At 47.7% G+C, this 72,089-nt stretch overlaps 1 protein-coding gene across 1 annotated transcript; it reads right to left on the reverse strand.

Annotated features, from left to right (window-relative positions):
- Positions 1 to 6,306: 6,306 nt before the first annotated feature.
- On the reverse strand, positions 6,307 to 48,498 carry RFT1 (RFT1 glycolipid translocator homolog). The gene is made up of 13 exons (XM_075321767.1): positions 48,345 to 48,498; positions 47,807 to 47,892; positions 39,041 to 39,157; positions 38,699 to 38,888; positions 35,820 to 35,921; positions 28,404 to 28,538; positions 27,207 to 27,285; positions 26,905 to 26,955; positions 20,096 to 20,226; positions 19,874 to 20,018; positions 17,860 to 17,965; positions 14,654 to 14,903; positions 6,307 to 9,537 (listed from the first exon to the last, which is right to left on the reverse strand). Exons 1-13 carry the CDS (start codon positions 48,408 to 48,410, stop codon positions 9,373 to 9,375), a joined length of 1,623 nt encoding a protein of 540 aa, XP_075177882.1. The 5' UTR covers positions 48,411 to 48,498; the 3' UTR covers positions 6,307 to 9,372.
- Positions 48,499 to 72,089: the final 23,591 nt, after the last annotated feature.

The raw sequence follows: 72,089 nt of genomic DNA on the forward strand, positions 1-72,089 counted from the left end.
TAAGGCTCTATCACAGGTCCATGCAATTCGGTCTGATATCAGATTGCAATACATGGACTCTCCCGACCCAAGTGTGACAGCTTCATATATTTCTATGCAGCTCTCACGCTCGGGTTGGGAGAACGGCGGCCAGTCTCACATCGGACAGAACTGCAGGGACGTGTGAAACAGCACCAAGACCCAGAACAGTTAAGGGGAATATATATTCTACATGCTCTTCCCTCCTAAAAAAGCTTTCCTTAAAGTGACAGTTACTCTATGAGACTGCAGACTAGTGAATCCTTAGTGTGCAGACTGCACACTGTGAGGAGTCTCCAGTCTTGGGAGCAGGCGGTCATCTGACAACAAGTATGCAATTTGCATTCTTTTGTCCACATTCTGACTACAATTGTATTGCGCGAGGTCGTGCACGTTTAGTTGGCATGTGACCGTGGCCAGTCCAAGCATTGCAATCCCACATTGGACAGAACTGAATGGACGTGTAAAAGAGCGCTAAGGCCCAGAACAGTTGAGGGGAATACATATTCTACATGCTCTTACCTCCCGGAAAAGCTTGCCGTAAAGTGGCTGTTTGGCCTTGGAGTAAAAGTCTGCAGTCATTCTATAAGACTCAAGACTTGTCAATCCTTCCAGTGTGCACACTACACGCTGTGAGGAGTCTCCGGTCCTGGGAAAGGGCGGTCATCTGACAACAAGTATGCAATTTGCATACTTCCAGACACATTGTGACTAGAATTGTATTGAGCGAGGTCATGTACGTGCACATCTAGTTGGCATGTGACCGCAGACAGTCCGAGCATTGCAATCCCACATCTGACATAAGAGATTTAAGACTGATTCACATATCCGTGATGCATGGACTGGCCACGGTCACCTTACGTGGCATAAACAGCCTCAGGCATTTAGGAGGCTGTCGAGTTCAGATAACGAGAACATGATCAGTTTATGCAACGCAGATGCATGAATCATGAATTAAAGGGTTATTCCTATGGAGGAGGAGGCCGGCCGCATGGGTGCTACACTCCTTTGTCAAGGAGACTCTGTGCACGGATGTGACTTCGAGCAGGGTGCAAGACACTTACTTGTTTCTTCAAGCCGGTGTCCATCACCTCGCTGGCAGTCGTTGTTGTAGACAGTAACACACACAAAACTGGAGTTCACCAGAGAATCGTTCACTTTTATTCTTCACACTGTTATGACAGACATGACCTTCTTTTCCTTTCTTTCTCTTAGTGTCGGATAGTGCTCCTTGACCTGTCGCCACTATCTTGGACCTAGTCCTTAACCACTGGTTTTTGTGTCTCCTTTCCCTCTATTCCTCACACTTACGTTGGATGCTGGTGCAGCGCTCCACGGGGCAGGAGGTTAACCTACTCGTCGCCGGGCTGTTTCGGGTAGGGTCAGGAGATGTCACGGGGTGGCTTTGCCCAATTCCATTTCCCTGAGGCGTACAGTCAATGGTGGGGGAAGCGGGGTAATGGGGAGAGTTTGTTGTGATGCCACCTGTGGTACGCGGCCCAGTAGTAGCCGCCGCTGCAGGTTTCCCCTCCGGGGCAGGTGTTAAGGCAGCCAGGATGGTGTCGCTCCCCACAGGCGGAGCAGGCCCCGGATGGATGATGAGGGTTGTAATGGCCATTGGTGCCTAAGCGCTGGGCGGCAGCGCCGGTAAGGATGTGCCAACACAGTCTCTGCGGGTTCAGGGTGTAGTTTTCTCACTACTTCAGCTGCCAGCCCAGTCACACTGGTCAATCCCAGATCCAGTAAGGAGTCACCACAGGTGTGTTGAAAGGAGAAGGAGAGAGTGTGCTATTTCTAGGGTGTCCCCCTCAGCAGTTAGGTAAATCGGCTGAGCTACCTCTCCAAGCCTCGGGGCCCAGTAAAGTCCAAGTTTTCCAGAGAGCTCTTGCCAGAACTATGGTCCCGACTTCAATAACTGTGTGAGTATGTTGCGCCTTCTTTTACCCCAGGTGGAACCCGCCCCCAGGCGGCTGGCTTCAGTGACCGGGGAGTCCCATGACCGTTAGGGCCACCCCCCGCCTACCCTGTGCCAACCCACCCTATGTGAAGGTTCCTAAGCTGTATGTGGTGTGTGAATGTGGAACATTGGTGATTAACCCACTCCTTACCTGAGATAGATACTACACCTTAACTGAGGTGCAGTACCCTGTGGCGACCTGAATCTAAGGGGTACCACACTGAAACCCGGCGGCTCTCTTGCCAGACGACTAATTTTTTTTTTTTAACTTCTTTTTATTAAGTTTCAAAATACAATATATATGTCTGAGATAGCAAAAGTTTAGACAGTAAAATATCAACATAAGCCCAAACAGTCCCCCCCCTTCCCTCTCTGCGTGCGTCCTCTAACTTATATTGACTATTATTATGGAATTGGGTTGTGTCCACTTATAATTTCTAATAAGTACCACGATGTGTGTTCAAACTGGGATCTAAGCCTGGATCTTATGGCTTGAAACATGTCTGGTGTGCGGTTTAAAGAACCTTTGGATTTTTCCTGACTCAGAGATGGTATACTTTTGTTGCTTATCTTTATTACAAGAAAAATATTCTTTGTATTTTAAAAAAGTTTTTCAATAAAGCTGTGTTTTTATGGAAATGTGAAGCTGGATCATTCCTTTGTTCACCTTTGCCTCAGACGCTGGGATCTCGTGCTTCAACACCGCCAGGAGTGCGGACGTCTTGGGGTGAGCTGGATATTTGTTTCTTTTCACTTATTGCTAATGTAAAGTAAACATGTGAGAAATGTTATTTATGAACTATTTTGTGTGGCATAACTCTCTGGTTTAAGAGTATAAAAATATAAGTTGGCACATTGTGACATTTTCGCCAAAACTCCCATATTTTCACAAATAAACATACAAAAAAAATCAACCTTACCAATAACATGTAATACAATGTTTTGCGAGAAAATCTCAGAATCACCAGGATCCGTTGAAGCGTTCCAGAGTCATTACCTCATAAAGAGACACTTTCAGATCAGAATTGTAAAATTTGGCCTGGTCAGGAATGTAAAAAAAAGGCTTCAGCGGTAAGGAGTTAATAAATTGAAAAACTGTTTAATGTCAGCTCCAGTTCTTATCCAATGCGATCTCTAGAAGCTCTTCATTGTGGAGGTGGATGCTTCTGAAATTGGGGGTAGGGGCTGTATTGTCTCAAGGTCCCAAAATGTTGACCAACTTGCGTCCATGTGCATTCTTCTCTAAAAAATTCTCATCTGCTGAGAGAAATTATGATGTTGGGAATCGTGCATTGCTTGCGGTCAAATTAGCTTTTGAAGAATGGAGACCTTTTTTGTGAGCGAGCTGTTCATCAAGTCATAGTTGTGACAGATAGTAAAAATTTGGCTTATATCAAATCAGCCAAGAGGTTGACCCCAAGACCAGCCAGATGATCTTTATTTTTCTTGATTCAATTTTCCTATCACGTTCAGGCCGAGGTCTAAGAACATGAGGGCGGACTCTGTCTCGCAGCCTTGATTCTGTGTTTCCTCCAAAACCTCCATCCTCCATTCTATCTCAAGGTGTGGTGCTTTTTCTGGAAGCAGAGATACAGGAAGCCCAGTCATTAGCTCCTTCCACTACTCCCGGGTGCAAATTATTTGTTCTTGTGTACCTGAGACTACATCTGTTGCAGGAATTTCACGATTACGTGTTGAATGGTCAGGTCATGTGTGTCTCCCTGTCAGGGGTGGATGCCGCACAGCTGCGCCTCTCTGCCAGTTTTCTCTCTGCAATCTGTATTTGTGGAGGTCCAAAGTGGACCGAAATGTCTATTTTTCTATATATATATTTATTACATATTTTTTTGTTTCACAGAGATGGAGTGGCAAGTTTTGATTTAGTTGACTAAGGTATAGGATCAAACTTGAGCACCACCTCCACAGAAGTGCCATGGCCCATGTTACATCTAGTGGAACAAATTTTAAGATGTTTTGTTGCGGCTCAGCAGGAGGACTAGTCTTCAGTTTTACCTCTTGCAGAGTTTAACTTTCACACTCAGGTCAAATCAATCCAATGGAACCTTGCCTTTCTTTTGTAATTATGGTTTTCATTTCCATTTTGGTGAAATTTCTAGGATAGGTTCTGGATGTCCTGGAGTAGAGGCAGCTGTGCAGGAAATTAGGGATGTCTGGAGGGAGGTTCAAAAGACTATCGGGATGGCCTAACTTTGTCAAAAACGGAAGGCTGATAGGAAGTGTTTGAAAAGGGCCAGTTTTCAAAGTAAGAAACCAAACCTTATGTTTAAAAATGTTAAGCTACAGGTGCCATCGACGAAGTGGGGTCCTACATTATTGGCCCATATAAGATTCTGGATGTGGTCAACCCGGTTGCCTTTAATTGAAACTCTGTCTCTTCGTATCCCTAACGTTTTCCACAGATTCTTTTAAAAAAAACTTGTTCCTTCAGCTTTTTCTCCCTCGTTACCGCCTCCATTTCCGTTGATTGGGGTTTAGAGTATGAGTTGCAGAGGATCGTGGATTCTCGGAAGGCATGGAATTCCCTTCAATATCTGGTTCATTGGAAAGGATACAGACCTGAGGAGAAATTCTGGGTTCCAGCTTTCTGTGAAGGCCATTCATTTGGTCAGAGCCTTCCATCGTGAGTTTCCTGGGAAGCCTAGGGATCTAATTGCCCTCCGAAGAGGGGGTACTGTCAAGATTTCTCTGCTCAGTGCTTCTAGGATGCAATGAATGACTGTTGTTGTAACCATGGAGTTGGGGCGTGCTGTGCTATCAGTTTGGACGACAGCTCACACACACACACCAATCTGGTACTGGGGCATGCCAAGCCATCATTGTGTTGCAGTCATCCAATTTGATTCGGGATGTGCTGGGTGATTCAGGGCTTCCCTCTGATTGCTAGCTACTTAGCTGACCAGTTTCTCCCAAAAGTCTGCCAGTTGTAGCATTCTGTTCAGTGGTGCCATTTGGCCTGTATTCCTGTGCTCCATTTGATTGATCTATTGCTACCTGATTTTGTTCGGACTATCCGTTTCTTTAGCCTCTGTGCTCTTATCCGATACATTCCAGGTATTATGAATTTGTACAGTGAACGGTCTACACCTTGTTTATCCCCTTAATCCTTGACGCGTGTACCAGGTATCTGACACCGGAATGCTTGACTACTCTATCACGGCTTGTCATTAGTGACTAGTGTCCCAGCAATGATTACAAACACACAGCCAAGAAAACTCTCAATTGATTGTGGAGAAAGAAAATAAAACTGCTAGAATGGCCGAGCCAATCATTTGACCTGAATCCAATAGAAGATTTATGGAAGGAACAAAAGCTCAGAGTTCATAGAAGGAGTCCATGAAACCTTCAGGATTTGAAGAGTGTTTGTGTGGAAGAATGGCCCAAAAAAAATAAAAAATCACACCTGAGCAATGCATGTGAATATTTTCTCTATACAGGAGGCATCTTGAAGCTGCCATCACCAACAACGTCTTTTGTAACGAAGTATTAAATAAATTTCAGTAAGCGTGTTTAATACTTTTTCCCATGTCATTTCTCATGTTATATTTCCCTGTGTGGATTGAATTGGGTGTTTCTGACATCTGGTGAGAAATTCATGTAAATAGCACCTTTAGTAATATATTTACTTAAAAAATTGGTGATGTGTTCAATACTTATTTCGCCCACTGTATGTCTTTAATGAGTCCCATTAAAAACTTCAATTCACAAGTAGCTCTCATATGGCTATGATGATAGTTCTCAGGGCACAATAATGTAAAATCCATTAGCGTCAATGCCAAAAATAGCTAGATCCCCAAGGCGTTACTAAAGGAGAATGGCTGTGGTGGTGTATTCAGGTAGTTGGTGTGCTGGCCATTACTATATATGACTCTTTACTCTGTTGCACTTGCTGAATTTCACTACAGCGATCATCTGCCATACCCAGCTCTGCTGCAACACTCCGGCTAAAATCGCTGGGCTCTGCTATCTTACTAGTGAATTACCTGCCATAGTCTGGCCTAAATAACTCAACTCTGCTACAGTCAGTGAGTGCGCTGTAATCACTCCTCTGCTCATTGACTGACAGCAGACTCTGTACACATATACGCGGGCACAGCTGGCTGTCAGTGATGGAGGAGTGTTTACAGCGTACTCACCGCGTGCAGAACGCTGACTGTTCCCATCCCCCGGCACCCCTTCATTTTCTCCCTGCAGCCGCACTTCCAATTAGAAAGCAACCTAGAAAACAGGTATCAGTATTCGACTTGTCAAAAAACGTTCCCCTGAAAGGATGTCTAATCCCCGGTAATAAAGTAAATACAATACATTTTTTTTTTCAAAAAATAAAATTTATTAACTGCCCATCACAAAATTATTATACTTCCATTTGGTATAATCAGACCTTTCACCTTCCACAAAATACCGTATATACTCTTGTATAAGCTGATTTTTTCAGCACATTTTTTATGTTGTAAAAGCCCCCCTATGCTTATACTCGAGTGAGGGTCCTACTTCTGGATTATAAGATGTACTTTCCTCCCCTCAAAACTGGGGAGGGAAATCGGGATTTGTCTTATAATCCGGAAAAAACTTAATGGGTTGGTGCTGGGTCACAGGATGGAGGGTCAGCGATATTATGGCTTGGGGGTGTTGCGGTGGTGTCGCAGTTCAGGAGGGTCGGCAATACTGGGGCCTCAGGGGTGTCGTGGTGGGTGACATTGAGCCTGCCAGTGTGCGGGGACCCCCCTTGAGCCTGCCGGTGGGCGGCAGACCCCATTGAGCCGGCTGGTGGGCGGCGGACCCCATTGAGCCGGCATTTGGGCGGCGGACCCCATTGAGCCTGCATTTTGGCGGCGGACCCCATTGAGCCTGCATTTGGGCGGCGGACCCCATTGAGCCTGCATTTGGGCGGCGGACCCCATTGAGCCTGCATTTGGGCGGCGGACCCCATTGAGCCTGCATTTGGGCGGCGGACCCCATTGAGCCTGCATTTGGGCGGCGGACCCCATTGAGCCTGCATTTGGGCGGCGGACCCCATTGAGCCTGCATTTGGGCGGCGGACCCCATTGAGCCTGCAGGGGGACGGCGGACCCCATTGAGCCTGCAGGGGGACGGCGGACCCCATTGAGCCTGCAGGGGGACGGCGGACCCCATTGAGCCTGCAGGGGGACGGCGGACCCCATTGAGCCTGCAGGGGGGCGGCGGACCCCATTGAGCCTGCAGGGGGGCGGCGGACCCCATTGAGCCTGCAGGGGGGCGGCGGACCCCATTGAGCCTGCAGGGGGGCGGCGGACCCCATTGAGCCTGCAGGGGGGCGGCGGACCCCATTGAGCCTGCAGGGGGGCGGCGGGCCCCATTGAGCCTGCAGGGGGGCCGCGGGCCCCATTGAGCCTGCAGGGGGGCGGCGGACCCCATTGAGCCGGCAGGGGGGCGGCGGACCCCATTGAGCCGGCAGGGGGGCGGCGGACCCCATTGAGCCGGCAGGGGGGCCGCGGACCCCATTGAGCCTGCAGGGGGGCGGCGGACCCCATTGAGCCTGCAGGGGGGCGGCGGACCCCATTGAGCCTGCAGGGGGGCGGCGGACCCCATTGAGCCTGCAGGGGGGCGGCGGACCCCATTGAGCCTGCAGGGGGGCGGCGGACCCCATTGAGCCTGCAGGGGGACGGCGGACCCCACTGAGCTTGCCGGTGGCCGGCGGACCCCATTGAGCCCAATGGCAGATGACATGATAGACTTCGAGAAAATGACTGTGAAAGCGGCGCGTGCAGAGATTGAGATCTTGGCTCTCCGAGATCTCAATCTGTGCACATACCACTTCCGCTGCCATTTTCTTGAAGTCTATGACGTCAACTGCTGGCAGGCTCAATGACGACAGACTTAATGGTGCACGCAACGACACCACTGAGCCCGCAGAATCACCAACCCTCCTGAGCCGCGACACCCGTGGCCCAAAGTATTGCCGAACATCCATTCTGTGAAACACAGACACCCCCGTCCACCGAGCCCGCAGCATCGCCGACCAAGCCTCCTGAGCCGCTCCACCGGTACCGCTGTGCCGCCCTGGTGAGCTAATATAACACACAGGATTATATGTCGGACCCCCATTTAAACATTAAAACATTTTTTTTCCAATTTTCCTTCTCTAAATTTAGGGTGCGTCTTATAATCCTAGGCTTATGCTCGAGTCAATAAGTATTCCCAGTTTTTTGTGGTAAAATTAGGTGCATCGGCTTATATTCAGGTCGGCTTATACTACAGCATATACAGTAAATGTAAACATTTAAGATGAGTGACGTAAACAGTATAAAATAAACAAATCTCCACTATATAAACTAATTGCTAACATGTTTCCCCAATAAAAAAACAAAATGCATATAAAATAAATTATGACAGTGAGAAACCTCCCTTTATGAATGAAAGCCAATTATTTTCACAATAATATAAAATATATTTTTCAGGGATTATATTATTTGTCTTATTGGGATTACTGCAGTTCCCAGATATATTTTAGGCGTTTGACAAAGAATATAAAAAAGTCATGTGTTACATTTTTGGGGGTTTTTCTTGTTTGATTTTTTTTTTTTTTTTTTTAACATATTGGTGATTTGGTCACATTTTACTTTTGGACACTTTTTTTTTATTCCAAAAAATTTGGAAAACCAATAAAGAAGCCAATAGGTTTCATTGAAGAAACAAAAAAACAAAAAAAAAAAAAAAAAATGATTGAAACAATGAAAGTTAACGGGGTTGTCTGGGACTTTAACAATGATGACTGATCCTTAGCTACGTCATCAATATTTGATCGGTGAAGATCCGAACCCAGCACCCGTGCTGATCGGTGGTGCCCACTATACAGTAGACGACGCTTTGCAGGAGTGCCAGCCGGCGGCAGCACCGGGTATCACAGCCCCACCAGACATTGATCACCTGTCCTATGAATAGATAATCAATTTTTAAGTCCCTGACAATCTCTCTAATGGAAGGCTCCCCCAATCAAATATGTGAAGCCGATCTATCCCCCCATTTCACAATACAAACTGCAGAAATGTTTGAAAAGATTTTACTCCTGGTGAGGCTGGTGTACTTACTGAGAAAATCAGTGTCAAAATGGCTGAAAAAAATCTTGTAGGGATGAAAAAAAAAAAAAAATAAATAAATAAAAAAATCGCAGTGTTTGTCTTTTATCACCTCTCAGTCGCAGTGTCTGTTCCCTGCTGTAAAAGGAGTGAACTGACGATCTGTCAGTGAGCTCTTTCTGATGGTGGAATGGTTCTGTGGGTTGTTTCTTTGTAGCAGCCCTCAGCTATTACAGCCTGAAATGTCTCCATCTTGTGATCATCTCTTGGTGGCATACCACGATGGTATTGGAATTTTTTCCAGAAATCTCAGTCCCACTTCCATTATACTTTCTGCTTTGGCTTTTTGGACAGGAAGTGACTACGTATAAAGTGAGTCAGTTTGCCTTCAGACAGGACTACGGCGGCCAAAGCCGCGGACAGACAGAGCGCTCCGACCAGGATGTGCGCCAGGCGGTATGCCCAGCCCAAGTCACAGCACAGCGATGCCTGCCAAAGCAAGAATATGCATGTGTTACAGTGAGGTTCAGAGGTGGCATAAAACTGCAGCAAAACCTTACACACTGAAATGGGGTCTGGTGCAGCAGCTGAGGTGTAAATCCTTACATGGGGAAGAAACGCACTCTAGATACAGCACATATGTGACGCTATTAGTGATGAGCGGGCACTACCATGCTCGGGTACTCATAATGAGCACCCGCGCATGGTAGCGCTCGCTCATCACTAGTTACTAGTACTGAGCACTGGAGCATGGTAGTGCCCGCTCATCACTAGTTACTAGTACTGAGCACCTGAGCATGGTAGTGCCCGCTCATCACTAGTTACTAGTACTGAGCACCGGAGCATGGTAGTGCCCGCTCATCACTAGTTACTAGTACTGAGCACCTGAGCATGGTAGTGCCCGCTCATCACTAGTTACTAGTACTGAGCACCTGAGCATGGTAGTGCCCGCTCATCACTAGTTACTAGTACTGAGCACCTGAGCATGGTAGTGCCCGCTCATCACTAGTTACTAGTACTGAGCACCTGAGCATGGTAGTGCCCGCTCATCACTAGTTACTAGTACTGAGCACCTGAGCATGGTAGTGCCCGCTCATCACTAGTTACAAGTACTGAGCACCTGAGCATGGTAGTGCCCGCTCATCACTAGTTACAAGTACTGAGCACCTGAGCATGGTAGTGCTCGCTCATCACTAGTTACAAGTACTGAGCACCTGAGCATGGTAGCGCTCGCTCATCACTAGTTACTAGTACTGAGCACTGGAGCATGGTAGCGCTCGCTCATCACTAGTTACAAGTACTGAGCACCCGAGCATGGTAGTGCCCGCTCATCACTAGTTACAAGTACTGAGCACCCGAGCATGGTAGTGCCCGCTCATCACTAGTTACAAGTACTGAGCAACCGAGCATGGTAGTGCCCGCTCATCACTAGTTACTAGTACTGAGCACCTGAGCATGGTAGTGCCCCCTCATCACTAGTTACTAGTACTGAGCACCTGAGCATGGTAGTGCCCGCTCATCACTAGTTACTAGTACTGAGCACCTGAGCATGGTAGTGCCCGCTCATCACTAGTTACAAGTACTGAGCAACCGAGCATGGTAGTGCCCGCTCATCACTAGTTACTAGTACTGAGCACCTGAGCATGGTAGTGCCCGCTCATCACTAGTTACTAGTACTGAGCACCTGAGCATGGTAGTGTCCGCTCATCACTAGTTACTAGTACTGAGCACCTGAGCATGGTAGTGCCCCCTCATCACTAGTTACTAGTACTGAGCACCTGAGCATGGTAGTGCCCGCTCATCACTAGTTACTAGTACTGAGCACCTGAGCATGGTAGTGCCCGCTCATCACTAGTTACGAGTACTGAGCACCTGAGCATGGTAGTGTCCGCTCATCACTAGTTACTAGTACTGAGCACCTGAGCATGGTAGTGCCCCCTCATCACTAGTTACTAGTACTGAGCACCTGAGCATGGTAGTGCCCGCTCATCACTAGTTACTAGTACTGAGCACCTGAGCATGGTAGTGCCCGCTCATCACTAGTTACGAGTACTGAGCACCGGAGCATGGTAGTGCCCGCTCATCACTAGTTACGAGTACTGAGCACCCGAGCATGGTAGTGTCCGCTCATCACTAGTTACTAGTACTGAGCACCCGAGCATGGTAGTGCCCGCTCATCACTAGTTACTAGTACTGAGCACCTGAGCATGGTAGTGCCCGCTCATCACTAGTTACGAGTACCGAGTACCTGAGCATGGTTGTGCCCGCTCATCACTAGTTACGAGTACTGAGCACCTGAGCATGGTAGTGTCCGCTCATCACTAGTTACTAGTACTGAGCACCTGAGCATGGTAGTGCCCCCTCATCACTAGTTACTAGTACTGAGCACCTGAGCATGGTAGTGCCCGCTCATCACTAGTTACTAGTACTGAGCACCTGAGCATGGTAGTGCCCGCTCATCACTAGTTACAAGTACTGAGCAACCGAGCATGGTAGTGCCCGCTCATCACTAGTTACTAGTACTGAGCACCTGAGCATGGTAGTGCCCGCTCATCACTAGTTACGAGTACCGAGTACCTGAGCATGGTTGTGCCCGCTCATCACTAGTTACGAGTACTGAGCACCTGAGCATGGTAGTGTCCGCTCATCACTAGTTACTAGTACTGAGCACCTGAGCATGGTAGTGCCCCCTCATCACTAGTTACTAGTACTGAGCACCTGAGCATGGTAGTGCCCGCTCATCACTAGTTACTAGTACTGAGCACCTGAGCATGGTAGTGCCCGCTCATCACTAGTTACGAGTACTGAGCACCGGAGCATGGTAATGCCCGCTCATCACTAGTTACGAGTACTGAGCACCCGAGCATGGTAGTGTCCGCTCATCACTAGTTACTAGTACTGAGCACCCGAGCATGGTAGTGCCCGCTCATCACTAGTTACTAGTACTGAGCACCTGAGCATGGTAGTGCCCGCTCATCACTAGTTACGAGTACCGAGTACCTGAGCATGGTTGTGCCCGCTCATCACTAGTTACGAGTACTGAGCACCTGAGCATGGTAGTGTCCGCTCATCACTAGTTACTAGTACTGAGCACCTGAGCATGGTAGTGCCCCCTCATCACTAGTTACTAGTACTGAGCACCTGAGCATGGTAGTGCTCGCTCATCACTAGTTACAAGTACTGAGCACCTGAGCATGGTAGTGCCCGCTCATCACTAGTTACTAGTACTGAGCACCTGAGCATGGTAGTGCCCGCTCATCACTAGTTACTAGTACTGAGCACCTGAGCATGGTAGTGCCCGCTCATCACTAGTTACGAGTACCGAGTACCTGAGCATGGTTGTGCCCGCTCATCACTAGTTACGAGTACTGAGCACCTGAGCATGGTAGTGTCCGCTCATCACTAGTTACTAGTACTGAGCACCTGAGCATAGTAGTGCCCCCTCATCACTAGTTACTAGTACTGAGCACCTGAGCATGGTAGTGCCCGCTCATCACTAGTTACTAGTACTGAGCACCTGAGCATGGTAGTGCCCGCTCATCACTAGTTACAAGTACTAAGCACCCGAGCATGGTAGTGCTCGCACATCACTAGTTACTAGTACCGAGTACCTGAGCATGGTAGTGCTCGCTCATCACTAGTTACAAGTACTGAGCAACCGAGCATGGTAGTGCCCGCTCATCACTAGTTACTAGTACTGAGCACCTGAACATGGTAGTGCCCGCTCATCACTAGTTACTAGTACTGAGCACCTGAGCATGGTAGTGCCCGCTCATCACTAGTTACAAGTACTAAGCACCCGAGCATGGTAGTGCCCGCTCATCACTAGTTACAAGTACTGAGCACCTGAGCATGGTAGTGCCCGCTCATCACTAGTTACGAGTACTGAGCACCTGAGCATGGTAGTGCCCGCTCATCACTAGTTGCTAGTACTGAGCACCGGAGCATGGTAGTGCTCGCTCATCACTAGTTACTAGTACTGAGCACTGGAGCATGGTAGTGCCCGCTCATCACTAGTTACGAGTACTGAGCACCGGAGCATGGTAGTGCCCACTCATCACTAGTTACGAGTACTGAGCACCCGAGCATGGTAGTGTCCGCTCATCACTAGTTACTAGTACTGAGCACCCAAGCATGGTAGTGCTCGCTCATCACTAGTTACGAGTACTCAGCACCTGAGCATGGTAGTGCCCGCTCATCACTAGTTACTAGTACTGAGCACCCGAGCATGGTAGTGTCCGCTCATCACTAGTTACTAGTACTGAGCACCGGAGCATGGCATTGCCCGCTCATCACTTGTTACTAGTACTGAGCACCGGAGCATGGCATTGCCCGCTCATCACTAGTTACTAGTACTGAGCACCGGAGCATGGTATTGCCCGCTCATCACTAGTCACAAACCATTGATGAGCGAGCCTAAAAAGTGAGTGCTCACTCATCATTAGTTATGAGTACCAAGCACCCGAGCATGGTAGTGCTCGCTCATCATTAGTTAAGAGTACCCGAGCAACGTAGTGCCAGCTCATCACTAGTTACTAGTACCGAGCACCCGAGCATGGTAGTGCCCGCTCATCACTAGTTACTAGTACTGAGTACCCGAGCATGGTAGTGCCCGCTCATCACTAGTTACGAGTACCGAGCACCTGAGCATGGTTGTGCTCACTCGTCACTAGTTACTAGTACTGAGCACCTGAGCATGGTAGTGCTCGCTCATCACTAGTTACAAGTACTGAGCACCTGAGCATGGTAGTGCCCGCTCATCACTAGTTACAAGTACTGAGCACCTGAGCATGGTAGTGCCCGCTCATCACTAGTTACGAGTACTGAGCACCTGAGCATGGTAGTGCCCGCTCATCACTAGTTACGAGTACCGAGCACCTGAGCATGGTTGTGCTCGCTCATCATTAGTTACGAGTACCCGAGCAACGTAGTGACAGCTCATCACTAGTTACTAGTACCGAGCACCCGAGCATGGTAGTGCCCGCTCATCACTAGTTACTAGTACTGAGCACCCGAGCATGGTAGTGCTCGCTCATCACTAGTTACTAGTACTGAGCACCGGAGCATGGTAGTGCCCGCTCATCACTAATTACCAGTAGTGAGCACCAGAGCATGGTAGTGCTCGTTCATCATCACTAGTTACCAGTAGTGAGCACCAGAGCATGGTAGTGCCCGCTCATCACTAGTTACTAGTAGTGAGCACCAGAGCATGGTAGTGCCCGCTCATCACTAGTTACGAGTACTGAGCGCCCGAGCATGGTAGTGCCCGCTCATCACTAGTTACCAGTAGTGAGCACCCGAGCATGGTAGTGCCCGCGCATCACTAGTTACTAGTACTGAGCACCGGAGCATGGTAGTGCCCGCTCATCACTAGTTACTAGTACTGAGCACCGGAGCATGGTAGTGCCCGCTCATCACTAGTTACCAGTACTGAGCACCGGAGCATGGTAGTGCCCGCTCATCACTAGTTACTAGTACTGAGCACCGGAGCATGGTAGTGCCCGCTCATCACTAGTTACTAGTACTGAGCACCGGAGCATGGTAGTGCCCGCTCATCACTAGTCACAAACCATTAAAACAGAAATGATTAAACTTTGCTGGTTACCTCTGAATACCTGGTGCCGGCAGCACTAAGTACAAGCACACATATGACAGCTGGAGACGGCAAAAGCCCAGAAAGTGGCCGGTAGGGGCTGCCGTGGTAATATTTCCTGATATAATATAGGCTGTGAGTGATCCGTAAGCCCATATTAAAGCAGTTTGCCAAGATGAACCCGACACTTCCGAGCCACGTTGTCATGTAGTAGGAAAGGCAAAGGAAACTTAGCGAGAAGCCCAACATGATGTAGTTAAACCTGATTATGGGACATTAGAGGGAAAAAAAAAAAAAGAATTAAGCATAAATCTATAGGAGGTGATTGTAACAAATGCATTCAGTAAACTTATCCTAAGCAAGATCTTTTGCAAATGCCTCTGGCACATCCACCGATCAACTGTTTTCGGTGACGGTAATGGCAGCCTGCGGACGGAAATGCTCAGTTCCAGGTACTGCACATTCGCGTTCTTCACATTCGCCTCCTATTGATTTGAATGGAAAGTGTATGTGCAATACTCGGCCGCAATCAGAAGAGGGAGCAGCCCTGGAACGGAGCATTTCCGGAAGCTTTCTGCCACCGCCAGCACCGAAAACAGCTGATCAGTGGGGGTGCGGAGTGCTGGACCCCGGCCAAGCAGACATTGATCCATCGATGTTAAAGTAGGGGGACAACCTCTTTAATGCTTCAACATAAGATGTTTTAGACAATTGTAGCTTCCATCTTTGTGGGAACAGTTTGGGGAAGGCCCATTTCTCCTCCTTATGACTGTTGCCAATGCACAAAGCAAGGTCCATGAAGCCATGGCTGGTGAGGTTTGGTGTGCAAGGATATGACCGGCCACACAACCATATCCACCACCTTTGGGGTGAGCTAAAATGGAGATTACCGTTTACACCCTCCAGATGTAACATTGCTTATTACCAGTGTGAAAATTCTTTAACCCATTCATTACTTCCTATACGCCTTTTAATTGACCTGAGATATAAAAGGATAGCATCTCTGACAGGCAAACATGCAGCAGCCGTCAGCTGTACACTCTATAGGGACACCGGCTGCATCAGCCATGACGTGTGTTGGCACCGACCATGCCCGTGTAGCGCCCCCAGATGCTGCTGTCCATAGTGACAGATGGATAACAATGTAGGGGGGGTTCCTCTTTAACCTTATCTGCACCATGAGATCATGACGCAAGGCTAAGTAACGACCCAAAAGTGTGCAAGAGATCTTGGACTGTTCATATGTCAGCAACATTTTAATGGGTAAAATATAATTTTTCATTCTCATCATTTCACGCTACGTTAAATTCCCAAAAAGCACCTGAAGGGTGAAGGGTTAATAAATTACCTTGCAAACATTTTTGAGTATGTTGAGGAGTTTTGCTTTTAAAATGGTATCACTTTTGGAGGGGATTTCAATATTTATATATATATATATATATATATATATATATATATATATATGATCCACAATGAAGAGATGAAAGGTCGCACTCCAGAGGACAGTAACCTTGCTTCTACTTGCGAAACGGCTGCCGTCGTCCGACGTGGCACACCCTCATCCTCCCTCGCTACCTGTACCCCTGATGTGATCGTGGAATAAAAAGAAAAATATTTTATTCGACCTTTGGAGTGCGACCTTTCATCTCTTCATTGTGGATCTTGTATCGCCTTTGCTTTGGGACACGCACCCAGGTCTCCACCTGCCTGAAAGCACAGCTTTGTCAGCCATACAGGGATCAGCGGTGCCCGGTATCCTCCACTCAGCTTTATATATATATATATATATATATATATATATATATATATATATATATATATATATATATATATATATATATATATATATATATATATATATATATATATACATACATACATATACACACACACCGTATTTTGTGGCGTATAAGACGACCCCCAACTTTTCCAGTTAAATGTCCCCATTGTTTAGTAATGTCCCCATTATTTAGTAATGTCCTCCTACCGGTCCCCTTCTTGTCCCCTATTATGCCATTGTTTACACACAATAAAAGATATTCTCACTTCTCCTCCGTGTCCGCGGAGCCTCCAGCTGTTTCTTACAGACCCCTCCGTGATAGCGTCTGCTGCACGGAGGGGCCGCTGCAGGATGTTGTCATGGCTTTACTGTGTATTTGATGCGATCGTGGAGGGGTCTATGTGCCTGTAGTCCACAAAAAGCACTCCTCCATGTTCGCATCCAATATACGGGGCCACCGGCGCTGCTGCTGTCAGCGCTTTACTGCAGTTGAATGCTTTGTAGCGCCATAAAGCATTCAACTGCAGTAAACTCATGACAACAACCTGCAGTGGCCGCTCCGTGCACCGGACCCTATTACGGAGGGGTCAAGGGGTCTATGTGACTGCAGACTGCATGAAACAGCTGGAGGCAGCGTGGGAACGGAGGACAGGTGAGAATATCTTTTATTGTGAGTAAACAATGGCAGTAAAGCCATGACGGCACCGTACAACGGCAGTTAAGCCATGACGGCACCGTACAACGGCAGTAAAGCCATGACGGCACCGTACAACGGCAGTAAAGCCATGACGGCACCGTACAACGGCAGTAAAGCCATGACGGCACCGTACAACGGCAGTAAAGCCATGACGGCACCGTACAACGGCAGTAAAGCCATGACGGCACCGTGCACCGCCGTATAAGACGACACCCGGCATATAAGACGACCTCCAACTCTGGAAAATTGCTGCCGAATTTTTAAACCTTCTAATACCCTAAATACATATACAAAATAAAAGGACATTTGACAAATGGTGTTGACATGAGGCAGACATCAGGTAATTGATAGTTACTGTTCTGTGTGGTGTGATGATCTGGATTAACGGTATAACCATTCAGAAGTTTGTAAATCGTCAGTTCTTGGACACTTTTGTAGAATTTATGACATTTTCACAAACAAAAACAGACTGACCTAAATTTACCTTTATGATAAAAGCATAATATGTCTCAATCACTGGGATACATGGAAACATTCCAGAGTTATGGCCACATGAATTGATATGTCAGATTTGAAAAAGGTCATTGTAGATTCTGGATTGGATGTTGTAAAGTCTCACAATGCTGCTGCAATAATACACAGATCACCTATCATGCAGAAAATCCGCTACGTATAGACGCGGTGTTCACATGCCCTGTGCCGATAGCCGCACAATCTGCACAGACATCCGGATCCACTCACCTGTCCACCTCCTCCTTACTCATGGAAGCAAAGGTAAAGCACTCGGTGACACCATTGACCGCCAGCAGGAGAACATAGAGACAATAGACGCGCAGGAGTACAGGACCTGGAATAGGTGACAAATCTATGGATATTTCTATATTTGTAGAGTTAATCTGAATACAATTTGTGATAGTTATTCCTTTTGGAGACTGTGAATACAGATTTAAAAAATCAAAGTGACCACCAAGAAAGGAGTAAACTGGTGCAAGGGCTTTGTGACCTGACATTCTACATATGAAGAGCAGAGGACAGATAGAAGCCAATGATGGCTCCGTTTCTCCTCTTTCTTCTTAAATAGGTTATCCAGTACTTTTAGAACAGGGGCCTACCCATAGGACTGGTCATCAATACCAGACCAGTGGGGGCGCGATACCTGGTACCCCCGAAAATCAGCTGTTCCACAAGTGATCACATTCATCCGCTGCCTGGAGCCGCATACAGGCATCCGGCACTATACAGTTGACGGAGCGGTGCTGTTCCCCTTTACAACTGATCACATCCGGCCATTGTGAACAGCTGACCAGTGCACGCGCCGGGTGTTACACCCCCACCAATATCATCAATGACCTACTCAAAGGAAAGGCCATCAATATATAAGTAGTGGACAACCCCTTGAAAGGAGAGGTTAATATGAAAAATTCAAAAACAACCAGGAACCCAAGTGCCACTTAATTATATTTCTTCTCTAGTCACATCCAAAGCTGCAGTCAATACATTCACAAATCACTCAGAGACAGAAGAAGGTTTCTTTCTTCCAGGAGACCCGGCCGCTTGGTTTAGGCTTTAATCACCCAACGCTCAGGCTCCGGACTGAGGCCAAGCTCACACCATCTTCTGATTTGTCTCATCTATGTAGTTTAATGCAGCTCTGGTTGTGAAAAGAGAAGAAAACAAAAGTATGGTCAAAGTTACTTGTTGGGGGAAGTGATTTGTGACACTTTCTTATGTATTATACCTTCACCTCCTGCTTGTGAGTGCAGGTTCTCAAGGGCCGCAGAGCTCTCATGTTCTCAAAATTGCCAGATCACAGGGCAGAGCTGTCAATAACCCTCCATCTATTGAGAATCCGCTTTCTTCTGTGCACTGGAGGAGGCTGATGGACAGGTCTGATCACCTGCTCCTCTATCAGTGGCAGTTTTAAGAAAAATGTGGTCCCTTCAAAGGTGAAAACTCAGACGATTTGCAATTCTGGGAAGCCCGGTCTTTACTGCAGACACTACTTAGTAATCTGACAACAGAAAATTGTCACCGCTGCTGCATAGAAGTTGTTAGGAGTTTTTCAGTCTAGAACGGCGCTCACAGATTCCATTAACAAGTAGCAGAATTTTGAGTGCAGCTCTGGAGTGTTATATAAGCTGTAACTCAAAAATCAGCACTCAAGTTCAAAGTCTTAAAGGGAACATTCTTAAACGGAACATATCAAGTGGAAAAAAAATGTTATTAACCTGCAGATATGGGGTTAATCTTCAGGTTAATAGCATACTGAACCTGCCTGTTGCCTGCACATTAAACCCCGCTGCCGGGAGGAAAATAACTTTAATCCTCCCAGAAGGGTTCTGGTTTCAGTCATGGAGGTGGCGCCGGGGTGAGTTCAGTCACCGCTCTGTGTATGGAGAGGTGCGGCTGTAACCGCACCCCCTGTACTGACTGACAGCAGGGTCTAACGTTCCGCAGCTGTCAGTCAGTGTCGGGGCGCGGTTACAGTCGGTGCTCTCCATACACAGAGCGGTGACTGAACTCGCACCGGCGTCTCCCCCATGACTGAAACCAAAACGCTGCCAAAAGGATTAAAGTTCACTTCCTCCCAGTAGTGGGTTTCACTGTGCAGGCGCCGGATTCTAAACGCTATTACCTGCATATTAACCCCATATCTGCAGGTTAATAGCTATTCTCCACGTGACAGCTTCTCTTTAAGAACGGAAAGATGCCTCAATCACACTTTTCATAACATATGACGACATGACAGCCTTACCTGAGCCGCCACTGAGCAGGGATCCGCCATAAATATCCAACGCCAGCTGTGAATAGGCATACCCGAAGGCAATGATAACCAGACCAATCAATGTAACCAGCTTCAGGAGAGACTCCAATACTTCAGATGCGGCAGCGATTTCCTCCTTTTAAGAAGATCGGCAGATCAGTTTAACTAGTACAAGTCGACTTCTCGGCATTATTGTTAGAAGATGTCACTTACCTTCTTTTGATTTCTGATGCTCTTTCCTCTTTCTAACACTTTAGAAAAATAAACATAGAAGCTTTCTTCTATAGGTAAGAAGATGAACCGCGCCACCAGAGAGCCCAAGTTATTCACAATGTCATACACGCCTGGGACAGAGAAACACAAGACATCGCTGTGGATTATTATCAAGGGTTTATATGAAAGATGTTCAGTAATGGAGCCATTCTATAAGGCACCATAAGGCCACTATAGAGGCAAACATATCAGATAGAACACCTTTAATGAGGCCACGGGGTGATCAGCTAATCACTTGGGTCCTACACTTGGCAAACAGATGATTATGGCATTTGCTGCAGGAAAAATTCTTCTGTTGAGTTAATGGTCATCATTCTTATAAAAAAGAGAATTTTGTTACTTACCGTAAATTCTTTTTCTTATAGTTCCGTATTGGGAGACCCAGACATTGGGTGTTTAGCTTCTGCCTCCGGAGGACACACAAAGTACTACACTTAAAAGTGTAGCTCCTCCCTCTGAGCTTATGCACCCCCTGGTGAGCCAGTCCCAGCCAGTTTAGTGCAAAAGCTGAAGGAGAATAGCCACCCACAAGTAGAACAGAGCAAGAGCCGGAACAACCGGAGACTCTGTCTTGACAACAGCCGGTGATAACACACGGAACAAGAAAATTGCCAACGGGCAACAGGGAGGGAGCTGGGTCTCCCAATACGGAACTATAAGAAAAAGAATTTACGGTAAGTAAACAAAATTCTCTTTTTCTTTATCGTTCCTTTGGGAGACCCAGACCATGGGACGTTCCAAAGCAGTCCCTGGGTGGGAAATAAACCAAAAAAAGGCAAGAAGTAGGCAGAACCTAACTTCACAAGTGGGCGACAGCCGCCTGAAGGATGCGTCTGCCCAAGCTCGCATCTGCCGAAGCATGAGCATGCACTTGGTAGTGCTTCGAGAAGGTATGCAGGCTATTCCAAGTGGCAGCCTGACAGACTTGTTGAGCCGTAGCCTGGTGCCTAAAAGCCCAAGAGGCACCGACAGCTCTGGTCGAGTGTGCTTTGATCCCCGGCGGGGGAGGCACCTGAGTACTCTGGTAGGCGTCCGAAATGGTCGATCTAATCCAGCGGGCCAAGGTCGGCTTAGAAGCAGGGAGACCCTTGCGCCGTCCTGTGGTTAGCACAAAAAGAGAGGTGCACCGCCTAAGCGCAGCGGTGCGAGACACATAAATCCGGAGAGCACGCACCAGATCTAGAGTATGCAGCGCTTTTTCAAAGCGATGAACAGGGGCCGGACAGAAGGAAGGTAAGGAAATGTCCTGGTTAAGGTGGAAGGGCGAGACCACCTTAGGAAGAAAGTCCGGAGTCGGACGGAGAACCACCTTGTCCTGGTGAAAAACTAAAAAAGGTGACTCCGAGGAGAGCGCAGCCAAATCAGAGACTCTCCTGAGAGAAGTTATGGCAACTAGAAAGGCCACTTTCTGAGAAAGACGATACAAAGAAACCTCCCTAAGAGGCTCAAAAGGGGGTTTCTGCAATACCGTGAGGACCAAGTTAAGGTCCCAGGGATCCAAGGGCCGCCGATAAGGCGGAATGATGTGAGACGCGCCTTGCATGAAGGTGCGGACCGGAGCCAGCCGAGCGAGACGCCGCTGGAACAGTACTGACAGAGCTGAGACTTGTCCCTTGAGAGAGTTGAGGGACAGTCCTAGCTGCAGACCGGACTGTAGAAAAGACAGAAGGGTCGGCAAAGAGAATGGCGAAGGAGGATGGCCGGAAGAGCGACACCAGGACAGGAAAATTTTCCAAGTCCTGTGATAGATCCTGGCGGAGGAAGACTTACGGGCCCGAGTCATAGTGGAGATGACCTCAGGAGGAATACCAGAAGTCGTCAAAATCCAGGACTCAAGAGCCACGCCGTCAATTTGAGGGCCGCAGAATTCGGGCGGAAAAACGGACCTTGCGAGAGTAGGTCTGGACGGTCCAGAAGATGCCACAGCATCTCTACGGACAGTTGGAGCAGGTCCGGATACCAAGCTCGCCTGGGCCAGTCCGGTGCAATGAGGATGACTCGACGGCCCTCCATTCTGATCTTGCTCAGGACTCTGGGCAAGAGAGCTAGAGGGGGAAACACGTAGGACAGATGAAACTGAGACCAGTTTTGAACCAGAGCGTCCGCGGCGAAGGCCTGAGGATCGTGGGAGCGAGCCACGTAAACAGGAACCTTGTTGTTGTGACGGGATGCCATTAGGTCCACGTCCGGAGTGCCCCATTTGCGGCAGATTGACTGAAACACTGCCGGGTGCAGGGACCACTCGCCACCGTCCACGCATTGACGGCTGAGATAATCTGCCTCCCAGTTTTCCACGCCTGGGATGTGGACCGCGGATATGGTGGACTTGGAGTCCTCCGCCCATTGAAGGATGCGTTGTACCTCCATCATTGCCAGGCGGCTGCGTGTCCCGCCTTGGTGATTGATGTAGGCAACCGCTGTTGCGTTGTCTGACTGGACTCGAATGTGCCTGCCCGCCAACAGGTGGTGAAAAGCTAGGAGAGCTAGAAACACGGCTCTGGTTTCCAGCACATTGATTGAAAGGGCTGACTCGGACGGAGTCCAAGTGCCCTGTGCTCTGTGGTGGAGATATACCGCTCCCCAGCCGGATAGACTGGCATCCGTGGTGAGAATCACCCAGGACGGGGCCAGGAAGGAGCGCTCTTGTGACAGGGAGAGGGGCCGAAGCCACCACTGAAGAGAACTCCTGGTCCGTGGCGACAGAGCCACTAACCTCTGTAAGGAGGAAGGCCGCTTGTCCCAACAGCGGAGAATGTCCAGCTGCAGGGGGCGCAGATGGAACTGGGCAAAGGGAACAGCCTCCATGGACGCCACCATTTGACCCAGCACCTGCATCAGGCGCCTGAGGGAATAACGGCGGGGCCGCAGCAGAGAGCGCACCGCTAGCTGGAGAGACTGCTGTTTGATTAAGGGCAACTTCACAAGTGCCGGCAAAGTCTCGAACTGCATCCCTAGGTACGTGAGACTCTGGGTCGGAGTCAGAGTGGATTTGGGAAGATTGACAAGCCACCCGAATTGGGCTAGAGTGGCGAGAGTGAGCGAGACAATCCGCTGACAGTCTGCGCTGGATGGAGCCTTGACCAGAAGGTCGTCCAGGTAAGGAAGCACTGCCAACCCCTGGAGGTGCAGGACCGCAATCACTGCCGCCATGACCTTGGTGAATACCCGAGGGGCCGTGGCTAACCCGAAGGGGAGAGCCACGAATTGGAAATGATCCTCTCCTATGGCAAAACGTAACCAACGCTGGTGTGAAACTGCGATTGGCACATGTAGATAGGCATCTCTGATGTCGATGGACGCCAGGAAATCCCCTTGGGTCATTGAAGCAATGACTGATCGCAGAGACTCCATGCGAAAATGCCGCACCCGAACATGCTTGTTGAGAAGCTTGAGATCTAGGATGGGCCGGAAGGTACCATCCTTTTTGGGAACTAGGAAGAGGTTTGAGTAAAAACCTCTGAACCGTTCCCGAGTGGGAACTGGTACAATCACTCCGTTTGCCTGCAGGGATGCCACGGCCTGTGAGAAGGCGGCGGCCTTGGAGCAGGGGGGAGTTGAGAGAAAAAATCTGTTTGGCGGGCTGGAAGAGAATTCTATCCTGTAGCCGTGAGATATGATATCTCTCACCCACTGATCGGAGACTTGTTTTAACCAAGCGTCACCAAAGTGGGAGAGCCTGCCACCGACTAAGGACGGGGCTGGATCGGGCAGAGAGTCATGAGGAGGCTGCCTTAGTGGCAGAACCTCCTGCGGTCTTCTGCGGACGCGCTTTTGGGCGCCAGCTGAATTTCTGATCCTTAGCTGAGTTAGCGGACGAGGCGGAGGGCTTAGAGGACGACCAGTTGGAGGAACGAAAGGAACGAAATCTCGATTGATTCCTACCCTGGGCAGGTTTCCTGGTCTTAGTTTGTGGCATGGAAGTACTCTTCCCGCCAGTAGCTTCCTTAATAATTTCATCCAGATGTTCACCGAACAGCCAGGAACCAGCAAAGGGGAGCCCAGCAAGAAACTTCTTGGAAGAAGCATCTGCCTTCCACTCTCGAAGCCACAAAATCCTGCGGATAACAAGGGAATTAGCTGAAGCCACCGAAGTGCGGTGAGAAGCCTCTAGCATGGCAGACATGGCATAAGATGAAAAAGCTGAAGCCTGAGAAGTTAAGGTAACCATCTCAGGCATAGATTCCTTGGTGAGGGAATGCATCTCCTCTAGAGAAGCAAAGATGGCTTTGAGAGCCCACACTGCTGCAAAAGTCGGGGAAAACGCGGCCCCCGCAGCTTCATACACAGATTTGGCCAGAAGGTCAATCTGACGGTCAGTGGAATCCTTAAGTGAGGTGCCGTCAGCCACCGACACAACGGTCCGGGCTGACAGCCTAGACACCGGGGGGTCTACCTTTGGGGAGTGCGACCACTCCTTGACTACCTCAGGTGGAAAGGGAAAACTGTCATCAGAACCACGATTTGGAAAGCGTTTGTCAGGACAGGCCCTGGGTTTGGTCACAGCGGTCTGAAAACTGGAGTGGTTAAAGAACACACTCTTTACTCTCTTAGGCGAGGTAAACTGATGCTTTTCTGCCAGAGAGGGTTGCTCCTCTGAGACTGGCGGATTGAGATCCAGTACAGAATTAATAGAAGCAATCAAGTCACTAAAATCTGAGTCACCCTCGGAGAGATCGATGGGGTACATAGCCTCCGAGCCCCCCGTGAGGGCATCCTCCTCATCTTGCGAGTCAGCTCTTGAGTCAGAGCCGCGGGATGATGAGGGGGAGGAAACCCTGCGCCTTCTCTTAGAAGGACGGGGTCTGGAACCTGATGATGAATCCTCTGTGAGCTCTGATGGACGGAGGTCCGAGGATAGGGATCCTCTGGCAAGAGTATTAGAGGCACCCTGTGAGGAGGGCTGATGCATATGCATCAAAGTCCTGGACAAAAGTCCCATGGACTCAGCATATGACTGGGATATGGACCTAGAAAAAGACTCTACCCAGGCCGGGGGTTCAGCCACAGGTGCAGAAGCAGCCTGAGAGACCACTGGGGGTGAGACTCCAGGCTGTGGCACCGCCAAGTAAGAGCAAACGTCACAATGTGGACAGGTGCTCGGCTCAGGCAGCAGGAGCTTACATGCAGTGCATACTGAATAAAGCTTTGGAGTCTTGCTCCTTGTGTGAGACATGCTGCTGGAGTGGGGGATTTGCAAGAGAATGAACCCCAGGGAGAATATACAGAGGTCCACAACCGGAGACCGGCTGTGGCTTACCAGACCGCTGGAAGCGGTGTTGTGTGCCCTCCCGATCCCGAAGCCCGGACCCCCAAAGCACAGCACCTCAGCAGGGATGCAGAGTGCAGACAGGCCCAGCGCAGAGTGAACTCTGCCTGAGAAATGGCCGCCGGAGCGGAGAGGGAGCGGGACTAGGGGGCGTTCCTGTAGGGGAGCGGGAACTGGAGGGCCATAGACCTGCAGGAGAGGAAACACGCCCCAGCAGTGGGGAGTGTCCCTCCCCTGTGCAGAACGGCCGCCGGGAGGGGCCGTGCCTGTCCCTCTTGCATGAGTGACATGCGAGGGAAGTTAACAGAAACTAGGCCTCCGGCAAAGCCGGGGCCTAAATTTAAGCGGCGAGGCTGACGAGCAGGCACCATCGGCACGGTTCTCGGGCGAAAGCTAGAGAACCCGCCGGAAATGTCAAAATAAATACATTCAGCATACTCTCCCCATACAATAAAGAACAGGGACCCCCAACACATAAACGTCTCAGGTACTTAGCTGCTGAGACGCAGGGCCAGGTCCCTGGGGATGAGTGCTCCGGTCCAACAGAATCCTCAAGGGGCTGTGGATGGAGACCGGTCTCCTGCCAGGCATGGAGACCGTGCTGGCTCCCACTTCAAGCCAGAGCCCAGGAGGGATGGTGAAGGAGCACGGCATGTAAGGCTCCAGCCTTGGAAATCAACCTTACAACACCGCCGACACAGTGGGGTGAGAAGGGACATGCCGGGAGTCCAGACGTGGACTCGCATTTCTTCAATCTCTTTCCAAAAAGCAAAAAATCATATGAGAATGCATGTGTGGATGTATGCCTCCTGAACACAAAGCGATAAACTAGCTGGGACTGGCTCACCAGGGAATGTATAAGCTCAGAGGGAGGAGCTACACTTTTAAGTGTAGTACTTTGTGTGTCCTCCGGAGGCAGAAGCTAAACACCCATGGTCTGGGTCTCCCAAAGGAACGATAAAGAAAGTTTATTGATCAGTCTGCCAAAACTGGAGCCAGCTCCATGATGTCCATAGGCCCTATGGGAAGGACCTATTTCATGAAGACCACCCATTTAAAACTAATTCTACACCAGTGAACACCAAGCGGAAAACATTGTAGGAGCCTCGTGTAATGCTTAACTAAATTAGTTATCGTGAGCTTCCATATGCTTATGTGATATAAAGCTGCCGGGGCGGCCCTGCCTCGACCTCCGGCTGCCGGGGCGGCCCTGCCTCGACCTCCGGCTGCCGGGGCGGCCCTGCCTCAGATAAATATTTTGGGGGCACAGTTTCAGAAAATGAGGAAGTCTTGGCTAGAAAATGAGTAAGGCTAAAAGTTGTGTCACCTTGTATTAAAATGTTAGTGATCTCCACACCAAAAAAAAGCAGTTTAAATATAAGCAAGCCAGTAAAGAGGTGGTGTAAAGCTAGAAAGGGAAAAGCCCAAATTCTTCAGCCACACAGTTCTCTCGAAGACAACAACGTAGACAAATATAACTTACCCTGATCTCCAAATGACAGGACATTGAGAAAAGTCATCACGTAGCGCTCACCTAATAAAAATATATCAAAAAGTAACAGTTATAGGTTAAACCTTATATTTTTTTTCTCTTTTCTTAAAGTTCTTGCATACTGAAAACTTAACTAGCCCCTACACAGGCACCTACGGCTAACAGCGTCTTCTTCGTCTTCTTCCTTCTCGCCGTATCAAACATCAAGGAATGATATTTATTTACAAACAATATTGTATCTGCAAAAAAAGACTCACTAACTCCATTTACTGATGTGACGGCTGCAAACTGACCTTCTGTGAGAATCTGTTTCAGAAACGACTGCTTGAAGAAGCTCCACGCGAGCCAGGCTTGCTTCCGGTCCAAAAAGTCCTGTCAAAGAGATACAGTGAGGAAATAAGCTTAGAGCCAAGCTCCGGTGACGGCGAATGGAGATGAATCCAGGGGAAACACCACATACAGCTTTATGTGTGTAGTATTCGTATTCTGCCTCATCTAGGCTTCCTGCCAATTACACCCCTCACTTTCCAATAATAATGAAAAGGCTCTGCTGATCATGCACCATTCTACACAGCGCAGTGGAAACCAATTGCAGGATCCTCCGACAATAAAGATACTGGGCAATGCTTTTCAGCTGCATTTTCTTAATCAAATTTAGGGTACAATTCCTGTGTTTACAGAAAAAATGCATTGCAAACCTATTGCATTCCTCTAATTTCCCTTATCTTTTTTCTCCATACTTTCTCTCCTGACTATACAACAATGACGTCAAAGCGTTGGCCACAGGAGATCGGCCTTCGGAAACAGCCAAATACGGATGTGATCAACAATTTTCGGGAAGGTCATACAAACGAATAGGAGTGACTAAAATGAGAATTCCTGAGTTTAACCCTTAAAAGAGGGTAATATTAGTCAAGGATCAACGCAAACTGGCCACTTATGCTTCCATTATTACATTCAAAATCAAGCAGGCAAGAAGTTTAAAGGGGCTGTCCGGTGAAAACAAGTCATCACCTATCCACAGGTGACATCTTGATCGGCAGGGTTTGACCACTGGGACCAGTATAACGGGTCACTTTTCTTTTATCCCCACTACAATGGAGCAGCAGTGCGAATATTCGACCATCTCTCCATTCACATCCAATGGGGCGGATAAATGATGCATCCAACTGGCTGCTCCATTCTGAACAAGGATAAAAGTTCCCCATTGGGGATGTAAGTTCACGGTTTTGCCGATTACCGTGGGTCCCAGCGGGCGAATCCCCAAAAATCAGTAAATTATCACTTATCCTAGGTCTCCGTGTGGTGCGTAACGTGTGATCATGGTGTAGGTCAAATTCTACCGCCGACTCCTCGGTCACCAGAACAGCCTGTCCTGCCCCTGAATACATGAGTCTGGTCAATTACAGAAACTAACCTGTTAATCATAACTCAAAATGAATAATTATGGAAATGACAACTACGATGATGCGCTGGAAAAGCCACGTTACCTGAGATGCGGAGCGTCGGGGTAAAAACTCCATCATACTGTGAAGAGGAAAGGATTTCTTCTCTGCTTCCCGAGAACCAAGGAACTTTGCAAAGTAGACAATGTAACACAGCGAGAGCAGCGTGGTGTACAGGACCTGGCGGAGACAGAGTATGAGGTTTCTTCTGTAATGGAGGGGAAGTAATGGCTGTCACTGAGTATGGAATCATTGGGTGGGATTACACTGAACGACCTGCTACCCAAGTGTGCGTGTATATAAAATATATATATATATATATATATATATATATATATATATCATATATTACACATGGAAGCGTACTGCTGAGAAACATGAGTCTATACTCCCAAAATGATCTATCACGGTTCTCTCTGCCGGCCTGTGTGTGTGTATATGTATATGTATATGTATATATATATATATATATATATATATATATATATATATATATATATATATATATATATATATATATATATATATATATATATATATATATATATATATATATATATATATATATATATATATTATATATACACAGGCCGGCAGAGAGAACCGTGATAGATCATTTTGGGAGTATAGACTCATGTTTCTCAGCAGTACGCTTCCATGATGTGCTGCCCAGAAAGATGGCATTTAAAGAAGCTTAAAATCCAATGCCCCTGGCCAACGACCATTTTTAGGATGTTCGGCAGTCTGTCGAGTAACAAGTATTCCCAGTAATGCTAGATCATCATAATGAGTCCCCTTACCGGCAATGCTCCGAAAGAAACTCCCTCAAAAGTGTAACCTAGGAGAGACATGTACCTATTAGGCCAGGGGCACGCGAGCGGATAGCATCTGATTTGAGAGAATCGGATGCAATACTTTGCTGCGAGCGAATGTCATTCACTGTGATCACAGGTACAGAGAAGATGGAGAGATTAATTTCTCCATCTTCTCCACTGCCTGTCGGACTGATGTCATATGAGTGCAGTCCAATGTGTCACACACCCTATAGATTTGTATAGGTGCCCGTGATCTGATGTGCAGAGGCACTGGCAGCATGCAGCCATCGCTTTCTCACGTCAAATCGGTATGATAATAAAGAAGGGAATTTTGTTTACTTACCGTAAATTCCTTTTCTTCTAGCTCCTATTGGGAGACCCAGACAATTGGGTGTATAGCTTCTGCCTCCGGAGGCCACACAAAGTATTACACTCAAAAGTGTAACCCCTCCCCTCTGCCTATACACCCCCCGTGCATCACGGGCTCCTCAGTGTTGGTGCAAAAGCAGGAAGGAGGAAACTTATAAATTGGTTTAAGGTAAATTCAATCCGAAGGATGTTCGGAGAACTGAAAACCATGAAACAATTGAACATGAACAACATGTGTACACAAAAGAACAACAGCCCGAAGGGAACAGGGGCGGGTGCTGGGTCTCCCAATAGGAGCTAGAAGAAAAGGAATTTACGGTAAGTAAACAAAATTCCCTTCTTCTTTGTCGCTCCATTGGGAGACCCAGACAATTGGGACGTCCAAAAGCAGTCCCTGGGTGGGTAAAAGAATACCTCGATAACAAGAGCCGACACAACTCCCTCTTACAGGTGGGCCACCGCCGCCTGAAGGACTCGCCTACCTAGACTGGCATCTGCCGAAGCATAGGCATGCACTTGATAGTGCTTTGTGAAAGTGTGCATACTAGACCACGTAGCTGCCTGGCACACTTGTAGAGCCGTTGCCTGGTGCCGCAATGCCCAGGACGCACCCACGGCTCTGGTAGAATGGGCTTTCAGCCCCGAAGGAATCGGAAGCCCCGAAGAACGGTAAGCTTCAAGAATTGGTTCCTTGATCCACCGAGCCAAGGTTGACCTGGAAGCTTGCGAACCCTTACGCTGACCGGCCACAAGGACAAAGAGCGCATCTGAATGGCGCAGGGGCGCCGTGCGAGACACGTAGAATCGGAGTGCTCTCACTAGATCTAATGAGTGCAAATCCTTTTCAAAGCGGTGAATTGGATTAGGGCAAAATGAAGGTAAGGTGATATCCTGATTGAGATGAAAAGGCGATACCACCTTAGGGAGATATTCCGGAACAGGACGGAGAACCACCTTATCCTGGTGAAAAACCAGGAAGGGGGCTTTACATGACAGTGCTGCAAGCTCCGACACTCTACGGAGTGAAGTAACTGCTACTAGAAATGCCACTTTCTGTGAAAGACGTGATAAGGAGACATCCCGCAGTGGCTCAAAAGGCGGTTTCTGAAGAGCCGTTAGCACCCTGTTAAGGTCCCAGGGTTCAAGCGGGCGCTTGTAAGGTGGGACTATGTGGCAAACTCCCTGCAGGAACGTGCGGACCTGCGGAAGCTTGGCCAGGCGCTTTTGAAAGAATATTGAGAGTGCCGATACTTGCCCTTTGAGAGAACTAAGTGACAACCCCTTATCCATTCCGGATTGAAGGAAGGAAAGAAAAGTCGGTAAGGCAAAAGGCCAGGGAGTAAAACCTTTATCAGAACACCAGGACAAGAAAATCCGCCAAGTCCTGTGATAGATCTTGGCAGACGTCGGTTTCCTGGCCTGTCTCATAGTGGCAATGACATCCTGAGACAACCCTGAAGACGCTAGGAGCCAGGACTCAATGGCCACAACAGTCAGGTTGAGGGACGCAGAATTCAGATGGAAAAACGGCCCTTGCGACAGCAAGTCTGTGCGGTCTGGCAGCGCCCACGGCTGACCCACCATGAGATGCCACAGATCCGGGTACCATGACCGCCTCGGCCAGTCTGGAGCGACGAGAATGGCGCGACGGCAGTCGGACCTGATCTTGCGTAGTACTCTGGGCAGCATTGCCAGAGGAGGAAATACATAAGGCAGTCGAAACTGCGACCAATCCTGAACTAATGCGTCCGCCGCCAGAGCTCTGTGATCCTGAGATCGTGCCATGAAGGCCGGGACCTTGTTGTTGTGCCGTGACGCCATGAGATCGACGTCCGGCGTTCCCCAGCGGCGACAGATCTCTCAAAACACTTCTGGGTGCAGGGACCATTCCCCCGCATCCATTCCCTGACGACTGAGAAAGTCTGCTTCCCAGTTTTCTACGCCCGGTATGTGAACTGCGGAGATGGTGGATGCTGTGGCTTCCACCCACTGCAGAATCCGCCGGACTTCCTGGAAGGCTTGACGACTCCGCGTGCCGCCTTGGTGGTTGATGTATGCGACGGCAGTGGCGTTGTCCGACTGGATACGGATCTGCCTGCCCTCCAGCAACTGCTGGAAAGCCAATAGGGCCAGATACACTGCCCTTATCTCCAGGACATTGATCTGAAGGGAAGACTCTATCGGAGTCCAGGTTCCCTGGGCCCTGTGATGGAGGAACACCGCTCCCCATCCTGACAGGCTCGCGTCCGTGGTGACCACAGCCCAGGTTGGGGGCAGGAAGGATTTTCCCTGTGATAGAGAAGTGGGAAGAAGCCACCATTGAAGAGACGTCTTTGTTGCAAGGGAAAGAGAGACGTTCCTGTCGAGAGAGTTCGACCTCCTGTCCCATTTGCGGAGAATGTCCCACTGGAGCGGGCGCAGATGGAATTGCGTGAAAGGCACTGCTTCCATCGCTGCCACCATCTTCCCCAGGAAGTGCATGAGGCGTCTCAAGGGGTGTGACTGAGTCTGAATAAGAGATTGCACCCCTGCCTGCAGTGACAGCTGTTTGTCTAGTGGTAGCTTGACTACCGCTGACTGTGTATGAAACTCCATCCCTAGATAAGTCAGAGATTGGGTCGGTGTCAACTTGGATTTTGGGAAGTTGATGAGCCACCCGAACTGCTGGAGGGTCTCCAGAGCGACGGTAAGGCTGTGTTGACACGCCGCCCGAGAAGGTGCCCTGACTAAGAGATCGTCTAAGTAGGGAATCACCGAGTGCCCCTGAGAATGCAGGACCGCCACAACGGATGCCATGACTTTGGTGAAAACCCGTGGGCCTGTCGCCAGGCCGAAGGGCAATGCCACGAACTGAAGGTGTTCGTCCCCGATGGCGAAACGCAAAAAACATTGATGTTCTGGTGCGATCAGCACATGGAGATAAGCATCCTTGATGTCGATCGATGCGAGGAAGTCTCCTTGTGACATCGAGGCGATGACCGAGCGGAGAGATTCCATCCGGAACCGTCTGGTGGCTCACGTGTTTGTTGAGCAATTTGAGGTCCAGAACGGGACGGAATGATCCGTCTTTCTTTGGCACCACGAATAAGTTGGAGTAAAAACCGCGACCCTGTTCCTGAGTGGGAACGGGGGTCACAACTCCTTCTTTTTTCAGAGCGTCCACTGCTTGAAAAAGGGCGTCTGCCCGCGCGGGGGGCGGGGAGGTTCTGAAGAAACGAGTCGGAGGACGAGAGCTGAACTCTATCCTGTAACCGTGAGACAGGATGTCTCTCACCCATCGGTCTTGAACATGTGGCCACCAGGCGTCGCGAAAGCGGGAGAGCCTGCCACCGACCGAGGATGCGGTTCGGGGATGCCGTGAGTCATGAGGAGGCCGCCTTGGGGGCAGTGCCTCCGGCGGTCTTTTGGGGGCGTGACTTAGACCGCCACGCATAGGAGTTCCTCTGGCCTTTGTCCTGTCTATTGGACGAAGAGGACTGTGGCTTGGCGGAGGGACGAAAGGACCGAAACCTCGATTGTATTTTTCGTTGCTGAGGTCTCTTGGGTTTGGACTGGGGTAAGGAGGAGTCCTTTCCCTTGGATTCCTTAATAATCTCATCCAATCGTTCGCCAAACAATCTTTCGCCAGAAAACGGCAAACCGGTTAAGAACCTCTTGGAAGCCGAGTCTGAATTCCATTCGCGCAGCCACATGGCCCTGCGGACTGCAACAGAATTAGCGGATGCCACCGCTGTACGGCTAGTAGAGTCTAGGACTGCGTTCATGGCGTAGGAAGAAAACGCCGACGCCTGAGAGGTTAAAGATGCAACCTGTGGGGCAGACGTACGTGTGACCGCATTAATCTCAGCCAGACAAGCTGAGATAGCTTGGAGTGCCCACACGGCTGCAAAAGCCGGGGCAAAAGACGCTCCCGTGGCCTCATAGATGGATTTCATCAGGAGTTCTATCTGCCTGTCAGTGGCATCTTTTAGTGATGAGCCATCTGCAACCGCAACCACAGATCTAGCCGCCAATCTGGAGACTGGGGGATCCACCTTGGGACATTGAGCCCAACCCTTAACTACGTCAGCGGGGAAGGGGTAACGTGTGTCAGTAAGGCGCTTAGTAAAGCGCTTGTCCGGAACCGTTCTGGGCTTCTGGATGGCATCCCTGAAGTTAGAGTGATCAAAAAATGCACTCCGTGTACGTTTGGGAAACCGAAACTGGTGTTTCTCCTGCTGAGAGGCCGACTCCTCTATAGGTGGAGGCGGGGGAGATAGATCTAACACCTGGTTGATGGACGAGATAAGATCATTTACTAAGGCGTCCCCCTCAGGTGTATCAAGATTGAGAGCAACATCAGGGTCAGAGCCCTGAGCTGCGACGTCCGCCTCGTCCTCCAGAGCGTCCTCAAACTGGGAACCCGAGCAGCGTGAGGAAGTCGGGAAAGATTCCAAGCGAGCCCGCTTAGCTGGTCTGGGACTGTGGTCCGTGGAGGAGTCCTCCACGTGAGACCTAGGGCCCACCCCGGCCGGGGTGGACCGAGAGGGACCTGGAGGCGCCGATCTAACAGGGTCCGGGGCCTGTGTAAGGACCGGTCTGGACTGCAGGGCTTCCAGCAACTTGGCAGACCATTTGTCCATAGATTGAGCCATGGATTGTGAGAGTGACTCTGAGAGCTTTTCAGCAAAAACTGCAAACTCTGTCGCTGCCACCTGGACAGTGGAAGCAGGGGGGTCTGCCTGAGCCGAGGGGCCCACTAGTGACCGAGGCTCCGGCTGAGCAAGCGTAACAGGGGCCGAGCATTGCTCACAGTGAGGGTAGGTGGAACCCGCAGGTAACATAGCCCTACAAGAGGTACATGTCGCAAAAAAACCCTGTGCTTTAGTGCCCTTGCTCCTTGTGGACGACATGCTGTTGTGTCCTAGGAGCGTGATCACTGAGGGTATATAGAAAAAAGGGTATACAGCCCGGCCGAACAGAAATAAGTATATATATACGTATCTATACCGGCACCCAGGGGGACCAACACCGAGTGACCGGTGCGGCTTACCGACCGCTAAAAAGCGGGGTGTGTGAGCTCCAGATTCCCTGCCTTGGTCTCCCAGAGCTGCAGAGCTGTTCTCTGTGATTCTCCACCGGCAGAATGTCCGAAAAATGGCTGCCGGAGCTCTCAGGGGAGGAGTGAAACCGTGGGCGGCGTTAGGAAAAGTGCGGGAATCTGGGGTCCCCACAGTGATCAGTGAGGGGGGAGGGAGCATACAGGATGCCCCGGCCCTCACATCCGACGTCAGGTCGGCTGTCCCGCCCCTATCTCTGATAGACAGGCCCGGGGGCGGGAGTTTTGCCACTAGGCCGCGATGAAGCCGGGGACTAAATTTAATACCGCGGCCGACAAGCAGGCGCGGTCGGCGCGGTAGTCCCCGGTCTTCACAATTCAGCAGCCAGTTGCGGCGTCCGGGAACCAGGCGCTCCATACACATTCCCCATGGGGACACAGAGTACCTCGTGGATGCAGGGCCCTGTCCCTTAAGATAGATAAGCTCCTGTCCAGCAGATCCCCTCAGGGGCTGCGGAGGGAGCACGGTCCCAGAACCTGGATGACCGCTTCGGATCCCACTTCTACCAGAGCCCTAAGGGATGGAGAAGGAAACACGGCATGAGGCTCCGGCCGTCGTACCCGCAATGGGTACCTCAACCTTAACAGCACCGCCGACTCAGTGGGGTGAGAAGGGAGCATGCCGGGGGCCCCGTGGGGGCCCTCTTTTCTTCCAACCGATACAATCAGCAGCTGCTGCTGACTAAAATGGAGATGTGTGAGTGGATGTGTGCCTCCTTCCACACAAAGCATAAAACTGAGGAGCCCGTGATGCACGGGAGGGTGTATAGGCAGAGGGGAGGGGTTACACTTTTGAGTGTAATACTTTGTGTGGCCTCCGGAGGCAGAAGCTATACACCCAATTGTCTGGGTCTCCCAATGGAGCGACAAAGAAATAAATAAATAAAATAATTTGCAGATCTGCTATGCCTCATTGAATAACATTTTGGGAGGTGACAAACTCCCCTTAATATTGAGACCCTGTATATTAATATATTTGCTCCCGAAAGGTCTATACCCTTTATTTGCTAAGGAAAAACAAAAAATGTGTGCAATAGGGAATATGAGCCGTACAGGGACAGGAGTGTGATGGCAATCTCCGAACATCTCTGCAGAATATGAGGACGGTGTATGAGTAGCAGAAAATAAATAAACTACATTTTTTGTTTTGGATATGAAAGGAAGAAGTGGAGCTCTTACCTGAGCCAAGGAAAAGATGAAGAGCCCCCAGTGAGGCCAGAGCAGCACCAACGTGACTGTGACCGAACAACGGACGATGATTGCCAGACTCTCAGCGATCACCTATGAGACATGTGGAGATGAATATACCGAGAGCGACCTACAATGGGGAATCTATGCACTAAAGAAATACAATCGTGGGTTATAATAAGACCAGAGTCACACTTGCAAGTAAGTTGTGTGAGTCTCACATCGGCATCACCCGGCACGGCGCACACTCTCCGGACAGGAGCTTCTCAGCTACATAGAAGTACATGCAGCAGACCAGCTCCTGTCAGGAGAGTGTGCGCCGTGCCGGGTGATGCCGATGCGAGTCTCTCGCAAGTGAGACTCTAGCCTAAATAAGAAAATTATATAAGTCGTCTTCGGGCGGGGAATGAACTTCTGGGGATGAAATATGGCAGCGAGGTGGGCAGTATACTTCTATAAAAGCTGGATAAACAGTTAGCATAAACTACCCCTATAATTAGTGATGAGTGGGCACTACCATACTCAGGTGCTCGTTACTCGTAACTAGTGATGAGCGGTCACTACCATGCCGAGTGCTCAGTACTCGTAACTAGTGATGAGCGGGCACTACCATGCTCAGGTGTTCGTTACTCGTAACTAGTGATGAGTGGGCACTATCATGCTCGGGTGCTCAGTACTCGTAACTAGTGATGAGCGGGCACTACCATGCTCGGGTGTTCGTTACTCGTAACTAGTGATGAGTGGGCACTACCATGCTCGGGTGCTCAGTACTCGTAACTAGTGATGAGCGGGCACTACCATGCTCGGGTGCTCAGTACTCGTAACTAGTGATGAGCGGGCACTACCATGCTTGGGTGCTCAGTACTCATCATAACTAGTGATGAGTGGGCACTACCATGCTCGGGGGCTTGGTACTCGTAACTAGTGATGAGCGGGCACTACCATGCTCGGATCTCGTAACTATTAGTTGGATTCCCAGATGGGGGCGACTTGAGCACTTGAGTATTATGGAAATCAACGGGGGACTCAAACATTTTGCAGAAAAATGCTTAAGTTCCCCATTCCCTTCCATTATACTCGAGTCGCGCCCATCTAAGTACCACCTGCTGGTTCCGAGTACCAGAACATTGTAGTGCCTGCTCATTACTACCTAGAATATATCAGGACAGATGTCTGTCTCCCGCGCCCCTGTACGCCCGGTAAAGCATACATGTTTCTGCATTTGGTGGACATCGGTCTTGGACTCAGTTCACACTACTGTTCCACTTTATTCTATTATCGGGGGAACAGATTTGTCACCAGACTATAATGGGGTCGATGTGGCTTCCATTGTGGTGTGCGTCTTGCTGCCGTGTACGTGATGTTGGCTATTTTCACAGACTCATTTGAGTTCTGTCTGCAAAATGGACCATCAAACCCCAAAGGATGAATTGTGAAAACCTGCATAAACCATAATGGCCCCAATTCATGAAGACTGGTGATTTTCTTGGTGAAGATGATTGTACGAGTCGGACGCCCGTGGTTCCTGAAGAAGTCTTCGCCTCTTCATAAATGGGGAAGTTCTGACATTTCTGGTTTCAGAACCCAACGGCTGATCATGAATTAGGTGACCTGTGGCACCCCTTCCCCACCGCACCACTGAACATTTTGGCAAAATTGTCAAAAGTCACAAGATTTGTCGAAACCAAGTTGGGCCAAAAGTTTGCAACTTTTCCAAACTTTTCCGCCAGAATTCTGAAATCGGAGCCTGTGTATCCATGTGTCCGTGTAGGTCTGATACATTTTATAGGCTTTCAGGGAGCAATGATCTGGTTTCTTCTTAGGCTAAGTTCACATTTCCGCTAAAATGTATCAGTCACAATCCGCTGCTCTTGTAAACAACGTAATCCGTTTAGCGGATTCCGTTGCTCCCATAGACTTGTATGAGCAGCGGGTTGTGACTGATGATGCTGCGTTGCACCCTCCGCCCGACTGATCAGTCGTGGAACGACTGACCGCCGGGCGGGAGGAACGCAGCATGTAACGTTTTTTGAGCAGCGCGATCCGTCGGATTTCGCTGCGCATGCTCTCTGGCTCCCTGCACACGTCACCAGCTTTGGTTGGTTACCCGATATTTACCCTGGTTACGGTGCAAGGAGCCAGCGCTAAGCAGTGTAGGCCCGTAACCAAGGTAAATATCGGGTAACCAAGGTAAACATCGGGTGCTTTGCTGTTACCCGATATTTAGTCTGGTTACGTGTGCAGGGAGGCCGACACTTCCCCGCTCGGCCCCACCCCCTCCTGCACTCCGCACATGTATGTACACACACACACACACACCTGTCCCCAGCCATGCAGACAAGCACTGCCACTGACACCCTCGTCTGGCCCCGCCCCCGCTCGGCTCTGCCCCCTCCCGAACTCCGCATGTACACACACACACACACACACACACTCTCACTCACACACTCACACATACACTCACCTGTCCCCAGCCATGCAGACCGCAGCACTGCCACTGACATCCTCAGCGCCTGGCCCCGCCCCCCGCCTGGCTCCGCCCCTCCCGCATTCAGCATGTGTATACACACACACACACACACACTCACCTGTCCTGCAGTCCCTGCGGCACTGACGTCCTCAGTGCCACGGCCCCGCTCGGCTTCCCCCCCCCTGAACTCCGCCCCCCGCACACAACGGAATCCGACAAAGAATTCTGTTTTTTGTCATCCGTTGTAGAGCGCATCAGTCACATGCGTCAAGCGACGCATGTGACTGATACAAAACAACGGAAATGTGAACTTAGCCTTAGGGGCAGAAGAAGTCACAGACATGGATGAAGAAGACGCTCCCGTATAAACATTGAGCGAGAAGCCGCGTCCCACACTTACCTTCAGTCTCACAAAGAGATGAGCTTGTGCCAGGACCCAGAATGGTTCTGCCATTAGTTCAATTACAGCAGAGAATCCAAACGCCAGAACCCCAGTGCCATAATGTGGGATAATCGCGGGATCCGGGACCTCCAATATATGCAGCCATACCCACCCTAATATTACCGACCAGCAGACTCCTAGCGGTACTCTGCAAAATCGAGAAAATTCAGTTGTTAAACTTGAGCTCCCAACACCAGCGAGCTCACCGATCGTCTGCAGCGCCATGACATCAACGCTGCAGACAATAACACTGGGAGCAGCAGAGACTCAGCCCTGGTCTGTGCCACCAGCAATACTTACGCCAACCAGGTGAGGTGGATGGTGTGTCTCCAGCTTTGCTGCGCAGAATGGCTCAGACACGCTCTACGGAAGGCTTCACGGGCAAGAAACACCACTGTGGTATAAAGGAGGGTGAGGCTGGAGAGAAAGAGGAAAGAGGCCGAATATAAGGAGCGGATTACACACGAGCTCTGACGTCTGAGCACAAAGCAACTCACGCAATCCACATGTAAACAACTATTAAAAAGTATCTTCCTTTGTTTACAAACAAACTGTTCTTTACTCACCCTCCCCAGTTTTAGCACCACAGACCCAACCGCTGCTATCGATCATCTGTTATTGCCTGCAGTGCTGACGTCACGCCGACAGCTCTGCAGACAATCACTGAGCTCAGCGGCTCTGCCTGATTTGACAACACAAGCCTCTCAGCTCACCGATTATCTGCAGTGCTGTGGGTGTGATATCAGCACTGCAGACAATAACAGATGATTGGAAGCCGCGGTGGTGATTCCGTGCTGGAACTGGAAGTGTGAAAAAGGTACAGAGGTTTGTTTTTTGTTTAAAAATAGACCGCAGCCAGGGATGGAAAATACCAAAAACCGAGAGTGTCTTTAAGGAATACCTGCCCTCCCCAAAACCTTTGGCACATCCGAGTGCTGCTCTCCTCTCAGACTGAAGAGGGGCTCAATACAAAACCAGCAGGGAGGGGGACTCAATGCAAAGCCAGCGGGGATAGGGGGGGACTCAATGCAAAGCCAGCAGGGAGGGGGACTCAATGCAAAGCCAGCAGGGGGGGGGACTCAATGCAAAGCCAGCAGGGGGGGGGACTCAATGCAAAGCCAGCGGGGGTAGGGGGGGACTCAATGCAAAGCCAGCAGGGAGGGCAGACTCAATGCAAAGCCAGCGTGGGGGGGGGGGGAATCAATGCAAAGTTTTTCAGAAAGAACTATTATTTTTACAGTTATACAAAAAACTTTTTTGTGACAGATTATACCTATTTCTAAAATCACACTTTATTAGAATATATATATTTAAAACCACAAACTCAACAAAAAAATACAAAAATACATACAAATTCACACTGTATAGTGGTTTACACATATTATTAATCCCAAGTATAATTACAAATTATCCCACATGGGGAGGAAGGGACCTTTAAATGACCTCAAACAAGGTGGCAGGAATTTCCCCAAATGGTTTTAGGGTTATACTCTATTCCTTATCCCGAAACAGTTTTTCTACCTGTCAATGGAGTACACCTTATTTTTCCGGTGCCCCCATTCCTCGACGGCTTTCCCTTTTCAATCCCTATTTGGGCATACAATTTAAAGAAATTAATGATGAAGATTTTTCCTCTTCCTTTATATATTTTATTGGGTATTGTCAACCCACTATCTGAACATCTCAGCCCATTATATTCGGTGATACCCCAAAATATTAGACATTCAGAGTCCAAAAGGCAATTATTGTATTCAGTGCTCAACTGTCCCTCAATAAACTGTACCCTGCCTACCAATGGAGTACATTCTAATTTGTACAATGCCCCCATCCCTCGGCGGCTGCCCCTCAGTGATTTACTGCCTCAAATAGTCATGCAAATAAAACAAAAAATACGGGACACATCAGATGTATTCAAATGACTTATCTGCTATTTTTCGGGGTCCTGAGATGTTTCTCATATCCATCAATAATTATAATTGAAAACTCAACGCGTTTCCCTCCATCGCCATATTAGACGGAGTTCATCAGGAGATTCAAAACTGGGCCTAAGCCTCCTAAAAAGAAGTTTTTTGTCAGGGTTAAAACTTATTCTGACCAGGATCCCACAAGGCAAATAAATATCAGAACAAATTCTCGTGTGTCTCTCCTCAAAGTAGTTCTTTTATATATTTCATCCCCAAACAAAAAGTATATAATAATATTATTCAAGCTAAAAAATCCATTATTGAGTTCCCAAATGCAGACTAATAGCCCTTACCTTCAATGATGTGCTCTCCACGGGTCAAAAAAAAAAAATGGTATGAGGCACCGGGACCAGAGCATTGAGGTTTAAATAGCACAAGTTCCTCCCGCTTTCAGTCATGTGATTGCTTGATTTATGTCCGACTGAATTCAGGGTTGTTTCGTTTAAATACATTCAGGCCAGCCTGTTTCTTTGAATCGGGACTTTCAAAACCATATATATACGAAAGTATTTACGTTTTGTATCTTTAAAAAGCAGTGGATTTATCATAAAGCAAGCTATGTTCAGCGCATGCGCGTCCCATCAGCAATCTCCCCTATCTCCATAGTCAGGAAGTTTGCTGTGGAGTGTATTGCGCATGCGCGCCTCTTCAACAGGCGTCTCCATGGTAAGGAGAGACGCCTTCCAATGCGCTCTGCGCATCACGCATGCGTCCTTCACTTTAGTACTCCACATAAGCCTTTAAGCGGTATGTTTTCAGCTTACGTGCCAGGGGCTTCATAGTAAGTTACACCCCCTTCCACGCATGCGCACTCAATCGGCACCGTACACCGCATAGCCCCGTTCCAGAAGATTTTACAGAGAGGCCCAATGTGCGCATCTCCTCTGAATGATAGGAGATTCTAGAGCACAATTGCGCTTACATCAGCGTGTCTGTGTGTCTGCGTGCTCCACTGCATTTCTGCATCACGGATTCTTAATCTCTATATTAATCAGGGGGTTACACTGATTCAATAAGATAATGTCATTTGTTGAAACACTTTGCAAGATCGACAATACCTCTTTAATGCAATTGTCATTGTGTCTATTCATTTCACTAGCTCCCTTATATGCTTCACTTAGAATATATGAGGGGTAGCCTCTCTCAGAGATCTACAGAAGAGATTTTCTGAGAGAGGCTACCCCTCATATATTCTAAGTGAAGCATATAAAGGGAGCTAGTGAAATGAATAGCCACAATTTACTTATCCCAAAACAGAGAGGAAAAGACGATTCAATAGTACGCCTGATAGGCACATATGACAATTGCAGTAAAGAGGTATTGTCGATCTTGCAAAGACACTGGGGTATCCTCCAAGCAGATTCGAGCCTACAGAAATATCTAGCACCTAAGCTGTCTGTAACGTTTAGGAAGGGTAGAGCAATTAAAGACCGGCTGGTACAAAGTTTCTATCAAGCCCCAAAAAACATGGGAACTTGGCTAGACAAAAAAGTAACAGGGACCTACAAATGTGGGCACTGTAAATTCTGTAATTGGATCTCCCAAGGAAAAGAAGTGACAAGTGTGAGCACTGGAAAAACATACCAAACACGAGAATTTGCTAACTGTAGCTCTGAAGGAGTAATATACCTGATTACATGTAGCTGTCCTATGAATTACATAGGAAAAAAACAAAAGAGAGCTACGGAAACGAATGGGTGAGCATATAGGAGATATTAGAAACGCGAGGGATACGCCAGTGTCTAGACATGTAAGATCGACTCACGGAGGAGATGGAAAAAGTATAAACTTTAGGGTTATTGAACAGATATCTCCATCACCTAGAAAAGGTGATTGGAATAAGACACTACTTCAAAAAGAATGTAAATGGATATACTGTTTTGAATCAGTTAGCCCAAAAGGCCTAAACGAACAATTAACGTATAACTGCTTTTTTGTAATTCTTCTGGTCTGGGGGAGGCATTTTTTTGCTTCTTAAGGTGGCTTTACACACTATATATAATATAAAAAAGCAAAAAAGAAAATATCATTACTTACAGCAGGATGGAATTGCAGCTGTATATTGCTCAGACCAAAAGACTACTACTACTCCTAGTCTTTTGGTCTGAGCAATATACAGCTGCAATTCCATCCTGCTGTAAGTAATGATATTTTCTTTTTTGCTTTTTTATATTATATATAGTGTAGGGACCTACAAGCATGAGGTTCCCGTGACGAGGGTTGTAGGCTTACGTCTTATGGCCATAACGCTAACAAAAAACCTCAAAAACTTTTTTGTACAGGATACAGCCAGGCCCCTTTTTGTTAGGCCTTGCTATCAGAGTTTCTGTCCCTACGTAGCGCGCAGTGGGGGTACGGCTTGGCAGCCCGCCTGATCTAATAGTATGGGCGTCACCTAATAGGCTGCGGGTTTGTGACTGTGCATCTGCTAGTGTGAACAGTGCTCTATGCAAGCCACTAGTGTGCAGTTTTACCATCCAGCCATCACCTCCTCCATATTTCGAAGTGAGTGTGAATGGCTCCACCTGCACCTGTGTTGCCTCCACCTAGTGGGGGTTTAGCTGTATCCTGCTGGAGGAGTAGTAGTCTTTTGGTCTGAGCAATATACAGCTGCAATTCCTGCTGTAAGTAATGGCTTTACACACTGCAACATCGCAAACGACATCGCAGTAACGTCACCGGTTTTGTGACGTAATAGCGACCTCCCCAGTGACATTGCAGTGTGTGAAACACATCAGCGACCTGGCCCCCGCTGTGAGGTCGCTGATCGCTACAAATCGTTCAGGACCATTCTTTGGTCCTTTGTTTCCCGCTGTGCAGCATGATCGCTAGAAAGCCTCAGTGTGTAAAGGGGACTTAAATGTGCAGGCAGCAGGAGCCGGCTTCTGCGGACACTGGTAACCACGGTAAACATCAGGTAACCAAGAAGCCCTGTCCTTGGTTACCCGATATTTACCTTCATTACCAGCGTCCGCCGCTCTCACTGTCAGTGCCAGCTCCTGCTCCTTGCACGTGTAGCTACAGCACACATCGGGTAATTAACCCGATGTGTACTGTAGCTAGGCAAGCAGGGAGCCAGCGCTAAGCGGTGTGCGCTGCTCCCTGCTCTCTGCACGTGTAGCTGCGTGCGCTGGTAACCAAGGTAAATATTGGGTTGGTTACCCGATATTTACCTTAGTTACCAAGCGCAGCATCGCTTAAGTGCGTCGCTGGGGGCTGGTCACTGGTTGCTGGTGACAGCTCACCAGCAACCCCTGTAGCGATGCTCCAGCGATCCCTGCCAGGTCAGGTTGCTGGTGGGATCGCTCTCACCAGCGACCTCCTAGCAACTTACCAGCAATCCCTATCAGGTTGTATCGTTGTTGGGATCGCTGGTAAGTTGTTTAGTGTAAAGGGGCCTTTAGAGATATGGTTGAGGGAACTCAAAAAATAATTTACCTGCATGGGATGTATTGATCTAAATTGATTGCCCCATAGCCTAAACAACCTGTGCCTTTAATAAGAAATTCCCATGTGTTCCTTTTCTTTAAAGTAGTATGTTTCAACAAATGACATTATCTTATTGAATCAGTGTAACCCCCTGATTAATATAGACATTAAAAATCCTTGATGCAGAAATGCAGTGGAGCACGCAGACACACAGACACGCTGATGTAAGCGCAATTGTGCTCTAGAATCTCCTATCATTCAGAGGAGATGCGCACATTGGGCCTCTCTGTAAAATCTTCTGGAACGGGGCTATGCGGTGTACAGTGCCGATTGAGTGCGCATGCGTGGAAGGGGGTGTAACTTACTATGAAGCCCCTGGCACGTAAGGCTGCTTTCACACCTCCGGTTTCTGCAATGCGGCACACTCCGGCACTTTGCAGGAAAATCGCAACCGTTTTTTTTTTGCTGCCTGTTGCGTTTTTTCTGCATAGACTTTAATTAGTGCCGCATTGTGCCGCAAGGCCTTGCGTTCCATCCGTTTTTTGCCGCATGCGGCAGAATTAGCCGATGCGGCGGCCGGATGGAACGTTGCCTAGCACGTTTTTTCGTGCAGCAAAAAAAAAACGCATCGTGCCGCATTCGGCCGATGCGGCGCATTTTTCAATGCATGCCTATGGCGGCCGGATGCGGCGCGATGCGGCAAAAAACGCATCCGGCCGCCGCATGCGGTTTTTGCCACTGCGCATGCTCAGTAGCATGCCGCAAGCGGCAAAAACCGGACGGGCCGCATGGGAAAAACTTATGCAAAGGATGCGGTGTTTTCACCGCATCCGTTGCATAGCTTGCACAGCCGGATTGAGCCGCAGAGCTCAAGTCGGATGTGTGAAAGCAAATAGGAATAACGTTTGGAACACCATTCTAAGTCCGAACTGGGTGCAAAAACCTAAAAAAACATCACTATGGGGAGATAAGGTATGCACACCAGTGACTATGTAAGGGGAATACATGAAATAGCAGAAACTGCTGTGTGAATACTGACCTGAAAAATCTAATAGCTATATGAAAGAGTGAAAATGTGAAAAATGGAATCTGCATTACTGCCATGAATATATGAATCAAGAGAAATTTAGCTACTGAATTGATCAATGCAATAGAGCCCCAACACTACGCCAAAGTATTTCTCTACGTTGGGGTCCCTAGCTTGAAAAAATACTAGGTTTTTGCACCCAGTTCGGACTTAGAATGGTGTTCCAAACGTTATTCCTATTTGTTAGTATTTTTTCGTTTGGGAACCCACCCCACTCACACCTATTGCCAATCCATATCATACGCATATATAGCCTGGGTCTCAGCTTCCCATACACGGTAGGTTTTTTAACTGCATGAGAGGACACACACAAGCTAGGGACCCCAACGTAGAGAAATACTTTGGCGTAGTGTTGGGGCTCTATTGCATTGATCAATTCAGTAGCTAAATTTCTCTTGATTCATATGTTCATGGCAATAATGCAGATTCCATTTTTCATATTTTCATTCTTACATATAGCTATTGAATTTTTCATGTCAGTATTCACACAGCAGTTTCTGCTATTTCATGTATTCCCCTTACATAGTCACTGGTGTGCATACCTTATCTCCCCATAGGGATGTGTGAAAGCAGCCTAAGCTGAAAACATACCGCTTAAAGGCTTATGTGGAGTACTAAAGTGAAGGACGCATGCGTGATACGCAGAGCGCGTTGGAAGGCGCCTCTCCTTACCATGGAGACGCCTGTTGAAGAGGCGCGCATTCGCAATACACTCCACAGCAAACTTCCTGACTATGGAGATAGGGGAGATTGCTGATGGGATGCGCATGCGCTGAACATAGCTTGCTTTATGATAAATCCACTGCTTTTTAAAGATACAAAACGTAAATATTTTCGTATATATATGGTTTTGAAAGTCCCGATTCAAAGAAACAGGCTGGCCTGAATGTATTTAAACGAAACAACCCTGAATTCAGTCGGACATAAATCAAGCAATCACATGACTGAAAGCGGGAGGAACTTGTGCTATTTAAACCTCAATGCTCTAGTCCCGGTGCCTCATACCATTTTTTTTTGACCCGTGGAGAGCACATCATTGAAGGTAAGGGCTATTAGTCTGCGTTTGGGAACTCAATAATGGATTTTTTAGCTTGAATAATATTATTATATACTTTTTGTTTTTGGATGAAATATATAAAAGAACTACTTTGAGGAGAGACACATGAGAATTTGTTCTGATATGTATTTGCCTTGTGGGATCCTGGTCAGAATAAGTTTTAACTCTTACAAAAAACTTCTTTTTAGGAGGCTATTAGGCCCAGTTTTGAATCTCCTGATGAACTCCGTCTAATATGGTGATGGAGGGAAACGCGTTGAGTTTTCAATTATAATTATTGATGGATATGAGAAACCTCTCAGGACCCCGAAAAATAGCAGATAAGTCATTTGAATACATCTGATATGTCCCGTATTTTTTGGTTTATTTGCATGACTATTTGAGGCAGTAAATCACTGAGGGGCAGCCGCCGAGGGATGGGGGCATTGTACAAATTAGAATGTACTCCATTGGTAGGCAGGGTACAGTTTATTGAGGGACAGTTGAGAACTGAATACAATAATTGCCTTTTGGACTCTGAATGTCTAATATTTTGGGGTCTCACCGAATATAATGGGCTATGTTCAGATAGTGGGTTGACAATACCCAATAAAATATATAAAGGAAGAGGAAAAATCTTCATCATTAATTTCTTTAAATTGTATGCCCAAATAGGGATTGAAAAGGGAAAGCCGTCGAGGAATGGGGCACCGGAAAAATAAGGTGTACTCCACTGACAGGTAGAAAAACTGTTTCGGGATAAGGAATAGAGTATACCCCTAAAACCATTTGGGGAAATTCCTGCCACCTTGTTTGAGGTCATTTAAAGGTCCCTTCCTCCCCATGTGGGATAATTTGTAATTATACTTGGGATTAATAATATGTGTCAACCACTAACTATACAGTGTGAATTTGTATGTATTTTTGTATTTTTTTGTTGAGTTTGTGGTTTTAAATATATATTCTAATAAAGTGTGATTTTAGAAATAGGTATAATCTGTCACAAAAAAGGAATCAATGCAAAGCCAGCGGGGGATTTTGGACTCAGATGCAAAGGCAGCGGGGAGGGAGGAAGGGGGGACTCAATGCAATGTAAGCGGCACTTAGTAAGTAAGCCTGACATGGCCCGCACCGGAGTACAAAGAGCCTTATTTACTCAGAGGTGCAGACCCCTCACTGAGCCGGTCCTCCGGGTGCTGTGCGCTTCTCCAATCAGGGGCTGCGGTATCATTTCTGGCTACAAAACGCCGGTATTTTTCGTGAATTGCACGGACAGGTGGCGCGGCTCCAATGCCAAAAGTCGCAACACTTTTGGGCTACTCAACATTACGCCATAATTTGCGGAGTTTTCACAGCTTTTTCCGCCGCTTTTCTGGTGTAATAAGCTTTGATGATTTGGCCCCCTTGAGCCCCGCACAAGTTTGCAGCGCTCTGCCCAGTCTCCTATTAGTGATTGGGGGGGGGGATGAGCACTCGGACCCCACAAGCTGCGGCTCTGTAACTGTCCGTCTATACTATGTTGTCACTATGGCGACTGTGGGGAAACTTACCGGACATTGACGAGGCCAATGATCTCCCGGGAGACATAGCGCAGGGTGAAGGCGTTCAGGGCAAACGTCAGGACCCGGAAGACGACCTGCACAGACAAGGAGCACGTTACAAACCTCTAGGATTTACAGTACATTATTGAACACATCTTTTAGACCTGATGAGGCCGGGGTATTTACTATGAAAACCCAGACTCTCAGAACGGCTGTAAAAAGGACAATTAATGTACTATGCAGCCATTCTGACAGGGATTTGGTAAGTACACCGGCTTCATCAGGAATAAGACCCACGTGTCACATGCTGCAGCGATGATGTCGCTCCTTTCCGGCCAATAAAACCAAAACATAGCGAGGAGTCCCAGGAGATCGTCCATACTCCTTACGATGTATTAATTTGCGTCTATCCACAACTAGAGCCATCATCTACCACACACTGATAATCCGGCATCGCAGCCAGCTGTGACCGAACTACAGTCCCCACTGCTGCAGGGCATGCTGGGAGATGTAGTTCCATGGAAGCTGGAGAAGCACAGAAGTGTACCTGCAGGACCATAGTGGACGAGGCCAGCCGGGTGGTGTCCCTGAGGACGTCGTGCTGATTCGCCATCCTGCTGATCGCCCGCAGCGGTCATCTACACAGCGATCAGCTGACTCCACCAGCAGAACCCGGCACTCAGAGCAGGACAGGACCTGCGGTGACGTCATGGACACATGATCAGTCACGTGTGAGGGCGGCGCCAATCTCGGAAGGAAGGAGCTGGTGTCCGGACCGTAGGAAAAGAAGTTGTATCACATGGTGTTCAGAGAGTGGGCTCTCGTGTAATGTGGGTGTAGCAGAATTGTGTGTGTAATATCGGTGTAGTGGAGTAGTGCATGTAACGATGGTGTAGCGGAGCTGTGTGTGTATAATGAGGGTGTAGTGGAGCTGTGTATGTAACCTGGGTGTAGCAGATCTGTGTGCGCGACGCGAGTGAAGCGGAGCTGTGTGTGTATAATGAGAGCTGTATGTATAATGAGGGTGTAGCAGAGCTGTGTGTGTGTGCGACGTGGTTGTAGCAGAGCTGTGTGTGTGTGCAACGTGGTTGTAGCGGAGCTGTGTGTGTGCGCGACGTGGTTGTAGCGGAGCTGTGTGTGCGCGCGACGTGGTTGTAGCTGAGCTGTGTGTGTGCGCGACGTGGTTGTAGCGGAGCTGTGTGTGTGCGCGACGTGGTTGTAGCGGAGCTGTGTGTGCGCGCGACGTGGTTGTAGCGGAGCTGTGTGTGCGCGCGACGTGGTTGTAGCGGAGCTGTGTGTGTGCGCGACGTGGTTGTAGCGGAGCTGTGTGTGCGCGCGACGTGGTTGTAGCGGAGCTGTGTGTGTGCGCGACGTGGTTGTAGCGGACCTGTGTGTGTGCGCGACGTGGTTGTAGCGGAGCTGTGTGTGTAACACGGCTGTGTACATCAGAAGATACAGGCGTCAGTTAGGCTGGGGCCACACGGGACACTACTGCGATGCTCGCATGAGATTCGGCTCGCGCTGGCAGCACAGCAGGAGCCGTGTCATACGAGTGTGCCTGCATCTGAGCTCCGATCATGTGAGCAGACCTCAGCTGCGGGGGGCGGGCTGGCACAGAGGAGGGGAGGGAGGGATTTCTCTCCCTCTCTCCTGCATAGCCGGCTATTGCCATTCTCGCACTGCACTGGCAGTACACCGGTGTACCGCGAGTGCAGTGCGATTTTTCTCTCGCCCCATTCACTTGAATGGGTGCGAGAGAAAGAGTCTCAGCTTACAATCGCAGCATGCTGCGATTGTTTTCTCGGTCCGATTAGGGCTGAGAAAATAATCGCTCATGTGTGCTGTCACACAGGCTAGAATTGGTCCGAGGGGAATGTGATGTTTTGTTGCACTCCACTCGCACCGATTTTCTCGCCGTGTGGCTTAGGCCTTACTGCCAGCATCGGAGGGTTCTGGGAAGCCCCACTGCACTAGGAAACTGACCCTACAAGTGGGACTGCGATGATTCTAGTCTTTGGTGCCTCTGGTCAAATCCTGAATCACCTGGGTCAGATTCGTCACCTGAATGCACAGTGCACAAATAGGATCTATACTGGTGGGATGGAAAAAAATGTCATGTGACGCTATCCATGAGACTGGGTAGTGAAGAGGTCCTGGGTCAAATATCAAGAGGTCTTGTCATAAACAAAGGGGCAAGACAAAGGCTTAGTCAGGTCACAGTCTGAGGTCAAATTTCCAGGAAGTTAGCTGGTCAAAACAAAGGAGCTTGGCAAACAGATCGTCAAACACAATGATAGGTAAACAATAGATCAGACTGAGTACAGTAACAGGCACACCACTGAGCTAAAGCTACAACTGGCAGTGATCTGATCACTGTCAGGAAGCTAAATAGCCAAGAATTACCCAGAATGGGTGACACCTGTAGAAAACCCTGCCAGATAGGGCAGCTGGGGTATCAATAATGATACTGACACACCTCTCGCGCCCCTGACTCTGATTAGACAACTGGGTTATCACCATACTAACAGCCCAACGCGTCACAGATCCTATAGGATGGCTGAGCTGTCACTCACAGAGCCCATAAGACACTGAGTGGTGGAATTGTGACAGGTACACACCAGACAGGTCAGGGATAAAGTGGTGGAGAAGAGTAAAGCTGGGTTAGGCTAAAAATAAACCAATAAATACACCATACCTCATCAATTCATGAGTCTTTATTGATGACATTAAAAACATAAATCACAAAGGATAAAATTAAAAAATACATTATTAAAAACACTAGTCATAGAGAGCAGGTCATACTCCAATTAACCATGGATTTATATTCAAATATACATATGGGGGTTATAACTATGTAAAGATGGTGATAATCAATATAACACTTTTACATTATTACCATATAATTCCCCAATGATGCATTCAATTCCATTATATCATAGTATTATACATATAGCATCATCAGTACAGCCACCCCATTAGTAACATCACATAGACAAACCTGATGCCATGGTGTACAGAGTATGACACTGCTCCCCCGCCACACACTCCAACGCGCGTTTCACAACCGCTTCTTCAGGGAGTGACCCTCAGGGATCTGTCATCAATAAAGACTCATGAATTGATGAGGTATGGTGTATTTATTGGGATATTGAGTTTGGAAATATTTGTGGTCTATCCTGGTAGTTTTCTGAATAGAATTAAAATTTTGGTATTTTCTTCTCATTTTTGGGTTAAAATAAAAATAAACTAAGCTCTGAGCATTTGATGGAGCACTGTTCAATTCATCATCTAAACATGGCACAACTATAAACCTATCAAGACACGGCCGTCCAGCTACACTGACATCCCAAGCAAGGAGAGCACTAATTAGAGAAGCAGCCATGAGACCCATGATCACTCTGGAGGAGCCACAGAGAACCTCAGCTCAGTGGGAGAATCTGTCCACAGACCAACTACTAGTCGTATATTCCACAAATCTGGCCTTTATGGAAAAGTAGAAAGACCTTTTTGAAAGGGCCATAAAAATTCCTGTTTCCAGTTTGCAAAAAGCCATGTATGGGACACAGCGAGCATGTGGAAGAAGGTGCTCTGGTCAGATGAAACCAAAGTAGAACTTTTTGGGCTAAATATAAAATGCTATGTGTGGTGGAAAAATAATACTGCATATCACCCTGCAAATATCATCCCCACAGTCATACATGGTGGTGGCAGCATCTTGCTGTTGAGAGGCTTTTCTTCAGGAAGTACAGGGAGGTGGTCAGAGGTGATGGGAAGATGGAGCTAAAAACAGGGCAATCCTGGAGGAAAATCTGTTACAGGCTGCAAAGCTCTTTAGACCGGGGCTTAAATTCACCGTCCAGGAGGACAACAACCCTAAACATCCTACTAAAGCTACAATGAAGGGTTTAGATTAAAGCATATTAATGCATATGAACGGGGCACAGTCCAGACCGAACTCCCATTGACAGTCTGTGACAAGACGTGAAAATTGCTGATCGCAGACGTCTCCATCCAATCTCACTGAGCGAGAGCGAGTGTACAAAGAGGAAAGGAGAAAACTTCAGCCTGTAGATGTGCAAAGCTAGTAGAAACAGACCCCAAAAGATTTGGAGCGAAAGGTGGTCCTACAAAGTATTAACTCGGGTGCTGAATACAAATGCACGTCAATATTTACAAATTTATATTTCTAAAATATTTAGAAAAACATAAATCATTTCCTTTACACTTCACAAACACTTGCTAATTTGTGTTGGTGTGCCGCCCCCGTGCCAGCAGCCGGTTCTCCTCGGATCTGGACCCGCTGCGTGGCTCGAAGGATCCTCCGGACCCGGGGGTCACACGGACATGCCGAATGAAAAGGGGGACGTAGTTGTACGGCCTGACCGTATTTGGTTCGTGACGCCACCCACGGTGTGTGGTGAAGTGGGACACCACCGCTACTGTTGTGGGATGCCCGGGGGCGATGTAATGGCAGCCGGATGTTAACCCCTCTGTGGGTAGGGATGGTTGCCCCAGTGTCTCTGTGCAACACGGGAGTCCGCTCCCGGCTTTCTGTGTGCCTGAGGAGCCGTGCCTGCTGACGCTGACCCATGGGATCTATGGGCCCTGGCGGTTGCCCTATCCCTATCTGTGGGTGGTTGTCTGCTTTTGGGACTTTGGTTGGGACAGGACCTGTAATCCTGCCCTCAATCTGTTGATTAACTAGGCCTTTGGTTGCGTCCTGGCTTCAGGGTCCGAGTACCCCCTCTGTGCACGGTTTCCGGTCGGGTCCCCGGTGTCGGTACCGGCGGGCTCCAACCCTGCTCCAGTCCTCCTCGGATCTGCCGAGCCGTCTTCCCGTCTCCTGCTGATGGAGACCACCGTCTGCCTCCTAGCCAAGGTACCAGGGATCCGACCCTGGCACCGTTTAACTTGAACTTCTCCTCTGCTGGAAATACACCTAGAAAGATTCACTGCTTGCTTTCCCACCCCGGGCTGTCTAGACCCCTAGGTGGGCGTTCCCTAACTGCCTGCTCCCGCCCACTGGTGTGCCTGTCTTGCCCTGAGGGGGGTGACTAGGGTTTCAGGTCGGCTGTATGTAACCTAGGTGAGGGAATGTGTTATGTGGGGGCCTAGTGTGTGACTACCTGGTTTTGCCAGGGCGTCGCATTGGCATGTCCCATAACATCCCAATAAAATACATTTAAGATTTAGGCTGTAACTAGTAAAAATGTGGAAAAGTTCACGGGGTATGAATACTTTTTTCAATGCAGTGTACTTATAAATAAATACAGAGGGTGAAATAAGTATTGAACACCTCACCTGTTATCTAAATAAATATGTTTCTAACGGTGCTATTGAGTATTGACATGAATTTCACACCAGATGTCGGTAACAACTCATCCAATCCACACAGGCAAATCAGACCATAGATGTCCATAAATTTAGTGATGTGTAATAATGAGAAATAGCACAGGCGAAAAGTATTGAACATGCTTACTGACATTTATTTAATACTCGGATCTTAAGGTTTTGTTGGTGATGATGACAACTTCAAGATGCTCCTATGTGGAGAAACTAGTTGCCTGCCTGCATTGCTCAGGTGTGATCTTGGTCCATTCTTCCACATAAACGCTCTTCAAATCCTGAAGGTCCCATGGGCAGCATGTTCTATTAACTCTGAGCATACAGGTCATGGAGGTTGAGTGCCCGCAGACTTATGGATTTAGATTGGACAACCCCGTTAAGATCTTGCATGGGGCACAATGCATTAAATATAAGAAAAAAAAATATAGCGAGAAAATTAAACATAAAAAAAGACACCGCTAGTCCGAATCACTGTTTCTGATTTCAAATTGTCTCTCCAGTAAAGGAGACAAACTCTAGCACAGCGCCACCTATTGGAAGTAGCGATCCTAAAAGTCACAAGTGGATTTTCAACAATCCTTTGCAATATGACTCAGGATATATAAGCCAGATCAGAATCCCAATTTGCAGACACGGTGTTTCGGGGTGCTTGCCCCTCGTCAGTGCAAAGTATGGGGGTGTCTGATCTGGCTCATGAGAAAGCTATGTGGGGACCACGGGGGAACACTATTCTCCTTAAGGAGACTTTGCAAGCCAGTCTGGCTGCCAGGTAAGGGGACTTATAGCTGCAATGCCCCTCTGGGAAATATTCAAATTGTCTCTCCAGTAAAGGAGACAAACTCTAGCACAGCGCCACCTATTGGAAGTAGCGATCCTAAAAGTCACAAGTGGATTTTCAACAATCCTTTGCAATATGACTCAGGATATATAAGCCAGATCAGAATCCCAATTTGCAGACACGGTGTTTCGGGGTGCTTGCCCCTCGTCAGTGCAAAGTATGGGGGTGTCTGATCTGGCTCATGAGAAAGCTATGTGGGGACCACGGGGGAACACTATTCTCTTTAAGGAGACTTTGCAAGCCAGTCTGGCTGCCAGGTAAGGGGACTTATAGCTGCAATGCCCCTCTGGGAAATATTCAAATTGTCTCTCCAGTAAAGGAGACAAACTCTAGCACAGCGCCACCTATTGGAAGTAGCGATCCTAAAAGTCACAAGTGGATTTTCAACAATCCTTTGCAATATGACTCAGGATATATAAGCCAGATCAGAATCCCAATTTGCAGACACGGTGTTTCGGGGTGCTTGCCCCTCGTCAGTGCAAAGTATGGGGGTGTCTGATCTGGCTCATGAGAAAGCTATGTGGGGACCACGGGGGAACACTATTCTCCTTAAGGAGACTTTGCAAGCCAGTCTGGCTGCCAGGTGTTTCTGATTTGAAATTGTAAAATTAAAAAAAAAAAGGGCAGTGATTCCTATTTGCGCCACTAGTCGTCGCTGCAGCACAAATTTTAAAATACTTGCGAAACCCAAAGCAGAAGTCGCGTATGATTCCTAATTTTATATCACACCGGCGCCATCGTGGGATGTATCATTTTCGGCAAAAGAGAAAGCACTATTTTTTTTTTTTGTTAAAATGATGACTGCCCTAATGTCAACCAAGCGGACCCTGTAGTATTCTGGTATCGCTATATTAGGATGTGCTATTCAGTAATGAATGTGTTTGTGCTGCTTTACATAGTTGTTTGGTTATAGTATTCACTTATTTTTTTCTGGTTTTGCTTTTCTTTTTTATGTTTTTTTATACGATTTTGCCATTTCTCTTCCTGTTTTCTTGCTTGCTGAGTCATGTGTCGGATTATTCTACAACTTCCACTCTATATATGTACAGCAATGTTTCATCTGTCATCCGGTGTTGTGACACATGTTCACCCACACAACCCTTTATTGCTTTTATTCTTTATGAACACTACCTGGCTCTGCTGATTCTCAATGTTCACTTTCAGGAAAGTGGGTCCCAATCAGTGCCGTACCACTAATGGCAGACCACACAGCCGCTATGGGGCCCGTGATGCAAGGGGTCCGGAGCCATCTCCAGCACCACCCTCCCCACCCTCTAAGCTTTGCACATTCAACTGTATCGCATCTTGAATGGCCATACAGTGGAAAGCAATGATGAGCAGGGAACCGTCCACTTTCTCCTTCATCGCTCAGCGCAGTAGGTGTGATGACATCACTTCTGCTGTGCAGAGCTTCAGGATACACCATGTGGAGACCGGAAGAGTGAGGGAACGAGGAGAGGTGAGCATTTTTTTTTTAATAAATGAGTACATTGTGGGGGCTAATAGACTGTTTGTATGTCTATGTGGGGGCCATTATACTATTTGGAAGGCTATGTGGAGGACAGTATACTATTTGGAGTGCTATGTGGGGGCTATTATACTATTTGGAGGGCTCTGTGGAGTCCATTATACTATTTGGAGGGCTATGTGGGGGCCATTATATTATTTGAAGGGCTATGTGGGGGCCATTATACTGTTTGGAGGGCTATGTGGAGTCCATTATACTATTTGGAGGGCTATGTGGGGTTCATAATACTATTTAGAGGGCTATGTGTGGGCCATTATGCTATTTAGAGGGTTATGTAAGGGCCATGATACAGTTTAGAGGGCTATGTGGGAACCATTATACTGCTTGCAGGGCTATGTGGTTGTAACAGTTTGCTCAGGCCATGTATCCCGCTGACTAACATTCCACTTCTCTGAATTTTAACATGAAATGTCGCACCTACGGGAACAGCAAGGTCAAATCGTGACCCACTTATGGGCAGTGAATGTCCGCCTAAATGCTTCTAACCATATCTGGGCCTTGATTGTTTGCTCCACCACGATTCAAAGGCGATTCAAAGCAATACTGATGGTTAATCAACCAGCACAGACTGCACTTTAAACTGCTGGCCCAATAGTTTGTAATGAGAGAGGGGAGACCCTGTCACCTAGGATATCCAGGTCTTCCTAGGGGCCTTCTGCAAGAGCGTCAGTGACCTGGATCACATCACCTCTGCAGAATCCTCCCTTCTGCGGCTGTGTCAGTCAGGGTATTCAAACTGTGGGTAAATATGTGGTTCAAATCCACACCCTTTCCTCTGAGCTAGAATGGAACAATAAGGTGCAGGTAGCTGCCTTTTGGGAGGATCAAGGTTGTACTGGCTTGTCATGATATCCCCTCTCCTCTGGATGATCTAATTTCCTTTGTAACCTGGGTCGATCTCAGGTTCCAGAAGCAGTCCAGAGAGTTAACACACGAAACAAAACCAATCCGCCTGGCTCCAGTCCTTCCGAATCCACTCACTTCCTTGTCTCTAGCACCAGGTACCGCTCCTAAAGTGATGTAGGTCGATCGTGTCAAGCTGTCCGGGCAATGAAAAGAACATCATCAAGTCAAGTGACTGCGCTTTTACTGTGAAGGTACAGAACGCTTCATTTGCTCATGCCCCTTGAGGTCAGGACCTTCTAGCCTAGGGCTTGAAGGAGAAGTTGCCCTAGGTAAAGTTAATTCTCCCTGCTGACTCTGTCTGTATCCATATTTTGTGGTGATACCCGGTTTTCTTAAATAGCTCTTGTGGATTTCGGGTCAGCAGGAAAATTCCTGCAGCAAGCCGAGGTGTATTGTTATCGGATTCCCGTTCAACCCCTCCTAAATCCTTTGATGGTATCGTCCATCAATGGTAATACCCCTATCTGAACACACACTTTGTTTCTGAGCAGTTAAGGCTTTGGGCAGGATCTCTTTTCTTGTGCTTCCAAACTTGTCCCACCCACTCCTCCTGGTACTGGCTTGGCTCTGTACCTATGAACCCGTTCTTTACTGGAGATCCAGAGAGGTTTTCCTTTGGGAGCAGTATTGCCACGAGTGGCTCTGTATTCATCCATTCTGATCTTCTGAGGTACCACCCTGTTTTCTGGCCTTTTTGCCTTTTGGTCCGATGCTGATATCTTCAGCAGGAATAAGGAGGAACCCAAACATGTCGCCAAGTTCTCTGGTTTCTTTGGCTCCTATGGTTTTGTCCCAAGTTCCCTCAGGAAGGGCTTTTGTGTTTGAGTCTGATAGGAAACAAATCTTGCTGTAGGGTCACTCTTCCAAATTACTGTAGCTGGGCATGCCAGGCAGAGAAACACCATTCAACTTATCACTTGTACTGGTGGCCCTCTATGAAGAGAGATATTCTGGAACTCCTCTTCACTTATCTTTTATGTGCTCGGAACAAGGCTCACAAGCAACGATCGTCCAGGCTTCTCCTTCCAATGCCCCTTCCAACGCCTGTCAGCTTTGAGGACGTTTTTGCGGTAAAGAATATCCTAGCCATGAAGAAGGTGAGAAGAAAGACAGTTTTCCTAGTCGACTGTAGGGGATTTGGTTCTGAAGAGTTGTGGAAGCCCAAGGAGAATATTTATGCTCCACTACTCCAGAAGAAATTCCTTTCTAGCCTGAGGAGGAAGGGGCATAACGAGGGGGGTACTGTAATACCAGTGTCCCTGGTTCTCTCTTCTATACAAAACAATCACTGATCTCGGGGAGACCAGCCAGAGAAAACACTGCCGGCAGCCAGCGAGGGCGCTCAATACAGTGAAATCCTAGGTACATTGCCCCCTGGGAAATATGCAAATCAAAAAAGTCTGTGGAGCCTCTGTTAGGAGTCTCGACACAGAAACCAGCCAGATATCCCTCCGGGAAGGACCCAGCCAAGGAATAGCTCTTTTTAGGAGACCACCATAACCACCATATGAAGTGGCCCTTTTAGTCAATATCCAACTTTTTGACAAGTTTAAAGATATGACAAGGGAAATACCAGGGCCAGGTATCCATCCACAGACAGCTGTTTCGGGGTATTGCCCCTCATCAGTGTGGAGTAGGATTCTGGCCAGGTGGGAGCAATGCCTAGTAGACCAACAATACAAAACAATCACTGATCTCGGGGAGACCAGCCAGAGAAAACACTGCCGGCAGCCAGCGAGGGCGCTCAATACAGTGAAATCCTAGGTACATTGCCCCCTGGGAAATATGCAAATCAAAAAAAGTCTGTGGAGCCTCTGTTAGGAGTCTCGACACAGAAACCAGCCAATTATCCCTCTTGGCATTTCCTTTGTCATATCTTTAAACTTGTCAAAAAGTTGGATATTGACTAAAAGGGCCACTTCATATGGTGGTTATGGTGGTCTCCTAAAAAGAGCCACTCCTTGGCTGGGTCCTTCCCGGAGGGATATCTGGCTGGTTTCTGTGTCGAGACTCCTAACAGAGGCTCCACAGACTTTTTTGATTTGCATTGGTTCTCTCTTCTGGCAGGCATGCCAATGCACTTACCACCGTGGCAACACGTGTTCCCGCCGCAGTCCCCAACTCCCTGAGCAGGTCTGGCTTAGCTAAAAATATGTGTTGAGTTATGAAACATGGCTGTCAATTGCTCCATTGAATGAATGTCCTTTATTCGATCATAGATCTGAAACAAATGGAGGAGCAACTTTTATCCAGAATACAGCGATCAAGCATTTTGCTGAATTCAATGCTTGTAGTAGAAGTCTGGTCCTAGGTTTATTCATACCTTTTAAGCTATGTTCATGTACTACCCCGTGCTCGGCCGCAGCCGAGCCGCTCGGATCCCGGCTCGCTGGTGGGTGGCTCGAGCGTCTCCGGACCCGGGGGTCCTGTGGTCACTCCGATCTGAAAGGGGCTGGCGGTTTAGGGGATGTAAGTGTACGGCCGGAGCCGTGGTTAAGTTCGTGACGCCACCCACGGGATGTAGTAAAGGTGGACACTACCGCTGCAGTTATGGGGCACCCGGGGGAGATGTTATGCAGCAAGTTGTTAACCCCACCGTGGGCAGGGATGGTGGCCCCGGGACCCATTGGGGGTGTTTGGCGGTGCAGGGATATGGGCGGCCGGAGGGCACTGGTGTACTCACGATTAGAAACACACACAAGTCTCTGGTAAACCAAGGTGATGGTGGTCGGTGCCCGCAGCTGGCTGCAGTCTGGTCCCCCACCCGGTTGGTGGTCTCTGCCTTTCTCCCGCACCTGTTTGTGTGATGGTGGACTACCTGTGCCTGCAGCGTCAGGAGTCCGCTCCCCGGCTTGTAGATGTCGGAAGAGCCCTTTGCCCGCAGACGCTGCCCCGTGGGATCTCTCTGCCGTGGCGATGGCTTTCTATCCCCCTCGTTGGGCTGTTGTCTTCAGTCGGGACTTTGGGTGGGACAGAACCTATAGTTCTGGCCGCAATCAGTTAATTAGCTAGCCCCCAGTTGCTTCTGGACCTAGCTTCAGGGTCTGAGTACCCCCCTCGGTTTCCGAGTCAGTTCCCTGGGTCGGTACCGGCAGGCCACTACCCTGTCCCGATCCACCACGGTTCCACCGAGCCGTCTTTCCGACTCCTGCAGGCAGAGGCCTCTGTATGCCTCCTAGCCAAAGGTGCCTGGGCTCCAACCCTGGCACCTGTCAGTCTGCTACAGGCCTATCACATCGGCCTGACTTCCTCCACTCAACTCCCACACTCGACTCCTAAAACTGAACTGAACTGTGTTTCCTGCCTCAGGCCCTCTGAACTCCTCAATGGGCGTGTCCAACCGCCTGGATCCACCCCCTGGTGTGTCCATCAAGCACTGAGGGAGGTGACTAGGGTTTTATGTGGTTGGCTGGTGTTACCTAGTGAGGGACTGGTGTTATACAGGGCCCTATCTGTGACTACCTGGCTGGTCCAGGGCGTCACATTCACACTGGCCGTTTTTGCAGCGTTTTTTAGCTACAGATGCAAATCCATGCTAATAAAACACTCCTTTTTACAGTCCCAGCAAAGTCTATGAGATTTCTGAAATCTCATGCACACTCACACAAAACACCTCCAGGATTTTTCTGACGGTTTTGTGAACCACCTCCGATTTTGCTGCATTCTGAAAAAAATGAACATGTCAATTCTTTTCAGCGCTTTTGCCACGGTTTTTCACCTTAGTGACAGATGGACACACAGATACCCTGGATCAGTGGATCTAACCGGGTTAATAAAAATCCCTGTTCCGGCCCGGAATTGATCCAGGGTATATGGCCGACACTTAAAAATGGTGAAAGAGGGTGTTTTTTGTATTTTATTTCAAATTAAGGATTTTTTTTGGTGTTTGTGTTTATTTCTTTTCACTTATTACATATTGGTGATGGGGGGTGACTCATAGATGCCTGCCATTACCAATCTACGGCTTAGTTGCAGCTGTGGGCTGCGATTGACCCCTGATATTACTCCGATTGCCACCGCACCAGGGAAATTTGGGAAGAGCTGGGTAAAGTGCTGAGATTGGCACATCTAATGGATGCAGCGACAATCCTGGGCGGCTGCAGGCTGATATTTTTAGGCTGGGTCTCTCCAGCCTGAGAATACCAGCCCCCAGCTATGGGCTTTGTCTTGGCTGGGTATCAAAATTGGGGGGACCGCACTCTGTTTTTTTTTTTTTTTTTTTAAATATGAATTTACATTTAATAACAGCATGGGGTTGGTTCCTCTTATTTTGATAAACAGCCAAGATAAGCACACAGCTGGGGGCTGCAGCCTGTAGCTGTAGGCTTTATCTGTGCTGGGTATCATAATATGGGGGGCACTACATCATTTTTTAAATTTGTTTTTTACTGTACGATAGACCCGAAGACCAGGTATGTAATTGGTTGCAGTGAGACGCTGTCACACAGGCTGGGGTCATGTCTGACTGCAACCAATCACAGATTCCAGTGGGGAAAGCAGTGAATATGCATGAGGCTAATGAGCGGCACCAGAAGTAGGAGGGGCAGCGGGAGCAAGTACGGTTGAGGCTAGAATGTATGGGCTCCTTCCAGGTTAGTGGGCGTGACCAGCTGGGTTAGTGGGCGTGAACGGCTTGGTTAAAGAGCTTGGTGATGTTTTCTCCCTTCCACTACAATCATGTTTCACCCGCCCCCCCATGTGATAGGGGCCTGTTGAATGACATCATCATAACTGGAAGGAACTCATAACACTATAGCATCAAACGGAGACTGGTAATATAGCGCGCTTGCTTTACTTTTTTTTTTTTTTACTACGCAAGTGCTGGATCCTGGTCAATCCCGACCCGGCCCAGCACTCAGGTACTTTTGAACGCCTGCTGGTCTTGACATCACAGAAAAAACGCTGTAAAAATGGAACAAATACCACACCAAAACTGCAGATGATTCCCAGGAAACATCCTGCCACAAGATCAGGTTTTGGTCAGGAAAAAACGCTGCGAAAACATCCTGTATGAACATAGCCTTAGGAAGACATTTCATAAATATACAACAGGATCTAAGGAAATAGGACTACTCAACACCTCCCTGATAAGACTTTCCACATCCTTCCATTAAAGCGTAACCGTCGTTGAAAATTTTATTTCTTAAATCAATAGTACACATGAAACTAAGTAACTTTGTAACATATCTTATCAGAGAAATCTGCTTCTTTCTCTGCCAAAATGGATCAGTCATTATCAAAATTCTCATTCTGAGATGGACATCGTTTCTTCAGGGAGGAAGTAAACAAAGTCTAGTGCCAGTCGGAGGTTAACCTGTTTTGTCTTTGGAAACTTCTGATAGGTTTATTGACAACATCTGAGTTAATTAGAGACACAGCTGTGGATGTATTTTAATGCACATCTGAAACACACTGCTTCTTTGTGTAGCAACATGGAAAAGTCAAAATAAATCAGCCAAAATCTCAGGAAGAGAATTGTGGACTTACACAAGTCTGGTTTATCCTTGGGTGCAATTTCCAGATACCTGAAGATGCCTCATTCATCTGTACAAACAATTATACAGAAGTAGAAACAAGAATGGGAATGTCCAGCCATCATACCGCTCAGAAAGGAGACTGGTTCTGTGTACCAGGGATGAACATGCTTTGGTCAGACATGTGCATATCAACCCAAGAACAAAAGCAGAAGACCTTGTGAAGATGCTGGTGGAAGCTGGTAAGATTGTGTCATTATCCACAGGGAAACAAGTACTGTATCAACATGGGCTGAAAGGCCACTCTACAAGGAAGGAGCCTTTGCTCCAAAAGAAATCCTGTGGTCTGACTAAACTAAAATTGAACTGTTTGGCCAAAATAACCATCATTACGTTTGGTGCAAAAAGGGAGAAGCTTTGAAGCCTAAGAACAACATCCCAACTGTATACGGGGGTGGCAGCATCATGTTGTGGGGTTGTTTTGCTGCAGGAGGGACTGGTGCACTTCACTAAATAGATGGCATCAGGAGGAAAGAAGATTATGTGGCAATACTGAAGCAACATCTCAAGACATCTGCCAGGAACTTAAAGCTTGGGTGGAAATGGGTCTTCCAAATGGACAATGACCCAAAGCTACAGCCAAACAGGTTACAAAGTTGCTTAAGGATAACAAAGTCAATGTTTTGGAGTGCAAGGGAAGAAAGTGAAGATTCAGGACCGTTTATAAAAATTCAAAAAATTACTCCTTTATTTCACTATACTTAAAAGACTTAACCCATCTTCATCTTAAAAACATAGCACAAAACTCGTTTCAAACACTCGTGTTCTTGATCACATGTGACACCCGAATCTTCTTCATGGTTGCCAATGGGATTCTAATTGGTAAAGCTTCAAACAAATATAAGAACCTAGGGAGAATGGACATCTTAACTGCTGCTACCTTGCCCAGAAAGGAAATATGAATAGACCATCATCATTTTAACCCCTTTATGATTCATGACATGCTATGCAACTCATACAGTATGTAATTTCCCTCCCTTTTGATGCAGACTCACTCGCTGAGCCCGCATCTTTCCCTTCAGATGAAAGCTAAGTCATTCAGCGCTGGCAGGGGTGCCGTCTTCTGACCACTCATCAATACTCCAGCGACACATATCCCCTTTATGTCTGCATTGGCCCTAAGCCAAAATCCGATTGAATGCCTTTTCCGCATCTAGCCCCAAAAGCATCGCCTCCATATTACTTCTATTAGCTATGTCTACTAAGTCTATTAAATGTCTAGTATTGTTCCTCACTTGACAAAAGGGACAAACCCCACTTGATCCTTATGTATCACTTGTGGAAGCCAAATGTTTAAATGCCCAAATGGTAATTTAATAAGAATCTTCAAATCTGAGTTCAGAAGAGTTATAGGATAAACTCGGACATTGAGATGGATCATTTGCCATCTTAGGGATAACTAATGAACGAAGTAAGGTGTCTAGGATTAGACATGAGTGAACCCGAAGTTCGGTGTTTGTACCAAACAGACTTTATAAAAAAAACAGAGTTTGGGTTCGGAGTTCGGGTGCTTTACGTATGCAAATAACTTGTGTGGGCATGGCTGTGCTCGGGTACACTCATTGCTCAGACTAGTGCGAGTCGCTTGCAGTGTTTGAACGGTTCGCACTGGAGGTAATTTCAGAGTTATCAGATGTAGTGCGCACCCAACAAAAGATGGAAAAACCAGGCCCTAGGGAAATGATCTGTTTATGGCTGACTGTCTGTGGTAGATACTCAAACTACCCAATTAGTGACTTCCAGGTCAAGTCTGAGACCCAAATCGAACTTTAGAGTCTGGCTGAACCTGCCTGTGATGGTGTTATGTACCATTTTGTGTGGGTTCATGTTTGGGCGTGGTGGTCTGTCTATTCGATGTATTATTTGTCCTTTCTAAAGGGTTATAACCCCTTGCTGTGCTTCTGTCCCTAGGTGTGGGGGAGGGGGCCTGGAATCCACCCAAAGTCTCTGTTTACCTGGGAGATTAGTCAGTCTGTCAGAGAACTTCAAGAGACAAGGAGTAAGATTGACCCTCTGAGGGAGAAGCTAACACTCCAGAGAGACTGTGAGAAACCCCGATTTCCCTGGAAAAGGACTTCTGGAGGATTATGATTAACCTCCTGGGACATTTATACCATTATTGGACGATTTTACCCTCGTGTGGTGGATTATTTGATGGACATTCTGGATTGTATAGAATAAAAATTCTTTGGATGTTCAATCATCTCGATCTGTTGATTGTGTGATATTGGAGAAGGATCCCGTCATAATTGGTGGCAGCAGTGGGATCAACAGAGCACAGCCTAATGGAGATCCACCCATAGAGTGAGTACAGAAACTGGACCGCATCTCATCTACATGAGAGAGCCAGAGATTTGGGCCTGAACCTCCATGGACTGAGTAAAGAGGCCTTAATTGATCTACTGGTGGGTTCGAGCCAATCCAGCTCCTCCCAGATGTCTGACGGACAAGCACTGGAGACGGGGATTCCTGCCCCAAAAATCCAGTGGTTGGTGTGGTTCGAAGAAGAGATGGTGGTTCTGGGCCCAGGTGTATCTCAGGAGTATAAGGAGGAGGCTGCTCGCCGAGCACAGAGACAAGAAGCAACAGAGTCCGGCAGAGGGAGTGATGTGAGTTGGAGTGTAAACCCAGCGATCCGCGAGCCTGTATGGATTACCAGGGCGGACTTCAAGCTATTTGAGGCTTCCGGAGATTTGGAAGGGTTCTTCAAGGACTTTGAGCAGCAGTGTGCCATGATGGACGTGCACCACTCTGGCTGGATGCGTTTGTTAGTGAGACTCCTGAACGGAAGCCTGGCGGAAGCTTATCGCACCATTGACTCACAGCAGAACCGGGATTACAACATTGTAAAATGGACTATCCTGGAATACCATGCCATCACCCCAGACTCACAAAGGACACAGTTCCGAGACCTCGTATGCACCACAGGGGGATCGTTTAGGATGTATGCCCATAAGATGTCCCAGGCATGTCAAAGATGGCTGGAAGCGGAAAATGCCTTCACTGTGGAAGACATTATACAGGTATTTCTTATAGAACAATTTCTTTACAAGTGTCCCTCAGAAATATGGGAATGGGTCAGAGAGCGCACGCCGTGCACCTTGGATAGAGCTGCAGCCCTGGCTGATGAGGCCCTTACTATCCGACCGCAATGGAGGAGGCTTATGGACAATAAGCCACAGACTGATCCTCCTGCACCTCAGCCCTCTCCAGTTATATCTGCCCCTCCACCCAGCTTCAGGCCTATGACATCCACGTCTCACAATTCTGGGCCCCAACAGTTCCGACCACGCCCTGGGGGAATCACAGAGAGGAGATGTTATGGGTGCGGGCAACCTAGGCACCTACAATCCAGTTGTCCCACAAGGACTCCGAGGCACCCCCACGAACCTCCACCTCGTCTGGTGCATTTGTGTATTCCATCCCGCCTGAGGAAGAGGTATAACCACCTCCACTGAAGTGTACCGCTGACCCCTGCACCATAGATGCCCATGTTGGAGTGTATGGCCTCCGGCCTTTGTCACCAGGTTCTCCTACTGCCTTCTCCAGAATGCACATTGGAAGGAGTATAACGCAGAGGAGATGTTATCAATGTGGGCAGCCTGGGCATTTACAAAACACTTGCCCTGCTAGTCGATTGAGGAATGACCTTGCACCAAATCGACCTGTTCAGTCTCTACAGCCAAATACAATGAGGGAAGAGTTCTCAGCCCTTCAAGTTGACTTGCCTAATAACTCAGACACTCATGGTCGACCACTAGCGGTTTATGGGGTGCGAGCCACAGCCCTGAGTTCCTCTTACCATCAAAGTAAGCACTTACAGGAGGTTGTGCTTGATGGACAGAGAGTCATTGGATTTTGTGACTCCGGGGCATTTCTCACAATAGCTGATCCCCAGATGGTTCGGCCAGAGGCGATGCATCATGGACCAGGGATTGTTATTGAATTGGCTGGAGGACAAAGGAGGAGTATCCCAAAGGTGACTGTAGATCTGGATTTTGGCTTTGGGGTCAAGCAAAGTGTGGTTGGGGTGATGAGCGGCCTACCTGCAGATATTCTCCTAGGAAATTGTGTGGGAGATCTACAATGCCGATTTGTGGGTGCAGGAAACACAGTTTGAGTGAAGGAGGACACAAAGGGAAGCTTGTCCTTACAACACTACCGCTGTACAAGGGACTATCCACAGCTGAGCAACATGGACTTAAGTGAGGTGGCCAGAGGTCTGTGTAGACCTCATGGCATACTCACTTACGCTGGATTCACATCAGCGGTATTCTGCCGCACTGCCGGATCTGGCACAAGTACAGTACAGATCAATACAGTTCACAGGCATTGTGGCAAGCTCCGGTCACATGCTTTCACATGACCCGGTCACATGACCGCATGTGACCGGAGCTTGCCAGTGAACTGTATTGAACTGTAGTGCACTTGCAGTGCGGCAGAATATTGCTAATGTAAAACCAGCGTTATTAAGAAGGAGGGAGAGGTTGTGATGGTGTGATATTGTGGGTTATGTACCATTTTATGTGGGTTCATGTTTGGGCGTGGTGGTCTGTCTATTCGATGTATTTGTCCTTTCTACAGGGTTATAACCCTTATGTCCCTAGGTGTGGGGGAGGGAGCCTGGAATCCACCCAAACTCTCTGTTTACCTGGGAGATTAGTCAGTCTGTCGGAAAACTTCAAGAGACAAGGAGTAAGATTGATCCTCTGAGGGAGAAGCTAACACCCCAGAGAGACTGTGAGAAACCACAATTTCCCTGGAAAAGGACTGCAGAGGATTATGACTAACCTCCTAGGTGATTTATACCATTACTGGACGATTTTATCCTCGTGTGGTGGATTATTTGACGTACATTCTGGATTGTATGCAATAAATATTCTTTGCATGGTTCAATCATCTCTCACTCTGTTGATTGTGTGATATTGGAGAAGGACCCCGTCACACTGCCAAACTGAACTTCCACGGGTTCACTCATCTCTATCCAGGATATCACCTATGTACATAAAATGTTTAAAAAACTGAATCATATGTGTGGAGAGTATGCCAGAAAATGTTCTATAACGAAGGTAAGGTAGCCTATCTGTTCCGGTCAATTTATGACCTTCATGTCCACAGTTTATGTCTGGGCTCTTTATAGTCGCCTCCATCTCTTCCACCTTCACTGCCTAGTTCAACCAATCTAAAGCTTCTTATGACAACTAGTGATGAATGAGCACAGCTATGCTCGGGTGCTCGGTACTCATTAAAAGCAGTTGGATGCTTGGATTGGCGTGGCTCAAGCACCCAAGTGTAATGGAAGGCAGTGGGGGACTTGAACATTCTTCTGTTGTTGGAGGGTAAGCCATGAAAGGTCTTGAAACTGTTGGATTCGAGCACCTTTACATTCAATTTGTTTAGGTGGACGTGCCTTGGATGTAATTTCTTCTTTCAGGAGAAAGTCAATAATGTGGTAAATGATATCTCGTAGATTGTTTTGCATACTTTTGGAGCATAAAGCTCTGTGGGCACTGTCCATTCTGATAAAACGTTCACGCAAGCGACCCAAGGCAGAGTTGAATATCGCTTTAAGAGTGGTTATTACATCTTCTGAGCCCTCTAATTCTGGAACCCCGAGGACATGTGTATTGTGCCTCCATCCCATATTATCTAGATCTTTAACATGGCGTTGTAGGTGTCTGATCATATTTGCCTATGAAAAGGTTTGTTTCTGCAAGTGGCGGATAACAGTTCTAACAGTATTGTACTCCTCTTCCAAAAAGTTCACTCTCTGTGTCATAGAAATGAAATCACATCTTACTTAATTCAAGATCGACATGTGTCTTAAATTTCAGAGATTAAGATCTCAGAGAGGCAGGGTTACCAGCAACAGTAAATTTAGTCTACTGTAAGGATGATAGGGAACCGTGATGGGAGCTGTTGTTTGATCGTAACATTATTAGACCCTCAGAAAGTTCCATGATTCCCTCCTAGTCCTGATTTTCTCCCTGGTCGTTAGGTATTTTATGAACTCGGGGCATTTTCTAGGGCTTTGAAGCCATGTCTGCAACATAATACGCTTGGGAGACATATGCATTTATGTCACCTTCCTCCATTGGTGGCGACAATGAGAATGACCATGGACAATGTGGTCTCACTGATTACAAAGGATCCCCCAGCTCACCTTGTGGTATGGACAGTGAAGGGGTCTGTCTCTCACCGGCTTCCCCAGCAAATGAGATGATACTTTGCAGCAGTTGAGCAAAGATGGCGACTCTGCGTTTGACTCTATCTTGGTAGATGAATGTGCAGCATCCTTCGTTATTGGGCTCTCACTACCTGGAGGAGGATTGAAAAGAAACCCCTTGGGACCACTCAGGGGCAAGGCACCACAAGACTCACCGGAAGACGGTGCTAGAAACCCTGGAAGGGAGTTAGATTGTAGCTCTCCTTTCTACGAGTGCAACATCATGGTCAGCTTCTGGGTTTCCTTGCGTCATGGTCAGCTTCTGGGTTTCCTTGTGTCATGGTCAGCTTCTTGGTTTCCTTGCGTCATGGTCAGCTTCTGGGTTTCCTTGCGTCATGGTCAGCTTCTGGGTTTCTTTGCGTCATGGTCAGCTTCTGGGTTTTCTTGGAGATATACGAGTCCAGAGTAAGTATAGTTGGTTTCGCTGAGTCTCTAAGGTGATTCACGATCTTTTTCTTCCTCATGTCCCTTTTGAAGCTGCTAATAGAAGCTAATTTAGCTTGGGGAGACAGGAGCTCTCGCGTCAAGCTTCTGCTCTCATGCAGGTCTGGACCCCCATTCCTCGGATCCTCTCATCTCTATAGGCATGAAGTAATTTTTACTTAAGTTATTTACGAGCCTTGTCAAATGTATTATTTGTAAGTAGAGTTGTAATTACTTTTACATAATGTACATTTTCATTAATTCACTTTCACAATGGCTGGATGCTTGCCTAATGACACATGGACATCATATAGCTATGGGGATTTATACTTGGTCTAGTGAAATTGTCCAAATGTCACAATGCAAAGTTGGCATAAAGTGCATTTTCCTCCCGTGCTGCTCAGGTCTGATTTAGGTTCCTCATACTTGGGTAACAGGAAGCTTGAAGACATTGCACTAGGTATTACATAGCTTTTCAGTCTAATCATGCAAGACTAGGGGAAAAGGAAACAGGTTCTGTGCCATCTGTATACTGAAATGCCTTTTTGGCTTTTTATATACTGTACTACTCGTATATAAATCAACCCAAGAAAAAAAGTATTGCGCTGAAGTTCCTAGGGTAGATCGCTCATCTGCACAGAATATGTCCATGTCCATTTCTATTTGCATTAAAGGGGGTATCCAGGCTTGGGACAGAAGTCTTCAGTCCCTCTATGTGACTGCAAACTGATGAATTGTGGCAGCTCATGATTCCCCATGTGGTGGGCGGTCATATGATCTTTTCAGACTACTGATACTGACACTCCGCCCATTAACTTCCTTTGTGTTTGTTATCAACACAGACTCAGGCGTCGATCTGGAGAGTAGTAGTTCATAGGCAGACTAGCAAGGGTTAATCTCTGTTAGTCTGTTTATTAGTCCCCTTTGATCACATGTTGTGGAGGAGCAAATTACATCAGCTCCCCTAATATATTTGCTGGCTAGATGCTTCATTCAATGCCAGCTTTAGTTTATCTTAGCTGGTCTGGTGAGATGTTGTGATCCAGACTATCTGGTGATTACGGTACTTGTTGCAGAGTGCGGTTGTGGAGTTAACCCATGTTGTCTACCTTCCTGCTCTTGCTTTTCTCCCTAGTTGCTCATTGTCTAGTCTTGGGTGTGTGCTGTGTGTCAGAGTTTTGGTTTTCACTTGTCTGTATTCATCAGTGTTTCCATCTTGCTTCTGTTTCTTCCTTCCCTGGTGTGAGGGGGGAATCAGATTAGTTCTGGCCAAGAGCATAGCCAGGCACTCCGGCATCTCCACCACAAGGAGTAATCCTGAGGTTAAGGATAGCCTAGGGTCCCCTAACATGAGGGACAGCATAGGAGCCCCTATCCCTCATTATCCTACAGTCACACTGTGACAGTCATATCTCTCTGTATCTAAAAATTATTTTTTCCTAAAACTGAATCTTTTTTGTGTTTCCACTGGCTACTAACCCAGCTGATATTTTTTTTATTTCAGTGTGCGGTACTGTCATAACTCCATGGCAGAATGCCTGCTATCTTGGGGCTAAGATTGTATAATATGTCATATATTTGTTTTTTCCAAATCTGCCTATTTGCTTTGTGTTCATGCAGCTCGTTAAATTGGATATCCAGGGTAATTCTTTGGATGTAATTATACAAGCATCATTTATATTAAGCCACAGACAATTACATATTTCATACTGCATTTACAGTAAAAATAATTCCAGATTGCTGTCATTAATTTTAATCCCAATATATGATCTGATATTGCAAAATCCTAAAAGCTATAAGAAAAGCAGCCTTTCTCCCTTCATAAGAGGAGGGCGCAGACCTACGGGACGTTAAACACAGCTGCAACATGCAGAGATAAGCTGTAAAATATGAGTAGACTGGGTCTGGATATTCAATTAATGGTAAAAGGAAATATTTTGGAGTGTGAGAATTTTCCCCCATTCACGCAGAAGAGCATTTATGAGGTCAGGCTCTGATGTCGGAGGAGAGTGCCGGGAGCGCAATATCTTAGAATTCATCCCAAAAGAGTTGGATGGAGTTGGGGTCAGGGCTCTGTGCTATATTGCTATGATGCAACACTAAAATTTCCCCATCAAAGGAAGTAACCCCTTAAAAACAGCCCAAAAGCATTAACCCTACTCTCTTATATTTTACAGTTGGCCCAACGCAGGTTTCGTACTGATGGTGAGAGGAGGCTTGAAGCTCAACAATTGGCAGAGAATTGACAACATTTCTGCCTCTGCTCCTTAGTACTCAGTGTCTGCCATTTCGTGGTAGCTCCTTCCGCTTTTTGACACTATCTCTCAAAGGTGATCATGGAATATTTAGGAGGGAAGACATTTTTGCCATGTAAAGATGTCAGAACTTTTTCCACCTTTTAATGTCACCTGTCATCTGTACAATTCAATAGAAAAACAAATCTTTTCGGGTAGGAAAATAAAAACTAAAATAATATGGTTGCAAATATATACACACCCTTAGGGCACAGTCAGACGGCGGTATGACTCGTCTGAGGATCGCATTGCAAAGCTTGCACTGGCTGGTGCCTCTCCTGATCTGAGCATGACAGCTGAACATAAATACACTCTGACATGCTTGGGTCAGGAGAGCCGCCAGCTAGTCCGAGCATTGTGATGCGATCCCTGAATGAATCATACCGCTGGGTGACTGTACCCTTAAACTAATATTTTGTTGAAGTAACCTTTGAATTTATGGCAGCAATCAGTCTTTTTGGGTAGGAGTCTATCAGCCTAGTACACCTAGAATTGGTAATCTTTGCCCACTCTTCCTTCCAGCAGTGTTCCAAATTTGTTAGATTGCGAGGGCATCTCCTGTACATTTTCCTGTTGAGGGCAACCACAGATTTTCAATTGGATTCCGTTCTGGGCTCTGACTCCCAGAACTTTTATCTTCTAGCAATGCCATTCTTTTGTTGATTTGGAGGTATGCTTAGGGTTGGTGTCTAAAAGGTGAAATTCCTCTTCTTCTTAGCAGCTACCTAAAAGTTTTGTTGCAAAATTGATTGATATTTAGAACTGTTCATAATTTCCTTCACCTTGACTAAAGCCCCAGTTCCAGTTGCCAAAAAACAGCCCCAAATCATGCTGCCTCCACCATGCTTTACTGTATGTTTGGTATCTTTTTGGTGATGTGCAGTGTTGGCTTTGAAACAAATATACCTTTTGGAATTATGAACAAAAAGTTCAACCTTTGTCTCATGAGGGTATAAGACATTTTTTGCACATGCTTTTGGCAGAATTGATGTAGGTTTTAGGGAAACATAGATGGGCTTGAACTTTTTTTCTTTTGTAAAAAATAATTTCCACCTTGCCACCCTACCCCACTGGCCACAAATATGAAGAATAATAGTTCCTGCAGCTACTTTAATGTTGTTATAGGCCTCTTGGCAATTTCCTGAAGCAATTTTCTTTGTGCCTTTTCATACATTTTTGAAGGATACCCAAATCTAG

Source organism: Anomaloglossus baeobatrachus, chromosome 8 (genome assembly GCF_048569485.1).
Source record: "Anomaloglossus baeobatrachus isolate aAnoBae1 chromosome 8, aAnoBae1.hap1, whole genome shotgun sequence".
In the NCBI taxonomy this organism is placed as follows: Eukaryota; Metazoa; Chordata; class Amphibia; order Anura; family Aromobatidae; genus Anomaloglossus; species Anomaloglossus baeobatrachus.

Coding starts and splice junctions, on each gene's coding strand:
- RFT1 (XM_075321767.1), bottom strand. CDS start 48,410: ATGGCGAATCAGCACGACGTCCTCAGGGACACCACCCGGCTGGCCTCG. Junction 47,893..48,344: donor CGTCCACTATGGTCCTGCAG/GTACACTTCTGT, acceptor TTGTCTGTGCAG/GTCGTCTTCCGGGTCCTGAC. Junction 27,286..28,403: donor CCCGACGCTCCGCATCTCAG/GTAACGTGGCTT, acceptor TCTCTTTGACAG/GACTTTTTGGACCGGAAGCA.